This window comes from Coregonus lavaretus, assembly GCF_964263955.1.
Source record: "Coregonus lavaretus genome assembly, chromosome: 15".
In the NCBI taxonomy this organism is placed as follows: Eukaryota; Metazoa; Chordata; class Actinopteri; order Salmoniformes; family Salmonidae; genus Coregonus; species Coregonus lavaretus.
The window spans coordinates 20,624,963-20,697,051 of record NC_140002.1 but is presented as its reverse complement, the minus strand read 5'-3'; the positions used below and the strand labels follow the sequence as shown (position 1 = coordinate 20,697,051).

Below are 72,089 nucleotides of genomic sequence, written 5' to 3'. Positions count from 1 at the left end.
TCATTTCAACGTCTCGTTTTGATTTACATTTGGTTGAGTTGTCAACTAATGTGAATTCAATGTGAAATCCCCCCAAAAATTAACGTAATTGGATTTAGGTTAAAAGACGAAATTCCCTTACGTTGATGACTTCTTTCAAATCCAATCAGTTTCCCACTTTGATTCAACATCATCACATTGACATTTTTTATTGATACAACATTGATTCAACCAGTTCTTGCACAGTGGGTTACCTTTAGGCAACAGTGATTCATAGGGTTTAGTTGAAAAGTTTCAACGTCATACTAGCCAAACAATCGGAGGCCCTTTGAATTACAGACCTGAATCTTTGAGTTTATGATCTAAGTTTTAAGGAATTTTATGATTGTTTTGTTTTGAGGATGTGAGGCAGTTTCAGCAGGCCTACGACCTACTGGTGAACTTCATTAATGAGCCAGCAAACAGGGAGCGACTAGAGCAGGAGATGGCTCTCGTAGGAGTAGGTCTACATGCAAGCTTGAGCGTTAGCTGCAGGCACCGTCTTCTCATCTAACATCTACTCAATGAGACTTTCTAAAGTGCTTGTCAATGAAGATTATGTAATTATCCTATTTGTTTGACTTCAGATCGACCGCATCAACTTCGCAGATGTTTTTTATGAATTCGTTCTACTAAGCCTTCTAGAAGGAAAGACATCTCTTCCTATATCTGTAAGTGGCCCTAAGAATGGAACATCCTGTTGTTTATCTATGCTATACACACTGTTGTCATATCAGATCTGTAGACACTCACTCATGTCCCCTGTTCCTTCTCCAGAAGCCTGGTAGCTTCCTTTATCTGCTCCTGGAAGTCATAATGAGGATTCACCCTCCTGGAGGAGCCTGGACAGAGGCTGCTGGGAACTTCTACCTCCTTGTTAAGGTACATTTGTCTCTCTCTCTCTCTCTCTCTCTCTCTCTCTCTCTCTCTCTCTCTCTCTCTCTCTCTCTCTCTCTCTCTCTCTCTCTCTCTCTCTCTCTCTCTCTCTCTCTCTCTCTCTCTCTCTCTCTCTCTCTCTCTCTCTCTCTCTCTCTCTCTCTCTCTCTCTCTCTCTCTCTCTCTCTCTCTCAATAATAGTTGATGATGTGTCTGTTGTCAACAGGGCCAGATGAAGGCATGGCTAGAATCCATCTTCAACCTCAATGAGTCAATCTATGAAAGCCCAGAGAGGCTCTCGGGGGAGGTGATGGGGAATCTAGAAATACAGGTTGAGTTCCTGCTGTCCAGCCTGGATTAAGGTTCCCAAACTGAGCTGAGGGCCCCATCACAAAATAAAGTGTTTTGCATTTAAACATTATCTGTCAATCGTAAACAAATGTTACATCATGTGTAGGGGAGAGTGGGGTAAGTTGAGCCATTTTTTACATTCAGCATTACTCTGTCAAGGGAAATATAGTATTCTTTCAAAAATATACAGTATCTGTCACGACTTCCTCCGAGGCTGCCCCTCTCCTTGTTCGGGCAGGCTTCGGCGTTTGTCGTCACCGGCCTTCTAGCCACTGCCGCTCCTCATCTCATCATTCCATTTGTTTTGTCTTGTTTATTACACACACCTGGTTCATATCCCCTCATTAGTATCTGTATAAGTGTTCCCTCTGCCCCCTTGTCTTTGTGTGTGATTGTTTATTGTGGAGGAGAGAGAAGCTCGGTGGAGCTCCATGTATTTTGTATCGCCGGGAATATTCCCTGTGTGCCTTGTATTTTCCAGTGCCCCTGTTTTGCGCACTGGAGTGTTTTTACTAGGGGTGTAACGATCCATCTACTACATCGATGTATCGATTTATATTCCTATGATCCAACTACATCGATTTGTGCTCGGCGAGTTGGCCTTTTGGACAACATATATCGATCTAACATCGTTTTAAAATGTAATAAATCGATTGTATCGATACTAGGAAATAACCCATTGGATTTAAGCACGTCAGACTTTATATGGATGTTTTTTCTTAGCACTTTTAATGATAAAGGCTTTGAACATTACTCGATTCAGTCTGCCTATCCGTGACGTCATCGCGCCAGCAGCAGCGCAAAGGCGACAAGACAACAAAGCATAGCATGGCGGATGACAGAGGAGAAGCCGACGAGCGAGAAATTATCAAGGCACCATTGCGGTCCTTACAAGAAACAGGAATCTAGGAAACTTCACCTGCACTGTCCAGTATCCAGGTATTTATTTCAGTCACACTGGTTGAATTTTTGGCTAAAAGGTTACTGAATCGATTTCAAGTCACTGAATCGTTTCGGATCGTATCGTTCTAAATGAACCAATATCGTCCTTGAATCGTATCGACAACCACGAATCGTGATACAAATCGAATCGTTGTTAAAACGAATCGTTACACCCCTAGTGGATACCTAAGCCGATAGGCCTATGTATGCAATGCCCTGATGCATTTAGTGCTCAAATCTCCTACAGCTGAAACCGTGAGGTGGACACATTGTTTTAGGAAAGTAGCATAAAAAAACAATACAAAATTGGCTATAAAGTTTTGCATATGCTACACATCAAAACACAAGGAATAGTGTTTTTGTAACGTGTTATAGGCTGTTTTTAAGGACGTGTAAATGTGGCTCATTTGGCCAATATCGGTCATTTATTGATGGCGCTGTCTGCGGCAAGTTGGCTCTGAATGCATATGGATGTCCAGTATATTTCTCAAATGTCCTGTAATTTAAAATCTTCCCGGTCACGTTGTCTGGCACCAAATTTTCATAAAGGTAACCGTGAAATGTGCATATTGTTTTTATGTAGATCTTAGAATATTCGCATGGAAATCTATCGCCAATTGGATGGAAACCTAGACACCCTAAAGACTTTGGCAAGTGCACTAGTCCAGTGTCACTTTGATTATGCCTGCACATCATGCTTCACCAGCAGCCCCAAACATCTAATGAATAAGCTACAGACTAGGGTTGAATATTCTCCAGCTATTTTACAAATGTTCCATCCCAAGAAGAATCACTTTTCTCTCAGGTAACCGGTATTTCCTGCCCAAAACCGGAAGTGTCATTCTAAAGCATACGAAGCATATTAATAGCCTTTGTCTGGATTTGATTAGAGCTTTGATTGGCATGAAAATTCAAGGCTGATGCTATCTGAGCCTGATGAGCCATACAGTACATTAAATATATTTAATGAGCCCTACATTAAAGACATTTTATGAGCCCAAGCCCAAAAATGCCCAAATGATTGAGACCTTTTCCAATACATAGCCTACGATATAGGCTACCACACATTACGCATGACAGAAAAACATAAAAGCCCATAGATGTAGCTATGTAAAAAAAATTAGGTGACCCTGAAAGCCAGATGGAGAAGTGAAAATTAGACACGCATTTAATCCTTATATTACTGTACCATATGCTGCAACAAATGTAGGGACCACAATGGAAATAAATCCATGACTTTATTGTGCAATCCCGGTCACTTTTAAAATTATTTGTGTGTATATACAGTGAGGGAAAAAAGTATTTGATCCCCTGCTGATTTTGTACGTTTGCCCACTGACAAAGACATGATCAGTCTATAATTTTAATGGTAGGTTAATTTGAACAGTGAGAGACAGAATAACAACAAAAAAATCCAGAAAAATGCATGTCAAAAATGTTATAAATTGATTTGCATTTTAATGAGGGAAATAAGTATTTGACCCCTCTGCAAAACATGACTTAGTACTTGGTGGCAAAACCCTTGTTGGCAATCACAGAGGTCAGACGTTTCTTGTAGTTGGCCACCAGGTTTGCACACATCTCAGGAGGGATTTTGTCCCACTCCTCTTTGCAGATCTTCTCCAAGTCATTAAGGTTTCGAGGCTGACGTTTGGCAACTCGAACCTTCAGCTCCCTCCACAGATTTTCTATGGGATTAAGGTCTGGAGACTGGCTAGGCCACTCCAGGACCTTAATGTGCTTCTTCTTGAGCCACTCCTTTGTTGCCTTGGCCGTGTGTTTTCGGTCATTGTCATGCTGGAATACCCATCCACAACTAATTTTCAATGCCCTGGCTAAGGGAAGGAGGTTCTCACCCAAGATTTGGCGGTACATGGCCCCGTCCATCGTCCCTTTGATGCGGTGAAGTTGTCCTGTCCCCTTAGCAGAAAAACACCCCTAAAGCATAATGTTTCCACCTCCATGTTTGACGGTGGGGATGGTGTTCTTGGGGTCATAGGCAGCATTCCTCCTCCTCCAAACACGGCGAGTTGAGTTGATGCCAAAGAGCTCCATTTTGGTCTCATCTGACCACAACACTTTCACCCAGTTCTCCTCTGAATCATTCAGATGTTCATTGGCAAACTTCAGACGGGTATATGTGCTTTCTTGAGCAGGGGGACCTTGCGGGCGCTGCAGGATTTCAGTCCTTCACGGCGTAGTGAGTTACCAATTGTTTTCTTGGTGACTATGGTCCCAGCTGCCTTGAGATCATTGACAAGATCCTCCCGTGTAGTTCTGGGCTGATTCCTCATCGTTCTCATGATCATTGTAACTCCACGAGGTGAGATCTTGCATGGAGCCCCAGGCCGAGGGAGATTGACAGTTATTTTGTGTTTCTTTCATTTGCGAATAATCGCACCAACTGTTGTCACCTTCTCACCAAGCTGCTTGGCGATGGTCTTGTAGCCCATTCCAGCCTTGTGTAGGTCTACAGTCTTGTCCCTGACATCCTTGGAGAGCTCTTTGGTCTTGGCCATGGTGGAGAGTTTGGAATCTGATTGATTGATTGCTTCTGGCTCCCAGGTGTCTTTTATACAGGTAACAAACTGAGATTAGGAGCACTCCCTTTAAGAGTGTGCTCCTAATCTCAGCTCGTTACCTGTATAAAAGACACCTGGGAGCCAGAAATCTTTCTGATTGAGAGGGGGTCAAATACTTATTTCCTTCATTAAAATGCAAATCAATTGATAACATTTTTGACATGCTTTTTTCTGGATTTTTTTGTTGTTATTCTGTCTCTCACTGTTCAAATAAACCTACCATTAAAATTATAGACTGATCATTTCTTTGTCAGTGGGCAAACGTACAAAATCAGCAGGGGATCAAATACTTTTTTCCCTCACTGTATGTATTTTTTTTCTTCTTACAAATAAAATCAATAAATCCAAATTGTGCAATTTGACGAATGTTACAAAACACCAAAAAGTTGAATGACATTCAGAGATTGTCAAGTCAAGCCTTTGATACTGGGCAAGCCTACAATGTAGGGAGGGATTTGTTTTCGGTTTGTCAGGATTGACATAGTCTTTTTATTGTGGTGTTGAAAACGCAAACCATGATATTGAACGTCGGTATGTTTTGTTTATTGGTTGTGTGGTGCATTTGCACAGAAATCTGTTGGTGGATAATTCGTTGCACATATGAGAAACAATGAAGCCTATGATGAGAGCTACTGACTTCAACCTACATCATTATGGTGGAGGACAATGACATAGACATACACAATTTGCTCAAATATCTCTCATCAGGTCTAACCTATTTCTTGCAACGTTCACATATGTATTTAGCCAGTGTAACAGTACACCTCAGTTTAGCCAAGCAATCACTAACCTCAGCAGCATATCTAACTTGTGCCTGAGTACAGGGATCTAACTAGAGCTGACCCCAGTTCTGAGAGAAGAGAAATATGGCCATGATAATTTATGAAACCCCAAAAATATAGTTTACTTATAGGCCCAGCTAGTGGGTAATAGAGGCTGGATTTTTACAAGAGATTGTTTTGGAGGTCACATAACAATTCAAAAGTCTTTACAATGCAAAGAAGTTTGGAAAGTGCTGAGTTTTGCCAACCAGACAAAGCCAATTAACCCTGTTATGGTGTTTCTCTTTCTGCCAGGCAGATTGGGGAATGTCTGCAGAGGAAACGGTGATGCCAGCCAGGAAAGGCCTCAGAGCTGCACAGGAATTTTTTTCACGTCTTCGCCAAAGGCTATTATTTCAGTGATTCAGCTTTATTTGGCCATATTTTAACTAAGGCTACAGCCCAAGCCTGATGACACAATCCTTCTGGAATTCAACATTTTGTACAGATTTCGGTACTGCAATTAAGCTTATCCTGATCTCAAGGTTGACACAGCTTATATTATGTCTCCCAAAGCTATAAACAGAGCATGTTTGGCCTTCGACAATTTGACAGACACTGCATTTCTCACAATAAGCCAGTCAGTCAATGACAGAGTCGCCAGGCATTCCGCAAGCATTCCGCAAGGAAAGGAATTTCCTACCATTCCTAGTCAGGGTGAATCAACTGTTTATAGTCTTCCATTCAACCCTAGAAACATGTCAAAACTATTTGTTCCATGTATGGTTGCCTTTAGTGCATGTGTCATTCAGACCAACTTTCATGCATACTGGGAGCTTTGTTCTTAAAGCTGCACTTCCACATATGTCCAGCAGATGTCAGTCTCAACCCTTTTATTTTAATATTATCTGAAAAACCCATCTTTGTGTAAAATGAACTTTTTCCCTTTGGGAATGAAACCCCCTCTCTTTCCCATTCCCAATGTTGTTAATCTAAAAATACCACCGGTAGAATTGGTTGAAAATATGGAGAGTTTGATGAATTTCAACAAGCTCTCTGTATGCAGTGTTCATGTGATGCCTATTATTTTCAAAGGAGTAAACGTTTTAATCTTTCTCTCTCTCTATTCATTGTAGTGTACACGGTGTGTGTGTCTATGTGGAAGAGGGTTTGTTTCTGGGTTAATGGAGTACCAGCTGTCCTATTACAGGTTTTTAGGGGCAGGTGTGTAACACGCCCCCCACCTCCCATCCCTTTCCTCTCCCCAGTCAGTAGGCCCATGCCACTTGGGGAATAAGACAACATGATGGGGGTAATGATGCATCTGAGCGAGACTCTGTTGTCCTATAACCCCCCTCGCCCACCCAACCACCCACTCACAAAGACATCCCCCCCCTATCCTCTCCCCCCAGTCTGGTACTTTCGGAGAACAAAGCCACCCTAATTGGCCAGGCTCTCACTCATTAGCCATAATCAGCTCTGTGCAGATGGCGCTGGGCTAACCGCTAGGCTAATGGCCTTAACCTGGCACTGCTTGGATTAACATTCTGCTGCCAGACCCCCAGCCAGCTCCCACAGGAGGGGCCGGCCAGGCCAATTACCAACCCTAATCTTGATGGAGGGGCCTGGTGTGGTGGGGTGAGGGAAACACCTCTTTCACTGATTTACTACCTGTTTTTGTCTCACTCCTCTCTCTGTCTGATTTACCAATTACCATTGTGTCAACACGTGGTCTTCAAATAGTATTTTGTATGGTGTATCGGATGGTGCTGGTGTTTTGGGTCTGAATGTTGAACAGTCTTTGTGTCTGTTTCTTTTTATGTTGGAAGGTACAGTGAGGGAAAAAAGTATTTGATCCCCTGCTGATTTTCTATGTTTGCCCACTGACAAAGAAATGATCAGTCTATAATTTTAATGGTAGGTTTATTTGAACAGTGAGAGACAGAATAACAACAAAAACATCCAATTTGCATTTTAATGAGGGAAATAAGTATTTGACCCCCTCTCAATCAGAAAGATTTCTGGCTCCCAGGTGTCTTTTATACAGGTAACGAGCTGAGATTAGGAGCACACTCTTAAAGGGAGTGCTCCTAATCTCAGCGTGTTACCTGAATAAAAGACACCTGTCCACAGAAGCAATCAATCAATCAAATTCCAAACTCCACTATGGCCAAGACCAAAGAGCTCTCCAAGGATGTCAGGGACAAGATTGTAGACCTACACAAGGCTGGAATGGGCTACAAGACCATCGCCAAGCAGCTTGGTGAGAAGGTGACAACAGTTGGTGCGATTATTCGCAAATGGAAGGAACACAAAAAGAACTGTCAATCTCCCTCGGCCTGAGGCTCCATGCAAGATCTCACCTCGTGGAGTTGCAATGATCATGAGAACGGTGAGGAATCAGCACAGAACTACACGGGAGGATCTTGTCAATGATCTCAAGGCAGCTGGGACCATAGTCACCAAGAAAACAATTGGTAACACACTACGCCGTGAAGGACTGAAATCCTGCAGCGCCCGCAAGGTCCCCCTGCTCAAGAAAGCACATATACAGGGCCGTCTGAAGTTTGCCAATGAACATCTGAATGATTCAGAGGTGAACTGGGTGAAAGTGTTGTGGTCAGATGAGACCAAAATCGAGCTCTTTGGCATCAACTCAACTCGCCGTGTTTGGAGGAGGAGGAATGATGCCTATGACCCCAAGAACACCATCCCCACTGTCAAACATGGAGGTGGAAACATTATGCTTTAGGGGTGTTTTTCTGCTAAGGGGACAGGACAACTTCACCGCATCAAAGAGACGATGGATGGGGCCATGTACCGTCAAATCTTGGGTGAGAACATCCTTCCTTCAGCCAGGGCATTGAAAATGGGTCGTGGATGGGTACTCCAGCTTGACAATAACCCAAAACACACGGCTAAGGCAACAAAGGAGTGGCTCAAGAAGAATCACATTAAGGTCCTGGAGTGGCCTAGCCAGTCTCCAGATCTCAATCCCATAGAAAATCTGTGGAGGGAGCTGAAGGTTTGAGTTGCCAAACGTCAGCCTCGAAACCTTAATGACTTGGAGAAGATCTGCAAAGAGGAGTGGAACAAAATCCCTCCTGAGATGTGTGAAAACTTGGTGGCCAACTACAAGAAACGTCTGACCTCTGTGATTGCCAACAAGGGTTTTGCCTCCAAGTACTAAGTCATGTTTTGCAGAGGGGTCAAATACTTATTTCCCTCATTAAAATGCAAATCAATTTATAACATTTTTGACATTTGTTTTTCTGGATTTTGTTGTTGTTATTCTGTCTCTCACTGTTCAAATAAACCTACCATTAAAATTATAGACTGATCATGTCTTTGTCAGTGGGCAAACGTACAAAATCAGCAGGGGATCAAATACTTTTTTCCCTCACTGTATATGTAGATGTGAGGATGTGCGAATTGTAGGCAACATGGAAGGTATATGTAGATGTGAGGATGTATGAATTGTAGGCAACATGGAAGGTATATGTAGATGTGAGGATGTGCGAATTGTAGGCAACATGGAAGGTATATGTAGATGTGAGGATGTGCGAATTGTAGGCAACATGGAATGTAGATGTGAGGATGTGCGAATTGTAGGCAACATGGAAGGTCTATGTAGATGTGAGGATGTGCGAATTGTAGGCAACATTCTCTGTTGTTTCTCTCTTTTTATTTCTCTCTCAACATTGTCTGTTCTGTCTTGCTGTTGAAAATTCTTAGTCTCACTGTGTGTGCTAAGTGTCTCTCATACATAAGTTTCATATTCAAGAGGGTCGTACACTAAAAGCAGGGTTGCCCTGCCCTCCTCTACCAGCTGTGGCTCTGGTACTTACATTAACCCCCCCCCCCCCATCTGCTACAGAGTGCATGGTAATTACAAAACACGGACCACCCAGCCCCCAGCCCAAGCAGCTACCCCTTTCTTGCCTTTGATGGGTCCTCATTCTAGCCCTCCAGACCTCACTGCCCCCTCTATTTTGTCTGATTCTACCCTGTTCTGTACTGGCCTTGGTAACTTGCAGGTAAATATAACGGCCATGTCTCCTTCCCCCCTTCCCTGCCCCGGCATCAATTCCATTGAAATGGGACAGGCCACTCTTTACAGTGACATACTTGTCATCTGCCAGCTGGACATCTCAAATCACCCTGTGTGTGTGCACTGTATGTGTTTTTCTCTTTCTCACTGTATGTGTGTGTGCTGTAGGTATTTCTCTGTGTATGTGTGTACTTACACACAGCAGATGGCCTGAGCGCCTCCTGAGCACACTGATCAGCTTAGTGTAGGCCAGGGCCAGTGCCTGTGGACAGAGTCAACTGTGTCAATCGTAATTAGACTTGTTTATGTCCTGTGGATCCATTCTCCTAAAGTTGGCCAGCGCAGTTGGAGCCATTATGGGAACAAGCAATGATAATTGTAGAAGACCTTGAGCCACTGTGGTGACAGTTTCACAGTGCATTAAATCTTTGAATAAATAGACATTCACTTGCTTTGGTCCAGTGATGAGTCAGGTTTAGTCACCATGTGTTTGTATTCACAGACTTACAGTATGTCCTTGGTACTTGTTACAGTAAAGCAGGATGTTCTTTGTCATACTTTGACAGCCTCAACCAGGACAATCATCTACACTATAGGCTATGATGAAACATATTGTTAGTCAGGCTTTATGGATTGTTCAACATTCAACAACCCCATTTGTTCAGTGTGTTACCAGAAGCAAAGCATTAGATGTAAGTCAGTATGAACAAAGAGAGTATTCTCTAAAATATCAGCAGCTCGATCACTTATAATAACACATATACAGTACCAAAGATATTTATAACTAACCCAAGAGTTCATCTGTGTCGTTTTCAATGGGAGCAAATTAAGCATAGTGGGCAGAACACGCATGGAGGTGGGCAGAGCCAAGCATGAGCTAGCGAGATCCTATTGGCGCGTTCTAGCGTGTATTTGCATATTTCCATTAGGGAACGCCTTCTCTGTGAAGTGCGTGTGCGCAATAACTAAATTTGGCCTCGCACTCCTTGTAAACAACGACATTTGTTCAAACATTGGCTTTGGGTCACGTCTACAAAACTTTGTGCACTCTGTTCATAACATATTCTAGTTTTGGGAACACACAACTGTATTGAGATCGGGATTTTTTCCAATGAGAAAAAACCTTTTAACCGGGTCTTTGTATGGTGTTTATGTGCTTTGTGTGCTCATGTTTAAACACACAAGCAATACAAAAGTGTGGCTGGGAGGGAAAGCTGTATGGGGCTCTGTTATTTTTAGCAACGTCATAACTCTGAGTCTTCCAGCACTAACCACTCTCTCTTCCAGCGGCAACCACTATGGGCTTCCCACACTAACCCACCACCCAACCCCAGCCTCAACCAGTATCCTGCCTCACACGAGTCTAATTACAGCTTTACAAACACACACAATGTCAAAACCACTCACCACTGCTAATGAAAGATCACACACAGACACCTCTAAGGCTCTACTGGGCTGTACTGAATTAAAAGTATACCCCCCCTAACCCCCCTCCCCCAAACAGATCCCTTTCATACATATGTTCACTCTTTCCAAAAAGCCCACTCCACACCCATTGGCCTAGCAGACTAAATAGAGCATGTGGTTTCTGAGGCCAGGACCAAAGAAAATGGAGCAGCAGCTGCAGGAGAGGAAACTCTGCTCTCACTGTTCATGAAGGACTCTCATAGAGGAGTATGTGACAAGGCCAGCACTGTGCATTCAGAGTCATGTACAATGGACCTATCTATAGCAAATCATGTTATGTCTTTGGGACTAAGAGACTGAAACTGGATCTCCAACTATACTGAACAAAAATATAAACGCAACAATTTCAAAGATTTTACTGAGTTACAGTTCACATAAGGAAATCAGTCAATTGAAATAAATTCATTAGGCACCAATCTATGGATTTCACATGACTGGGCAGGGGTGCAGCCGTGGGTGAGCCTTGGAGGGCATAAGCCCACCCACTGGGGAGCCAGGCCCAGCCAATCAGAATGAGTTTTTCCCCACAAAAGGGCATTTTTACAGACCCCCCCTCCCCCTCAGACGATCCCGCAGGTGAAGAAGCCGGATGTGGAGATCCTGGGCTGATGTGGTCTGCGGTTGTGAGTCTGGTTGGACATACTGCCAAATTCTCTAAAACGACATTGGAGGCAGCTTATGGTAGATAAATGAACATTCAATTCTCTGGCAACAGCTCTGGTGGACATTCCTGCAGGTAGCATGCCAATTGCACGCTCCCTCAAAACTTGAGACATCTGTGGCATTGTGTTGTGTGACAAAACTGCACATTTTAAAGTGCCCTTTTATTGTCGCCAGCACAAGGTGCACCTGTGTAATGATCATGCTGTTGAATCAGCTTCTTGATATACCATACCTGTCAGGTGGATGGATTAACTTGGCAGTGGAGAAATGCTCACTAACAGGGATATAAAGAAATGAGTGCAACATTTTTTAGAGAAATAAGCTTTTTGTGCATATGGAAAATGTCTGTGATCTTTTTTATTTCAGCTCATGAAACATGGGACCAACACTTTACATGTTGCCTTTATCTTTTTGTTCAGTGTAGATGAAATGTTTGTTGATGTAGTGGTTAGCTAGTGGGGTCGGGCGTTTTAGTAACCCTGTTCCACTGCTACATAGCTGAACGTTGAATATTGTATCAAATAAGTTCTATTTGAATTTGTTCAAGTGATTGTGTGATGCTAACATTACAGCAACTGCCCTGTAATTGAATATTCACATACAACTCAAACTTTAATGCTTATCTTCCATTGCTTTCAATGCTCTTATCTTGGCTCAAGAACAAGTCATGCACACATATCCCAACTAAGCATTTCTGTCCCTAATAAAACCATGCAAATGAATATATTAAGGAGGGATGGCAACCCACAATTTTACTGTGGCATTGTACCATGATGCTGAGTACCAGTCAGGGAAGCCAGGGAACACTAATGCCAACCATTCAACCATTCACACTGTTGCCCCTGAAACCCAGTTGCTAGGAGACCCTGTCCTACCATCTGCTGCTATTGAAAAAGAGCAGGAGGCCCGGGCACAACCGAGAGCCCGGTGATGATAACCAGCTGAGGCTTATACCCTCTTCAGACATCCAATGTACAATTACACATTATGTACCAGCATTAGAGAGTCAGGCAGATGTTGGGACAAATTATTTTGTCTCATGGGATAATAAATGCATGCATGAACAGGTGTCAGTTATGCAAGTATCTCTGAAATCGATGATCTTAATAGTGCTATCCTAGCAGCCGGAAAGTCAAAGCATACAGAGCCTTCAGAAAGTATTCACACCCCTTTTCCAAATGTTGTTGTGTTACAACCTGAATTTAAAATGGATTAAATTGAGATTTTATGTTACTTGCCTACACACAATACCCCATAATGTCAAAGTCGAATTATGTTTTTAGATTTTTATAAACAAATTAATTAAAAATGAACAGCTGAAATGTTTTCAGTCAATAGGTATTCAACCCCTTTGTTATGGCAAGCCTACATACGTTCAGGGGTAGAAATGTGCTTAACAAGTCACATTATAAGTTGCATGGACTCACTCTGTGTGCAATAATAGTATTTAACATGATTTTTGAATGACTACCTAATCTCTGTAAGGTCCCTCAGTTGAGCAGTGAAAGGTTTTACAATGTCTTGCAAAGAAGGGCACCTATTGGTCGATTTTTTTTAACCTTCATTTAACTAGGCAAGTCAGTTAAGAACAAATTCTTATTTACAATGACGGCCTACACCGGCCAACGCTGGGCCAATTGTGCGCCGCCCTATGGGACTCCCAATCACGGCCGGTTGTGATACAGCCTGGAATCGAACCAGGGGGTCTGTAGTGACGCCTCAAGCACTGAGATGCAGTGCCTTAGACCGCTGCGCCACTCGCCACATTGAATATCCATTTGAGCTAATACAGATACCGGCGTCCTTCCTAACTCAGTTGCTGGAGAGGAAGGATCCGCTCTGGGATTTCACCATGAGGCAAATGGAGACTTTAAAACAGTTACAAAGTTTAATGGCTGTGATAGGAGAAAACTTTGGATGGATCAACAACATTTTAGTTACTCCACAATACTAACCTAAATGACAGAATGAAAAGAAGGAAGCGTGTACAGAAATATTCCAAAACATGCAGTGTTTGCAATAAGGCACTAAAGTAAAACTGCAAAAAATGTGGCAAAGGAACTTTATGTCCCGAATACAAAGCGTAATGTTTGGGGCAAATCTAACAACATATCACAGAGTACCACTCTTCATATTTTCAAGCATGGTGGTGGCTGCATCATGTTATAGTTATGCTTGTCATCAGCAAGGACAAAGATGTTTTTTTGGATAAAAAGAAACAGAATATAGCTAATCCCAGGCAAAATCCTAGAGGAAAACCTACTTCAGTCTGCTTTCCAACAGACACCTTTCAGCAGGACAATAACGTAAAACACAAGGCCAAATCTACACTGGAGTTGCTTACCAAGACGACACTGAATGTACCAGAGTGGCCTAGTTACAGTATTGACTTAAATCGGCTTGGAAATCTATGGCAAGACCTGAAAATGGCTGTCTAGCAACGATCAACAACCAACCTGACAGAGCTTGAAGAATTTAAAAAAGAATAATGTGCAAAGATTGTACAATCCAGGTGTGCAAAGCTCTTAGACTTACCCAGAAAGACTCACAGCTGTAATCGCTACCAAAGGTGATTCTAATATGTATTGACTCAGCGGTGTGAATACGGGGCGGCAGGTAGCTTAGTGGTTAAGAGCGTTGTGCCAGTAACCGAAAGGTCGCTGGTTCTAATCCCCGAGCCAACTAGGTGAAAAATCTGTCGATGTGCCCTTGAGCAAGGCACTTAACCCTAATTGCTCCTGTAAGTCGCTCTGGATAAGAGCGTCTGCTAAATGACGTAAATGTAAATGAGATATTTCTGTATCGCATTTTCAATAAATTTGCAAACATTGTTAAAAATATGTTTTCACTTTGTCATTTTGAGGTATTGTGTGTGTATATGGGTGAGAATATTTTTTTTAAAATCCATTTTGAATTCAGGCTGTAACACAACAAAATGTGGAATAAGTCAAGGGGTATGAATACTTTCTGAAGACACTGTATGTACAATACAATGAGCCTGGTTGCCAGATCTGTTTCAGCCAGCTTTTTTGTGGTTGTTGTCATCTCAAAAGCCAAAAGGAGTTGGCTAAAGTACAAAACAAGAATAGCAACCTGGCGAGTATAAAACATACTTTGGCCAGATCGATCAAATGAGAATCTTTATTGAGTCTCCATATATTGCCATCAATTTTCCTTCCTTTACAAAATACATGTTGTTTTTTTTAATAGTAAAAAAGTAGGAAATCTAACAGACAGCAGAGCATAGACTAAAATAATCATCAATTGAATAAATGAATAAATAAAACATTGAATATGGCTATTTACATGGTGTAATACTGTTTATCGTTATATAATAATGCATATGTTCATAGTGAATATACAGGTATTAACTTGTAATTGTCTCAACCAAACAATGCATTATCTCACAGAGAAAGGCCAAGGTTCGACAGTGGCTCTCGGCCAATCACATTCTTTCATTCGACAACTTGCTGATACAAGCAATCAAGGGCAAGGTCCATTGTTTGGTCAACTTTTAGTTGATGGGAGTCTTTGGTTGTTGTGCTGGGACGTGTGACACCCTCTGATTGGGTATTCTGTGGCTTTCGATTGGTTCTCCTGTTCCAGACTGTAGAAAGTCAATTTTAACTGTCGTAATACTCAAATCTTGTAAAGTCAAAACCAACAACAAAACAAATAAGCGAGGAGGCAGACCCAGGTAAACAGAGAACCACCAGTTTACAAGCATCAGTCTGTGTGAGGCGCCAGTTAGAAGTTGCCCTTAGAACCAGTCAATTTGAACTGTCATCACCTTTATAATGTCAGCATTGCTTTGAGACTGAAAAGAGCTACGGGTGCTAACTTCTTCCCCCCGGTCTCTTTACCCAGTTGACATGTAAACCTCTTGCACTCTGCCACTGTTCCTCGCACACACCACCATTACTAAAACATTCACAGAGGGTGGTAATAGCACATTCAGAAAGGCAAAAGGAAGACACAACTTGAGTGACACCTCATTTTTAAGATTGCTACCATTGGAAGTGAGGGTGGAACCAATAAAGCTACTATCTTTTAACAAAGGGGGAGAAGGGGATTGTCCCCAAACAATACCAAATAAATTAATAAATACATCAATAACTTAAACACATGCTCGAATAAAAAAACTAAGAACAGCAAAGATTTTTTTCAGATGAACAGTCAAGCAGTTTTAGATTAATGACAATCTGTTTCAATCTCAATTCCGAACGATAAGGTGCTGATTTGGTTGAAAGGAGTTTTGGACGATTTCTGGCTTCAAGAAGTCTGGTGATTCTGGTTGGTGTCTTCCATGAGTCTGCCCATCATAGAGATCCTATAAAATTATCTGGAGTCCATTGAAACATAGTAACCAACAAATTCATTCATGTGGAATGATCCACGTAGGGTAGTGAGGGTGATTGCAGGTTAAAAAAACGGAATGTTGAATAGAATTTCACCTCATTGTAGGGTTGGTGGGCCTTGGGGTTGGGGTTGGGGGGGGGGGGGGGGGGGGGGGGGGGTCCATTCTTGTCTGTCCAGTACCATGGTCATTGTCCATCTCATTCATCCCCCAGAGAGACCATAACCTATGACCTATAACCCTTAACCTGTGGGATCCTGTCCACCCTGAGGCCTGAGACAAGCTTCAGTATGCAGAGTGAATACAAACATCTCTGTGCGTGTGTGTTTGTGCATATCTGTATATGCTTCAGACTGGAGATTATCATTCTGGTAAACACACATGCACAGACACTCGCACACCCTTACACCTGTGTATTGTGGGGGTACATGAGCTGTGTGTCAGGTGGATAGGGTCATGTCGATGAGCTAGCGGTAAACCTTATTGGTGAGGTCAGCCCCCTCAGTCCCATCCATTGTCCTTGATCATGTGGGCCAGCTCGATAATGAACTTCCCCTCCTTGTACTTCTGACTGCTCTCAAAGGCATGCTCCTGAGAGAGAGAGAGAGAGAGAGAGAGAGAGAGAGAGAGAGAGAGAGAGAGAGAGAGAGACAAAAATAAACAGTGAACAGGTTTAAAACTGGAGCATTTTCAAGAATGTAAAAAACAGTGTGCTTTGATGTTTTCTATCTGGGATAATCTCCCTCTCTTGTTGTTTATATACATAATCCTAATAAAACACTCAGGGTCCTACACTTAGTGTGTGTGTTTGTGAGTGTGAGGTAGAGTGACTGTGCATGGGAGAGAGTGATCATGTGTGTTTATGTGCATGTGCATGGGAGAGAGTGATCATGTGTGTTTATGTGCATGTGCATGGGAGAGAGTGATCATGTGTGTTTATGTGCATGTGCATGGGAGAGAGTGATCATGTGTGTTTATGTGCATGTGCATGGGAGAGAGTGATCATGTGTGTTTATGTGCATGTGCATGGGAGAGAGTGATCATGTGTGTTTATGTGCATGTGCATGGGAGAGAGTGATCATGTGTGTTTATGTGCATGTGCATGGGAGAGAGTTAGAGTGTGTTTTTGTGTGCTTATCATCCCCCTTTGATAAGTGTACTAGGTCAGCAGCAGCACTTTTGGCCCTTTGACAGTGCTGGAGCATTAGGCCTCGTGGAGGATATTAATAACATCACACAGATGGCAACGCCATAAAACACTACAAGGCCACGTACTGCCCGGGTCTCTCTCACTGACCCCACCCACACACACAGCCTAACCCACATAGTTAGCCCACAAAGCGAAGTCAGGGACACCAGCAATGTGGAGCATTTGTTTATCATGTCTATAGATGTGTTATACACCTGCATGTCTAGAGATGTTTGTGGGGGATTCCTATGTAATTAGCTACTTACGTATTTCCAGCCCAGCGTGGTTTTACAGTTTTCACAGTAGATATCAGCCACCGCGTGAAGCCCTGTCAACAACACCCTCTCTTCTGCTGGTCCACACCCCACGTTCACCCTGAGAGGGAGAGCGAGAGGAATAATGTGATAAACGGAGTGAAATGTGAAGAAAATAAAATGTGAGAAATAGAGAGGGGTGGCAGAGGAGAGAGGGATGAAAAAGTGACATTATAGGGGTTTGATTTGGAGAATAATAAAAATAGGCTCAGGTACTTACACTGAGTTGAAGAGGTACGCTCGGCCTTGACTTCCTTGGAAGGACTGGATGAGAGACAAAGAGAGAGGGAGAACAGGGTGAGAAAAGTCATACATTCCTATCACGGGAGTAGGCATTAAGAATGGTCTGTTGTTATTTTCACCTGTTTTACACAGTGATGCTAGCTTCAGGGCAGACACATGGCATCGCTCACGTTCCTAAAACGAAGGTATCCCATTCTCTATCCCATTAAAAACATTTCAATTATATGCTAATATGGTATTGTTTTTCCACTTCTATGGTACATACCTTTAACCTATATCAATTCAAGCTTTTAAGAACAATGTATTTTCAACAACGACAAGGGGCCCCGTGTAGCTCAGTTGGTAGAGCATGGCGCTTGCAACGCCAGGGTTGTGGGTTCGATTCCCACGGGGGGCCAGTATGAAAAAATGTATGCACTCACTAACTGTAAGTCACTCTGGATAAGAGCGTCTGCTAAATGACTAAAATGTAAATGTAAAAATTCCCAGGAGACACATAATACAAGCCTCCTTTTGATTGGCCGAGTCAGAGTTCTGCCCTACCATATGGCCATAGAAAAAACAGCCCTGAGGGAGGAGGCTTTATGATTGGCTGCTTTTCCCGAGCTGGTAGTGTGTGTCGCATCGTGACATGTGGGTAGCTCCGTAGCCACCAGTAGCCTGGGTGGATCTGTATGGTGTGTGTATGGTGGGGGGATGGATCTCTGTGGTGTAGCGTGGGGGGTGGAGCTGGGTGGTGTAAGGGTGGTGTGGAGCTATATGGTATGGGGTGGTTCTCTGTAGCTCAGTTGCTAGAGCATGGCGCTTGCAACGGCAGGATAGTGGGTTCGATTCCCAGGACCACCCATAAAATGTACGTACACATGACTGTAAGTCGCTTTGGATATGACAGAGGTGATGTGGTAGTGTGGTACTGTGGTGTAGTGTCATGTATGGGGGTGGTGTGGAGCTGTATGGGGTGTTGTGTTTGGGGGGTTGTGTCGAGCTGTGTGGTGTTTGGGGATGTGGTGTGGAGCTGTGTTTGGGGGGGGTGGTGTGGAGCTTTTTTGGGGTATGTGTGGTGTAGTGTGGGGGTGTGGAGCTGTATGGTAGTGTTGTATATGGGTAGGTGTGGAGCTGTATGGTAGTGTTGTATATGGGTAGGTGTGGAGCTGTATGGGGTGGTGTGGAAGTGTGGTGTGGTGTGGTATGCCCTGACTGGCTCCACAGACGGAGCAGGAAGTAGCAGATGGCTGTGACCTTGGAATTGGGGTGGGAATGGCTGCACTCCACACCAGAAACTGAACACTAGCCAATCAGGACAGGGCCAGAGCCCCGACAAAGGATTGACCTATGAATGAGACCCAGTGGTGCCTGCTGGGATAGCGGTTAGGATGAGAGAGTGGAGCTGTGAAGTGGCTATGTTCCATGCTATCTAATATACTGTAGATAAGCATGAAGCCTCTATGGTTTAACACACACACACATTCTTTCTTAATTTTTCTCACTCTCTGGCTTTCTCACACACAGACACACATTACATACAAAATCAACCACCCACAAACGCACTATCATTGCCCTTTTTATTTTAGTCAGACATAAAAACTTGCTGCTTCCATGGAAACTGTGTGTTTGCAGAGTGAAGACAGTCAATCTGCTTTGATGTGCTGCTGGCTTACACTAAAAGCCCACTAGTGTCTATGAAAAGCTGTGAGAGGCCATGTGTACATGTGCGTGCGTGTTTATTAGAGAGCTTTGTGGCCTGGCCTCTCCATCCAGCCGGGGATATTACCCATGATGCTCTAGTCTAGAGAGTTCCAGGAGGGGACAGTAATATGATGACCTCTCTCGCCCCTCTCTTTCATGGTTTGATCTCGCTCTCATTTCCCTTCATTTCTCTCTTGCAGTTGCACACAAAGCTAAATGGATTAAGGGCTTTTCCTTGATCCTAACATGTGTTAAGTAAGTCAGGGCCGTTACTGTGTTAATGACCACAACAACTGGTGGAATAAAGTGAACCCGGGTCAACCTGGTGCAACATGATGAACGTCTGATGTTAGCGTAAGCAAATGAGCAAAGGAAGCAATCACGGTGAGACAGAATCTACTCTCGGTCAAACGCACACGCACACACACACACTGAGGCCCTGCAGTAGATGCTAGGAAGTGTGCCAGCAGTAGGATTTACAGCTGTGAAAATATGAGGCTTAACTACAACTGGCCTGCAGCTCCTCTGCTATGCAGCTTCATTAACAAGACATAAAGCTTCCTACACATGACGTATCTGCCCTATTCACAATTGTATTTCAACTTTTTTGTCCTTGCCGAAAAAGCCTACCTTGGAGATGAGCTCGTCATGGTTGGCCAGGTGTGCTCGACAGTGGATGCAGCTGTAGGTACGGTGGCAGTTGGGCAGGTAGGCCTGGAAGGTCTTGGAGCGCGTCATGACGACAGTTGCCTGGGAGACAGTGGCGGTTGCAGGGGCGACGGCGTTGCTGGGCGAAGTATGGGGGCGGTGCAGGAAGGGGCTGCCGGCCCAGGACGGCTCGCAGGGGAAGCACCGCAACACACAGGTGAGGGCCGTGGTGGTGCGCAGGGTGGGAGGCACACACCTGGGACACACACACATGCACACTTTAATGTGGATCCACAATGACAGATCGTGTTTATCATGAAGGCACAGAAATAGTTTGTGTCGAGAATGCCAAATATGAATATTACACACATGCATAAACGTGCGCGCACACAGACACAATGACCCGGACATACACACACACAGGAAAATCATTTTTGAAAAACACTGGTTCATTAACTCAATCTTTCCAACAAGTCTTACTTAAGGCTCTCTCTCGTGCTCTCTCACATCAAAGCTTGGTACGACTTAATGACTATGATATTTCTGTATGGAAGTGTCCAGGAGTGTGTAGCTAAATGTATGCGTGTGGTCTATAGACTACGGCAACCACACACACACACACACACACACACACACACACACACACACACACACACACACACACACAAAGAGTAACTGAGGGAAGGAAAGGTGTGTAGGACAGCATGTGTATGCAGTAGAGGCGGAGCTAGTAAAATGCTATTGCTACTGGCCTCAGTGGCATGCTACTGAGCCAGCACCAAAATGGTAAAAATTGATGTACATTATCGTGGTTTTTATGAACTCACATCTCACAACATAGCTTTTCTTAGAGTTGCACTGTTTAATAGCTCTGGAATGATATCCACCTGTACAATGTTGGCAGTGGCTTTGAATTCTAAAACAGGCTTAAATACATTTACATTTTAGTCATTTAGCAGATGCTCTTATCCAGAGCGACTTACAGTTAATTAAAACAACCTGCTGTACACGCATCATACTGTGACACTTTCTGTATTTTGAATGTTCTATATCTTGAAAACTTAACAGTGGACAAATGAAACAAATACCAAAATATAGTTTGAGTGGTATTTTCCTTACATGTCAATATACCAAGCACTTTGAGAAAAGGATCCCAAAACTGTCCGTGAAGCAAAAATAACATGATAAGATGAGATCTTTTAACCTTGCTAATTGAATGAAAGTAAAGATTTGCTGAGCTAATCAAACGCATGGCAGAGAGGTTAGGCGCACACACAGGCGATTGATTAGACGCTGTGATCTGAGAGGGTTGTGACATCAGTACCACAAAGCCAGTTCTGAAGAGATAACAGACTAGCAGAAAGGGAGGAATGGTACACTACTGCTGTACTGTACTGCACCCACTTATCACACAGTTTGTCACAACCACTGATCGCGTGCTTTGACGTGCAACGCGATAAAAAGGTAGTCTGCTTCATAGCAAAATAGCATTCCAACTACCCTTGACAAATAAAAACACGCCATGCTTTTTGATAGGTCTACATTTCACCTGTCCTGACTGCAAGACAACAGCAAGGAAGCAGCCACAACCTCGTAATTCAGACTCATGTAAGGTTTCCAATTTGTAACATTTTTGGGATGACTCTTTGGATGATTCCATCCTGTGAAGAAGGGCTACCTCATTTGCCCCTCTGGCCACATAACCAATGGCCATTCACCTATTTTGCCCTTTGTGGTCCCTTTACAGGAGCCCTATACTGTTAGTTCACACTAGCCATACAGAGGGGTTCCAGAATGCTCACTCCTGTATCCCCACTCAGCAGTTCCCGCTAGGTAAGCGGCTCATGCCATGTAAGCCTGCTGTAAAGCCTGCTGACTAAGGACCTAGGGCCTGGCACAATATGGAGGGGGCACCCACCACCCTCTGAGAGAAGAATGGAAGTGCTGAGCTATCTCTCTCTCTCTCTGGGCAAGGGTCACCGCCATGGTGGCCAGTCAAAGTGACAACAGCCATGACACTAAGGCTCACTGTTACCTATGAGCTGACACTGTGTGTGTGTGTCTTTGTTTGTGTGTGTGTGTACCATTCAAATGGCCTATCAAACAGTCAAGCGCAATCTAAAATTATTAAAGGCACTTGCTGGATCAGTTGAGCCTGTTCAAATAAACACACATCCCCTCTTGACCGAATCAAGCTTGGGATGACAAACGTTCATTTACTGTGACCACCATTGATATGAAAAAGGAAGCGTGCCCATAGCTACCTCCTGTCTAATCATTGCCATCCTGGCCATTCAGAAGCCCCAATCAATAACTTACAGATTAGCCTAACCATGTCAGCCCGGGAAGAGAAAATGACACCCCTCTCCAAACAAAAAGAGGTTGGCTGGGCTATAGAAGCCATACATTGTCCGCTTTGTCTATGGGCAACAGCTGCAGCACCTCACACAGACTGCACGTGTTTGTTTGTGAGTGTGTGTGTATGCGTGCGTGTGTATGCGGTGTGTGCCCACCAATGACACCAATCGGCAGGCATCACCAGCTATTCTCTACCCTAACAAGCACAAATGACAGACTCCATCCTTAATGTCTTCCCACTGGGCAGAATCAATTAAAACAAAAGCAAGCCTCTACACGGTTCATTAACAGAGCCTTGATAACAGCTCTACCTTCACCCCAGCAATGCGGTTAAAAAGAAACGCAAATATCAAAATACTAAATATGAAACACTGAAACAACAGCCAACCCGCAAAGTTAAGAGATGACAAGCTATCATAGTGGGGTCGTTTCAAATAGGCCTAAAATCCAACCCAGCAACTATTTAAATAGATCTAAAAGCCTGGAAATGACTGCCTGGCTACCAATGAGCCCCAGTCTTCCAACCGTCCCATGTAGAGATAGAGTGAACTTCATGTGCCTCAGCCCATCAAAGGAACTTGGAGAATTTTAATAGAAGGATCTGAATTAATCTACTATAGGCCTATGTAGCGACACCACGCCACGACACTGATCTCAAGAGCGGAGTCGCCCCCACCACTCTCGTCCACACCGTCTGGCCAGGAAGGACACCTCCTTCTCCAAATCCACATCTCCAACCTACATTCAACACAGGACGGAGACGCCAACCAATATTCATAAGTCACCGAAGGAGACCCCTCTCAATGGGGAAGGAAGATCTCCATTCTCCTTCATGGTTTCAGATCACCAAGGAACACCCCCAGCGGAGAACAGCCCCTCTACCTCTTCTTCCCCCCCTTTTCAAATTGAGATTAGTCTGCCACCAAATCGCCGCCATTGAATAACAAAGGAACTAGCCTTGGTGGAGGCTGAAACAAATGGTCCTCTGTCAATGGAAGGGCCCTTGACGTTTGCACTACAAAAGAGATGTTGCAGACTGTAGGACACCAAGGAACCAGAATGCTGGGGGGGGGGGGGGGGGGGGGGGTAGAAGGATTACTGTTATACTATTCCAGGTATTCCTGAAAGAGGTAGGGTTTCAAGTGTCTCCGGAAGGTGATCAGTGCCTCCGCTGTCCTGGCGTCGTGGGGGAGCTTGTTCCACCATTGGGGTGCCAGAGCAGCGAATAGCTTTGACTGGGCTGAGCAGGAACTGTGCTTCCGTAGTGGTAGGGGGGCTAGCAGGCCAGAGGTGGATGAACGTAGTGCCCTCATTTTGGGTGTAGGGTCTGATCAGAGCCTGAAGGTAAGGAGGTGCCGTTCCCCTCACAGCTCCGTAGGCAAGCACCATGGTTTTGTAGTAGATGCAAGCTTCAACTGGAAGCCAGTGGAGTGTGCGGAGGAGCGGGGTGACATGAGAGAACTTGGGAAGGTTGAACACCAGACGGGCTGCAGCGTTCTGGATAAGTTGTAGCTTAGCTAACTGACGAAGAGTTTTCAGTTAAGATTACATCTGTTAGTGTTTGTGAGGTTTTGCTCAGCCAACTAGCTAGAACAACAAAGGCATCTGTGCCCTTGGAATGGAGATGAGGCTGGCATGGCATGAGTGACGGTCATGAGAAAACACAGGGGTGTGAGAGGGAGAGAGAGAACGAGATGATCATCTAAAAGAGGGCAGGCAGAACGAGGACAGAGATGGAGAGAGAAATAAGAGAATAAGGAAAACCAGAAAGAGATAAATAAATAAAAGAGAATGAAAGACAACAGTAGGTTGAGAGAGAGCTAGAGACATGATAAAATATAATAAATAAATAAAGGAGAGAGAGTGGGAGAACCAGGTCAGTGGCAGCAGTAGTACTGGTGTCAGGGACATTATGCTCCGATTTTTCCAGCCTCTGTGATTGGCGATTGAATGGCAAAGTGAGCTACCGTACTAACCTCAGTCTAGCCATACACAGCCATTTGTATGCAGACTGACTGAGAAAAAGCCTCCTACTCAGAAGGCCCTGGGGCTAGCAACAACACTCCCACACAGCTATATCGCTGTTGCACTGCTCGACGTATTGGCACTGACTTCATGCCAAATGCTAGGATTTTGTGCTTATGCTTACAATTATTTAAAAGGCTGTTTTTTTGTCATGGTACTGAGTGGCTAAGGAAGAGGTGACAAACATTGAGCTCTTGACCATATCAAGTGATGCATCTACTATGATGTGTTCCATAGGTAGCTTCATTTGGGTGGTTTTAAAACTATCTGTTAAGTGGTTGATTGATTTGCCAGTTAGGTTGCTATTTCGTCATAATGACCTTAAGTCAGATGACAATGAAATGTCCAAAGGAACAGAGATGTTACTGTGGGTAAAAATAACTACCCTTTCCCCCTCTGCCAACTTGGTCGAGTTGATTTAAAGTAGAGTAGGGAGAGAAATAAAGAGAATGAAAGACTGCAGTAGGATGAGGGACAGATAGACATGATAAAATGATAAATAAATCAAGGAGAGAGTGGGAGAACCAGGTCAGTGGCAGCAGTAGTGCTGGTGTCAGGTGTGTGTGAGTGTGACCAGCCTAGGCTGCTGCTGTGTCTAGGCCAGGGACTCCATCACCAGACTGCACATATGGCTCCCAGTAACTCAGCACCGCTAGGCTACCTAGCGCTCATCATCCAGTAGCAGAGCAGCAGACCCACAGGGGGCAGACAGACAGTCTGGCCAGACAGACAGTCAGGGGGCTGGGCCACTGAGGGCTGGCTGGATGGCTGGCCGATGATGTTGGCAGAGGATGGATACACACACACACACACACACACTGACATGCATGTAGGCCTACATTGACCTACACACATTTTGACAAACACAACATACACATGGAAACACTCACATGCAATCACGCACGAGCACACACTCATCACATACGCTGCAGCTACTGTTTATTATCTATCCTAGGGGTAGGCAACCCTGGTCCTGGAGTGCCACAGGCACTTCCTGTTTTTAATTTAATCGACCTGAAAGACCAGGTGTGTTGAATTTAGGCAATCACTGAACTGATCAATTAGCTCAGTTGGTCAGGTGTGGTGCCTAGTTGGAACAAAATCCTGCACTACCTGGGGCTCTCCAGGAACAGGATTCCTACCCCTGATCTATCCTGTTACCTATTCACTTTACCCCTACCTACACTACATAGCCAAAAGTATGTGGACACCTGCTCGTCAAACTACTCATTCCAAAATCATGGGCATTAATATGGAGTTGGTCCTCTCTTTGCTGCTATAACAGCCTCCACTCTTCTGGGAAGGCTTTCCACTAGATGTTGGAACATTGCTGCGGGGACTTGCTTACATTCAGCCACAAGAGCATTAGTGAGGTCGGGCACTGATGTTGGGCGATTAGGCCTGGCTCGCAGTCGGCGTTCCAATTCATCCCAAAGGTGTTTGATGAGGTTGAAGTCAGGGCAACGTGCAGGCCAGTCAAGTTCTTCCACACAGATCTCGACAAACCATTTCTGTATGGACCTCGCTTTGTGCACAGGGGCATTGTCATGCTGAAACAGGAAAGGGCCTTCGCCAAACTGTTGCCACAAAGTTGGAAGCAAAGAATCATCTAGAATGTAATTGTATGCTGTAGTCTTAAGATTTCCCTTCACTAGAACTAAGGGGCCTAGCCTGAACCATGAAAAACAGCCCCAGACCATTATTCCTCCCCCACCAAACTTTACAGTTGGCACTATGCATTGGAGCAGGCAGCATTCTCCTGGCATCTGCCAAAACCAGATTTGTCCGTCGGACTGCCAGATGGTGAAGCCTGATTCATCACTCCAGAGAACGCGTTTCCACTGCTCCAGAGTCCAATGGCGGCGAGCTTTACACCACTCCAGCCGACGCTTGGCATTGCGCATGGAGATATTAGGCTTGTGTGCAGCTGCTCGGCCACGGAAACCCATTTCATGAAGCTCTCGACGAACAGTTCTTGTGCTGACGTTGCTTCCAGAGGCAGTTTGGAACTCAGTAGTGAGTGTTGTAACCGAGGACAGATTATTTTTACGCGCTACGCACTTCAGCAGTCCCGTTCTGTGAGCTTGTGTGGCCTACCATTTTGCGGCTGAGCCATTGTTGCTCCTAGACGTTTCCACTTCACAATAACAGGACTTACAGTTGACTGGGGCAGCTTAAGCGGGGCAGAAATTTGACAAACTGACTTGTTGTAAAGGTGGCATCCTATGACGGTGCCACGTTGAAAGTAACTGAGCTCTTCAGTACAGGCCCTTCTACTGCCAATGTTTGTCTATGTAGATTGCATGGCGGTGTCCTCGATTTTATACAGTACCTACCTCAATTACCTTGTAACCTCAATTACCTTGTAGCCCTGCACATTGACTCAGTAATGGTACACCGTGTATATAGCCAAGTTATCGTTACCCATTGTGTATTTATTACTTTTCTCTCTGCATTGTTGGGAAGGGCCCGTAATTAAGCATTTCACTTTTAGTCTACACCTGTTGTTTACGGAGCATGTGACAAATAACATTTGATATGACTCCCAGTGGATATGTGGTGGTAGTCTATTATTGCCATGGATTTTCATGTCAATCAGATCCGGTCAAAACGTATACATGGAATGTACCACATCCTTCACAACACAGGACAAACTCCTGAATGTGTGGAGGGGGTGTAGAACTTTCTGCTAATGTCCCAGCTGGTGTGAATGACTGGCAGGAAATAGGTGTGACCAGTTGGATAGAATGTGTAAACATCCCTGCCATGCTCTCTCCCTCCATTTACTAGCATTGGATGAATGAAAGGGCCAATGCAGACAGCTGGTCTCTGAATTGATTCACAGCCATATGAGGACCCAGCAGTGTCCTTTGAATAGCACTCTTTTTACACACACGAGATGCTATGAAGCAGTGAAGAAGATACACACTAATATCTCTATCCATTTGAGGTCTAATGACTTGTACAGTGTTCTGTTGCATATGTGATGTGCATTAGGGAATGTATACCATACCGTCGTTACCTCACACAACCCTACCAAGGTGCAAAGGATGGAGTAAACACTGACTGAATATACAACAGGGGAAATGGAAGTTGAATTGTAAGATTCTTGACTATGAGTATGATATGATATGCCATTTAGCAGACGCTTTTATCCAAAGTGACTTACAGTCATGTGTGCATACATTTTTGTGTATGGGTGGTCCCGGGGATCGAACCCACTGGCGTTACAAGCGCCGTGCTCTACCAGCTGAGCTACAGAGGATCACCAGGTTTACTGTATTATACCTGTCCTGGCTATACCTATAGGGACATTATGCTCCGATTTTTCCAGCCTCTGTGATTGGCGATTGAATGGCAAAGTGAGCTACCGTACTAACCTCAGTCTAGCCATACACAGCCATTTGTATGCAGACTGACTGAGAAAAAGCCTCCTACTCAGAAGGCCCTGGGGCTAGCAACAACACTCCCACACAGCTATATCGCTGTTGCACTGCTCGACATATTGACACTGACTACATGCCAAATGCTAGGATTTTGTGCTTATGCTTACAATTATTTAAAACGCTGTTTTTTTGTCATGGTACTGAGTGGCTAAGGAAGAGGTGACAAACATTGAGCGCTTGACAATATCAAGTGATGCATCTGCTATGATGTATTCCATAGGTAGCTTCATTTGGGTGGTTTTAAAACGACCTGTTAAGTGGTTGATTTATTTATTTGCCAGTTAAGGTGGTGACTAAATAGGAACCTAAGCATTAGGGGTGCGTGGGTAAAATCACTGGGGAAGCCAAGCTCCCCCCCCCTCCCCCCCAAAAAAACATATTACAACCTATGTGTTGTGATAATTGCGTTGTTTGCTGTTAATTAATATGCCTTGTGACCGTGATATATAAGCCTAAAGGCAGAGACAATAAGAAGTCAGTGGCAGAATAAATTCAACCAAACCTTTGTTTAATCACAAAACCGGATAGCAACCTTTGTCTGGTGAAGTCCACGACGCATATTGCATGTAACAGACAGTTACATTACCTACAGAATGGTCAAGCAAGTTAATGTTTCCAACATTTTCGGACCACTAAAATATCGATTTAGAACCACAGAGAGTTACCGCAACTCGCAAAGAAAATAGAAGCTCCCTCCACTATTCCGTCACCATTTCAACATCATCAAATCACCTCTGCGTAGTCTAATACAGTGACAACTAAAAGATACCAAAAACTATTTAGTCCAATCAACATAAGCTAATATGATGTGGCTGTCCATGGTTCTGATTTCCGTTTGTGTGTGTTGTTGCATGCGTTCGTGCACGTAGAAAAACATGTTGACTCACCCTACTTGTAGAGAAACGGCAATGCCATCCTCCTCTCTTTCATGTTGACGAAATGGTATATCACTCTGTCATACAGTACACGCTTTTATTTTTTGTTGTCCTAGGCTACCTGGTTAAAATGCTTGCTCGCTAGCCTAACTTCAATTCATGGGCAACGTTAGCTAGTTAACACTAGCCTTCTACATCTAGCTACATATTGAACTTCCATCCTCTCAGGCCAGGGGCACAACAATGTATGAATTAATGGATCAGAATCGCCGTTATAATCATTGGCCAGTATGGAGAATTAAGTAAAACCACAAGTCCAAATCCCTATTTCCATCAATCGCTAATTTAGGAATGGGCCAATTTTAGCTAGCTAGCCACCGGAGGCCAACAACACAATGAGATGCAACAATTCAAGTTGTTTCTGTTAATGACATGCTCTCAAAGCGATTTGATAGGAGCGACGCCAAATCCAAGCTGGCTTCCCTTGACACTTTTTTCTGCCAGGACCCATTCACAGTTGAGTTCGCTCAGTTTAGCTCAACGACGCTGATTGGATACATTTTAAATACTTTTGTCAAGGGAGGCCAAATGTTCGCTGGCTTCCCTTACATTCAATGCTACAGGCGGCAACAATGTCCTACTCTTTTGGACCAGACAGTATCAGATAGATGGCCTACACGTAGAGCGACAGAGGGGCTCTGTTTTGCTCGCTCGAATGCCTTCTCCTGTGAGATCCATCCAGCCTCTTGCGAATTGAAGGACAATTATGAAACACATAAAGAGACATTATTATTTATTTCTTTTTTGATAAAAAAAATGTTTGGAAGCCTGGCTTCCCTTGGCATCCATTAGTACACGTCACTGAACCTAAGTCAGAAGACAATGACATGTCCAAGTGAAAATAGCTACCCTTTCCCCCTCTGCCAACTTGGTCAAGCTGATTTAGAGTAAACTAGATCTATGAGACTAATCAAGGGGAACCAGCTGTCATCTGTTTATGTGGCCCACCATAAAACTGGATTCACTATTTTGGTATGGCGTTGTAGGAACTCAACAATGGACAAGAGAAAAACGATAGCCAACATATCAGGTCATCAGTATTGTCGAACCTTTGACAATGACATCGATGTTACATTTTTACAACCATAGAATTAGGAATTATAATACAACCACTAGGAATTATAATACAACCACTAAACGATGGTAACATTTTGAATAGCTGTTAAAACAACCAATTTAAGCCTGTCAATTATATTAATATGGCAGAAGTAATGAAAACTTATTGTCAACATTGGACAAAACTGTCAACAAAAACAAGTCAGAACCAATTGAATTTCATAACGCATTCCTCTTTGCAATTTCCACTTCCATCGCGCGCATGCACAGTCGTAGGGTAGACTATAGTGCAGCCGTGGTGCAGAATACGCCACTGCCAGTTTTGTGTAATCGGAACCAGCGCATCCAGTGCCACTGCGGACATTCGACATCAATTCTACTCGCGTCATACACTATACCCGCAGGTTATACACCAAGCATATTCGGTCAGAAATGTTATTGTGTAATTGTTGTCAATTAGTTATAATCTTGTCTCAGGCACCGTTATGAACTTTCGGACAAGATGCAGTCCGTTTTAAACCTACCTGTACAGTTGTGCAATAACAATAAGCATTGACTTTACCTTTGGATAGAGAAAATTCAATCGTCGCCTCTAATACTTTCCAAATCACAACTTTGTGTTGCAAATCCTGCTCATTCCATTTAGAGAGTTTTCTTCTATGCGTTGACTTCAACGCTCGAGAAGTAGCGGAGGATGTTCATCGGATACTGACTGTAGAGCGCACCGTTTAAATTGCCCAAAGACAGTACCCCGTCTGGGGTAGACTGACAGTCAAGGGAACCAATCAATGTAACATTACAGCATAGCAACATTGTGCCCATTGGCTACAGATGGTAATGTGGCTGACCAATCGTTGCGGGGAGAGCATCAAGTGCCTACTTTTTTTTACGCCGGCTACGTTAGGTGCTTACTGTACGTTACGCAGAAGTGAACCACATTAGCCGCGGTCATGAACAGACTCTTTGCAGACTTTGCGCCTCAGTAAGTAGCATACCAACTTACCAGACAACATGGACAAATGTCCATATTGTCCATAATTACAGTCATGGTAGGAAAGCAAATAGGCCTACATACATTAAGCATATACAGTTCAGCAGCAAAAAAATAATAATGTTTACACTGCTGCTACTCGCTGTTTATTATCTATGCATATAGTCACTTTACCCCTACCTACATGTACAAATTACATCGACTAAGCTGTACCCCCGCACATTGACTCGGTACCGGTACCCCCTGTAAACAGCCTCGTTATTGTTATTTTATTGTGTTACTTTTTATTTTTTACTTTAGTTTATTTAGTTAATATTTCTTGAACTGCATTGTTGGTTAAGGGCTTGTAAGTAAGCATTTCACGGTAAGGTCTACGCCTGTTGTATTCGGCGCATGTGACAAATACAATTTGATTTGAGCAAACCATGTACCTGCAGAACAATATATTTATTTTAAGCATTGAAATAAAAGCTGGAGACATGCATGACCATGCCATACATACAGAACTGAATGACAAAATAAAGGAAATACAAAATATACATTCGAAGCATTGGAAATGACAGCGTTATTTATCCTTTTGCAAGGAAAATAATTACTTTTTGTTAGGGGCGCATGTAGAGAATTCTCACACCACACTCGAGAACTTGGTTAACAGCGACATCTAGTGGGTAATGCTGTGCCTTATCTGATAATTCAGTGGCTAGGGTTCACATGGGCAAAAATAAGACTCGTCATGGCTAGAAGGGTTCCAGCATTTGTCCAATTTTGTGCGTTTTAGCTAAACCTAACCCTTTTCATAATTCTCCTAACCTGATGCGTAAATTCTACTAACCTGCTATGAAACGTCAAATCAGACGTTAATTCGACAAAAGCTGCATCCCTTCTAGCCGTGACCAAGTTCCATGGCAGAAATCAGCTAGAGGGGTCGGTATCAGTGACCACTTCACATGCACACAAATGTCCAGTTATTATTAGGGATACTGAATTATTGTGTTTTTGAGTTGACACAAACATATTCCGTTTACAACAACCTAAAAAAAAGCTTATATTCCCGATTATGAGAAACCCCGATAAAATGCCTGGGATATGCTGATCAAAGACGGGATACTGGGGCATGTAAACATCTTATCCTGTTTACTGTTGTTTTTGCGGTCAGCGCAGGCTCAGTTTCGCATATCATGGGTGTTGTGTGATGTTTTCATCTGATTGTCAAACAAATCATTTAAAAAAAAGTAGGCTACCTGCGCAGTTCAATCCACAACAATAATAATTACATTTACTACTGGCTACGTTCACCCCTAATTTAGACACGTTTCTGCTTATAATTTCCGACATTTGGTAGGCCATTTGTTTGTCAACTATAGTTTGATACATGCAGCTTCTCTTCTGTCATAACTTGTTGCCCCAGAATACTGTCTTACATCGATAGAAGGAATGCATTAGTAATCTAGTTAACACCGGTAAAGTTGTCTGTTTGGTTTAGGGACTTGGTAGAAAACGCAATACCTCCAAAACAGTGGAAAGATTGGTTTTAAGGAAATAAAAAACTGAGAAAACGACGAAACACGTTTCTGATAAGACTTCACAGTGGGTCTTGGGTGCATATTTTATGTGGTTGAAATACTGTCTGCTTGCATAAGTGTCAAAGATAACACATTACATGTATATTCGCATTTTCTCAAGAGGAGATGCTGAAAGAAAGAAATCATATTTCTCCATTCCTGTCCCAAATTAACATTTGTTGTATAATTTCACTGCAAGAACTGCATAATTCTGCAGGAGTTAATATTACGCAACATGTGAGAGGTTATAGGCCTACATACAGTCAGTTTCCATATTTCAGTTACTATTCCATTTAACCCATATACTTAAATTAGTTATGTTTATTCACGGATACAGGGATAATCATGAGCGGGATATCAAAGGTGCATGTAAACAGCTTATCCCGAATAAGACCTTAAGCGGTATATGAGCTACTATCTGGAATACTGTGCACATGTAAATGTATGTATATAAACAAATCATTGGTCGGAACCCGTTGTAAAGCATTGACACCTTGCAACACGTCAAACCAATCAAATGCCTTACTTGGGCGGAGTTCCAAAGGTGCTCACCAGATTAGTGCGGTAGGAGCAACAGTGCATGAGGACTAAATGTCAACAAAGCAAGCACGGGTGACAAAACATTTTAGAACGTTTGAAGCACGCTGGGTTTCTCAGCATTTTTCTGTGATTTCGAGATGAGCTAAAGCTGCAGCAAGCGGGGAGAAATGGTCTACAATCAATATTTATAAAAAAAAAAAAAAATGTGAAGGCTGTAAAAGCTAGCATGAGGGACAAGTATCTGATGCATTTAGTGCTCAAATAACCGACAGCTGAACGGTGAGGTGGGCAATTATTGTTTGAGGACAGTAAAAACAATAAAAAAGGCTATAAAGTTTTGAATATGCTACACATCGAAGTCTTTGTTATAGGCAGGTAAGGACACGTACGACCCAACTGTGGATCATTTGGCCAACATCGCTCATTTATTGATGGCGCTGGCAGCGCCCAGTTGGAGGTTTCTTTCTCTCACTCTTTCTACTCTCGGATCTGAACCATCACGGGTCTGTTTATCCACGCGTCTTTTTGGAACTGATCTGACTGTCCCCGTGTCCACTCGGAACGGGTCTCCGTTTAAAAAATAAATAATGTATGCATATTTGGTCAGGTTGGAAAGCCACGGATCCATTTCGGAACAGGTCGAAGACCTCTAACATAGATCAACCATGTACTGTTAATCTATGGGCACAACTACAATCATTTTGCTTGCAACATTGCTAAAATGAATTAAATAAAATGAATCTCATGAAATGTTACCTGAAATGCTCATCTCCTGTAGCCTAATTGTCATCTCCTTATTTTCATCCTGTACCTAAATTACAAGGGTTGGATATGCACTAAACAATTGAATGTCAGCACTTAAAACGCATGTAAAAAAAATAATTTAAAAAAATCAGGTATATGGTTTGCCTCATATAATTTACATTATCTACTGGTATCATTTTTAAATTGAGAACATATGCAACATGTAAACAAGGTGTGACTTTAGCTATTCTCTGCTTCAGATGACATATGCCCATAAGGCCAGTAATGCCATCATGCTGTAGGCCTATGGCTGCAAAATGAATTAACATAGCTGTTATACTGAGAGTGACAATCAAATAAAACAGATTGGAGAGTTTACAACTAGAAAGGAAATGTTAATTTGAGAATACAACACAGAAACTGACATTACAGACAGAACCCCTTCCCTTCTTTATTGCAGTATTGTGATGTGATTAATCAACATTGACAGTAGTTCATCAACAATTTAAAAAGTTTCAACACTTCACTTCAAAATAATCAACACTTAAATGTACAATTAAGCTAACTCGTATGTAAAGATTAAACATCTTGGTCTAAACAACAATAGATAATTCAGTAGTATAAAGTAGGCTATTATTACTAAAGCTCCACTGATCCCTGATCTACTGGGTGAGCAAACTTCTATTCCAGCCCAGCAAAAGCACACTTGATTATCAACTCATTAGATTTGATGAGTTGAATCATGTGTGTTATTGCTGGGCTGAAACAGAACCCAGCAGACCTCCAGCAGGGTTGGCCTGCTCCAATTGTAATAGGTTTATACATTGTGTGTGATGTTTAACTGTATGCAATATTTTTGTATGCAACATTTGCTAGCATAGGTAGTCCTACACATATGATATACCCTTAGTCTCTTGGGACAGTCATTGGGACCTTTCTCTTCATCTGCAAACAGGCTTTCACAGCTTTCCATATCTGAGGACTGAAAACAACAAAGAAACAGGCTTCATCATACTCATTAGATGGCACTGAATATTTTGTTGCTATTATCTCTCTGTCCTCAGTTTTCCCCTCTATGGACTGGAACTGGATAATATTTTCATAATGTCCTCCCACAAAATTACATGCCCTATCCAGTAGCCTACACTCTCCCTTTACTGACAGCTGGAGCTGCAATTTCACCCTTTTTCATAGCTGTTATCTACAAATGCATTTGGAGACTGTTTTTAATTTACAATGATTCCATCAAGATAGCTAGATAATAGGAAGTTAGCTAGCTGCTCAGTTGAGTTAGCCTACAAAGTGGCCCACTGTAGCTAGCTAACTAGCTAATAATACATCGTTTTTTACACAAATGTATTTACTTACTTGAATAGGTTCTTCCACTGCCTCAGTTTTTTTGGTCCTTACAAAAACAAAATAATGGGCAATCTTGACGGTATTTTCGGTGGTAACGTTAGGAAAGCACAGCCAGAGCGGTTTAGAACGTGTTGTGTCGTTTGATTTGATTTTACCAGCGTAATCCACTTTCAATTTCAATAAATATAACGCTACAACTACGCGGACGGAAAACAGTCACGCACATAACACACAGCACCCCTTCTACCGGTGTGTGGGGTGAGGGTTCTTAAAATGTAACATCCAATCAGCGGACCATTCAAACCATTTTTGCAATACAAAATTCTCCAGACCTCCAAGGGAGGCATGACAACGACGTGATATTCGAGGTATGGCAACGCGAGACCAGGCTTCACATAATAAACGTTACATGCCATTTTATTTATTGAGGACAAACTAATGATGTGTGATCTCACCATTATATGGTTGTCTGAATAATGATCATCCTAGAGTCAAGCTCAAAATAAGCCTCTATACAGGCTGGATTGAGTATGCACAATAACAGTGAATAAAGCCAACAGACAAGGTTTATCCATAAGATGCCATTTATTCTCTCCTTAATAGACATTGTTTACATGAACAACAGAGCTGAGAGAACAATATCTTCAATTTGAATATATCCAAGTGGAGACAGTTAGTGCAGACCAACACCTTTTTCTTTTAAGAGATTGCCATTCATAATAAACTAATCCAGTCCAATTCCATTTAACTCAGTTTGTTAGGGGATAAAACAACACCAGTCAAGAGGTCACGGTCCAACCAACTCAGTAATTTTTACACTAACCTTGCAAAAAAGTGAGAGCCACATTGCGGTGCAATGTTATGAGTGGGGGTTACTGTGGTGGAAGGGGGCTGGTAGTGTTGGCACGCAGGATGCCTCTGAGGACCTTGTAGTTGGCCAGGGGCTGGTTGTCTTTAGGTGGGTAACATGGGCCACGGTCTGTGACGTAGGAGTAGGGGAAACGTAGGACCCACAGGCCATCAGGGGGCAGCACCAGCTCCGTCTGCTCCGGATGGAACACTGAACAGGGAGGAGGGCCCGGTTGGACCTAAGAAGAAAAAGAAAGGGGCAGTGTTTCACAGTCAACATTAATCAAGCATTACATCTTTCTCATTAATCAACAAAGGGACTATTTGCCAACAAAAATTAATCTCCAGTCCACACAGCATATTGCTACACTAAGAACTCAAAATGAGTTCAGTTCTAATTGCATTGAGAGTTTAGCATAACTAGTGTTTGTCACCAGGAAAACATGAGAAGTGAGGAATTTACTTATAGATAAGTTAATTATTCTCATGTTTTCCTGGTGACTAACACCAGTTGATAGGTAAATGTAGGCCAGGCAAGTGTACCTGTGGGTTTAGTGTTATCTCCAGGTTGGCGTCAGGGACCACAATGTAGAGACGCGCCAGCTGGGCGTAGTGGGGCTTCAGGCCGCGCCCCTGGGCTGGAGAAGGGATGTACAGGGGCATGTCTGTGTTCAGGGCCCTGGTGGCCGGCTCTTTGGCCCCTCCAGGCCCCAGCACCTTCACCACTTTATCAGGCCCTGAGCTAAGGAAACGCCGGCCCCTACTGTCCTCGTACTCAAAGCCCACGAAGGCCCGGGCCACGTCATCCCGCCTGCGTCCCCTACCAAGGCCCCCTGCGCTCCCCCTCTTTCCCACCAGGGCTTTGTTGGGGGCCGGCCAGGAAGAGGGTCCCCCATCCAGGGGCTCAATTAAGCCCACTTCCTCTTCGGAGCGGGAGCGAATCACCACGTCCCAGGGCAGGAGGAAGGAGGAGCCAGGTAGGAAGCCCAGCTGCTCCAGGCCAGTGTGGGGGTTGTAGGCCTTGGCAGGGCCCAGCTTGACCAGCGACCAGCTAGAGAACTTGGGCAGCAGGCCTTTGGGGCAGCCTGAGTGGAGCATGCCTGGGAGGTACTCCACGGTGGAGGCCTGGCGGTCCACCAGGCTGGGCCTCTTCTCGTGGCCCTCGCCTCCCCCTCCATCTCCATAGGGCCCCAGGCTGTCAGTGGACTGACCCAGGCTGAGGGCCAGGCTGAGGCTGGTGCTCTCCCCAGGGGTGTGGGACACTGGGTGGGACGCTGGTATGCTCTCCTTCAGCTTCTCCCCCTCGGATGGCCCTGACCCAGGCTCTGACCCTGACGAAGGGACTGGGGCTGCCACCTCAGGGGACCTGGGTGCTTCTTCGCAGGCAGGGGCTGGTTCTGGGGTGCTCGGCTGGAAAACAGGAAAGTCGATCCTCTCCAGCTTCCCGCAGCATTTCTCTTCAAGCATCTATAGGGCAACAGGGAGAGACAAAGTGAAAACAAGACTGCGGTACAGTTGGGGGTTACTGAGGGTTATGCTGGTGTCCTCTGCAGCAACCTGGTCTCAGAGCATTTCGTATTAGTCTGTACGTAAATCGGAGACACTCCATTTAGTATGAATTGATTCGTATGGTATGTACTAATTTGTGGATGTCCATTGCTCATTTCATTTGACATGTTACAAATAACAATGAATGTATGTTAAAAATGTGCGAAATGTACAATATGTTACGAATTTGCAAAACGTATGATATGTTAGGAATTCTAGCTAGGTTGCTAAGTGGCTAATGTTAGCTAGTCTTGGGATAGCTAACACTAAGTACATGCAAAGTAGTTGAAAAGTTGGTAATTAGCTAAAACGCTAACGTGTCTGATGAGATTCGAACTCACAACCTTTAGGTTGCTAGACATTTGCATTATACATTCACCCATGAACAACCACCTTACTATCGTTTTTGCCTTAAATAACCATCTGGCTCATGTAACCATACCAAACGTAACATATCATACTAATTTGAGTGTCCCGGTCTTATATTTACTATGTTACGTCTAGTCTATGAGACCAGGCTGTCTGCAGAGATCTGTTGAAGTGGATAGTATTTTAATATCTTATGCTGATCCCCATTACCTGTTGCTGAAGCAGCAGCTACTCTTCCTGGGGTCCACACAAAACATGACATACAGTGAGAGAAAAAAGTATTTGATCCCCTGCTGATTTTGTATGTTTGCCCACTGACAATCACATGATCAGTCTATAATTTTAATGGTAGGTTTATTTGAACAGTGAGAGACAGAATAACAACAACAAACAACAATCCAGAAAAACGCATGTCAAAAATGTTATAAATTGATTTGCATTTTAATTAGGGAAATAAGTATTTGACCCCTCTGCAAAACTTGATTTAGTACTTGGTGGCAAAACCCTTGTTGGCAATCAGAGGTCAGACGTTTCTTGTAGTTGGCCACCAGGTTTGCTCACATCTCAGGAGGGATTTTGTCCCACTCCTCTTTGCAGATCTTCTCCAAGTCATTAAGGTTTCGAGGCTGACGTTTGGCAACTCGAATCTTTAGCTCCCTCCACAGATTTTCTATGGGATTAAGGTCTGGAGACTGGCTAGGCCACTCCAGGACCTTAATGTGCTTCTTCTTGAGCCACTCCTTTGTTGCCTTGGCCGTGTGTTTTGGGTCATTGTCATGCTGGAATACCCATCCACGACCCATTTTCAATGCCCTGGCTGAGGGAAGGAGGTTCTCACCCAAGATTTGACGGTAAATTGCCCCGTCCATCGTCCCATTGATGCGGTGAAGTTGTCCTGTCCCCTTAGCAGAAAAACACCCCCAAAGCATAATGTTTCCACCTACATGTTTGACGGTGGGGATGGTGTTCTTGGGGTCATAGGCAGCATTCCTCCTCCTCCAAACATGGCGAGTTGAGTTGATGCCAAAGAGCTTGATTTTGGTCTCATCTGACCACAACACTTTCACCCAGTTCTCCTCTGAATCATTCAGATGTTCATTGGCAAACTTCAGACGACCCTGTATATGTGCTTTCTTGAGCAGGGGGACCTTGCGGGCGCTGCAGGATTTCAGTCCTTCACGGCGTAGTGTGTTACCAATTGTTTTCTTGGTTACTATGGTCCCAGCTGCCTTGAGATCATTGACAAGATCCTCCTGTGTAGTTCTGGGCTGGTTCCTCACCGTTCTCATGATCATTGCCACTCCACGAGGTGAGATCTTGCATGGAGCCCGAGGCCGAGGGAGTTTGACAGTTATTTTGTGTTTCTTCCATTTGCGAATAATCGCACCAACTGTTGTCACCTTCTCACCAAGCTGCTTGGCGATGGTCATGTAGCCCATTCCAGCCTTGTGTAGGTCTACAATCTTGTCCCTGACATCCTTGGAGAGCTCTTTGGTCTTGGCCATGGTGGAGAGTTTGGAATCGATTGATTGCTTCTGTGGACAGGTGTCTTTAATACAGGTAACAAGCTGAGATTAGGAGCACTCCCTTTAAGAGTGTGCTCCTAATCTCAGCTCGTTACCTGTATAAAAGACACCTGGGAGCCAGAAATCTTTCTGATTGAGAGGGGGTCAAATACTTATTTCCCTCATTAAAATGCAAATCAATTTATAACATTTTTGACATGCGTTTTTCTGGATTATTTTGTTGTTATTCTGTCTCTCACTGTTCAAATAAACCTACCATTAAAATTATAGACTGATCATTTCTTTGTCAGTGGGCAAACGTACAAAATCAGCAGGGGATCAAATACTTTTTTCCCTCACTGTAATACAGAACAGCAATAGACAAGAATATCTCAAGGACTGAACTACACACATTTAAAATAATATAACAAAATAAAAGGTCCTAATGACAGTTACACACATTGCTGACACACATGTACACAACAGTACATACACACAGTCCATTCGGAAAATATACACACAGTCCATTCGGAAAGTATTCAGACCCCTTGACTTTTTCCACATTTTGTTACGTTACAGCCTCCCCCTATACATTCCAGGAACGCGCTTGGTTTCCAACCACCTATCACTACCCTTCATCCCCATCCATTTTAGCAAACGGTTCAGGAAGATTTTCTGGATTGTCAGGCGACCATTCAAACCAATCAAGGACTTGACAGAATGTAAAGACGTGTGATATCCCTCAGTTTCCTCAGTTTGGTAACTGACTGATGTATTGAAGGCTGCTGGGTGAAGTTTTTCTCTCGCCAAATGGACACATACAAGGACACATCCCCCAACCTGTATCTCTTTAGCTAACGAACGCTGATATTAAATTACTGACCCTATATTTATTTTTGTAAATAGACTAATTATTTTGTAGGCAACTTGGCACAAGTTTTACGCCTCATCAGGAACATTTTATTTCTTTTTTTTGCGAACCCTAGGTTATTTTCAAAAGGGTGCTTTCTCATGTTAAAAAGAGAGGAAAGACAAATCAAGTGTGAAGAAGCAACAGATATGTACGATTAAAGGATCTCACCCATGGAATCAGGATATTTATAGGCTACTGTACTGTATTTGAGAGGAAAGCTAAATTGTTGTCATAGTCCCGTGTAGCTCAGTTAGTGGAGCATGGCGTTTGCAACGCCAGGGTTGTGGGTTTGATTCCCACGGGGGGCCAGTATGAAAAAAAATGTATGCACTCACTAACTGTAAGTCGCTCTGGATAAGAGCGTCTGCAAACTGACTAAAATGTAAATGTAAAATTGAACAGGTTTAAAAACAGAAATACCTTATTTACATAAGTATTCAGACCCTTTGCTATGAGACTCGATAATTGAGCTCAGGTGCATCCTGTTTCCATTGATCATCCTTGAGATGTTTCGACAACTTGATTGGAGTCCACCTGTGGTAATTTCAATTGATTGGACATGATGAACAGAGCAAAGTTCAGAGAGATCCTTGATGAAAACCTGCTCCAGAGCGCTCAGGACCTCAGACTAGGGCAAAGGTTCACCTTCCAACATGACAATGACCCTAAGCACACAGCCAAGACAACGCAGTAGTGGCTTCGGGACAAGTCTCTGAACATCCTTGAGTGGCCCAGCCAGAGCCCGGACTTGAACCCGATCGAACATCTCTGGAGAGACCTGAAAATAGCTGTGCAGCGACGCTCCCCATCCAATCTGACAGAGCTTGAGAGGATATGCAAATAAGAATGGGAGAAACCCCAATACAGGTGTGCAAAGCTTTTGCGTCATACCCAAAAAGACTAGAGGCTGTAATCGCTGCCAAAGATGCTTCAATAAAGTACTGAATAAAGGGTCTGAATACTTATGTAAATGTGATTTCAGTTTTTCTATAAAAAAAAATAAAGTACACAAAAAAAGTATGGGGTATTGGTGGGTACTGGAACACGCTGTTGTACACGTCGATCAAGAGCATCCCAAACATGCTCAATGGGTGACATGTCTGGTGAGTATGCAAGCCATGGAAGAACTGGGACATTTTCAGTTTCCAGGAACTGTGTACAGATCTTTGTGACAGGGAGCCATGCATTTTAATGCTGAAAGATGTGATGAAGGCAGATGAATGGCACGACAATGGGCTTCAGGATCTCGTTACGGTATCTGTTCACTCAAATTGCCATCGATAAAATGCAATTGTGTTCGTTGTCCGTAGCTTGTGCCTGCCCATACCATAACCCCACCACCACGGGGCACTCTGTTCACAACGCTGACATCAGCAAACCGCTTGCCCACACGACGCCATACACGCTGTCTGCCATCTGCCCGGTACAGTTGAAACCGGGATTCATCCGTGAAGAGCACACTTCTCCAGCGTGCCAGTAGCCATCGAATGTGAGCATTTGCCCACGGAAGTTGGTTACGACGCCAAACTGCAGTTTATGTAGAAATTATTCGGTTGTGCAAACCCACAGTTTCATCAGCTGTCCGGGTGGCTGGTCTCAGACGTCCCCGCAGGTGAAGAAGCCGGATGTGGAGGTCCTGGGCTGGCGTGGTTACACGTGGTCTGCGGTTGTGAGGATGGTTGGACGTACTGCCAAATTCTCTAACAACATTGGAGGCGGCTAATGGTAGAGAAATTAACATTACATTCTCTGGCAACAGCTCTGGTGGACATTCCTGCAGTCAGCATGCCAATTGCACGCTTCTTCAAAACTTGAGACATCTGTGGCATTGTGCACATTTTAGAGTGGCCTTTTATTGTCCCCAGCACAAGTTGCACCTGCGTTATGATCATGCCATTTAATCAGCTTCTTGCTATGCCACACCTGTCAGGTGGATGGATTATCTTGGCAAACGAGAAATGCTCACTAACAGGGATGTAAAGAAATGTGTGCACAACATTGGAGAGAAATACGCTTTTTGTGCATATGGAATCTTATTTTAGCTCCTGAAACATGGGACCAACACGTTACATGTTGCGTTTATATTTTTGTTCAGTGTAAGTTGATTATACAGAACATTTGGAATTGAACACAATATTTCTCACAAAAACAAGAATTTATGCAGTTAATCTCTCCTCTACTTTGAGCCAAGAGAGACTGATGCATACTGTTGACATTAGCCCTCTGTGTACATTGAAGGTCAAGATGTGCTGCTCTGTTCTGGGCTAGCTGTAGCTTTTCTAGCACTTGACCATATCACTGGGCAATAGTCAATATTAGATAAAACCAGAGCCTGCAGGACTTGACCATATCACTGGGCAATAGTCAATATTAGATAAAACCAGAGCCTGCAGGACTTGACCATATCACTGGGCAATAGTCAATATTAGATAAAACCAGAGCCTGCAGGACTTGACCATATCACTGGGCAATAGTCAATATTAGATAAAACCAGAGCCTGCAGGACTTGACCATATCACTGGGCAATAGTCAATATTAGATAAAACCAGAGCCTGCAGGACTTGACCATATCACTGGGCAATAGTCAATATTAGATAAAACCAGAGCCTGCAGGACTTGACCATATCACTGGGCAATAGTCAATATTAGATAAAACCAGAGCCTGCAGGACTTGACCATATCACTGGGCAATAGTCAATATTAGATAAAACCAGAGCCTGCAGGACTTGACCATATCACTGGGCAATAGTCAATATTAGATAAAACCAGAGCCTGCAGGACTTGACCATATCACTGGGCAATAGTCAATATTAGATAAAACCAGAGCCTGCAGGACTTGACCATATCACTGGGCAATAGTCAATATTAGATAAAACCAGAGCCTGCAGGACTTGACCATATCACTGGGCAATAGTCAATATTAGATAAAACCAGAGCCTGCAGGACTTGACCATATCACTGGGCAATAGTCAATATTAGATAAAACCAGAGCCTGCAGGACTTGACCATATCACTGGGCAATAGTCAATATTAGATAAAACCAGAGCCTGCAGGACTTGACCATATCACTGGGCAATAGTCAATATTAGATAAAACCAGAGCCTGCAGGACTTGACCATATCACTGGGCAATAGTCAATATTAGATAAAACCAGAGCCTGCAGGACTTGACCATATCACTGGGCAATAGTCAATATTAGATAAAACCAGAGCCTGCAGGACTTGACCATATCACTGGGCAATAGTCAATATTAGATAAAACCAGAGCCTGCAGGACTTGACCATATCACTGGGCAATAGTCAATATTAGATAAAACCAGAGCCTGCAGGACTTGACCATATCACTGGGCAATAGTCAATATTAGATAAAACCAGAGCCTGCAGGACTTGACCATATCACTGGGCAATAGTCAATATTAGATAAAACCAGAGCCTGCAGGACTTGACCATATCACTGGGCAATAGTCAATATTAGATAAAACCAGAGCCTGCAGGACTTGACCATATCACTGGGCAATAGTCAATATTAGATAAAACCAGAGCCTGCAGGACTTGACCATATCACTGGGCAATAGTCAATATTAGATAAAACCAGAGCCTGCAGGACTTGACCATATCACTGGGCAATAGTCAATATTAGATAAAACCAGAGCCTGCAGGACTTGACCATATCACTGGGCAATAGTCAATATTAGATAAAACCAGAGCCTGCAGGACTTGACCATATCACTGGGCAATAGTCAATATTAGATAAAACCAGAGCCTGCAGGACTTGACCATATCACTGGGCAATAGTCAATATTAGATAAAACCAGAGCCTGCAGGACTTGACCATATCACTGGGCAATAGTCAATATTAGATAAAACCAGAGCCTGCAGGACTTGACCATATCACTGGGCAATAGTCAATATTAGATAAAACCAGAGCCTGCAGGACTTGACCATATCACTGGGCAATAGTCAATATTAGATAAAACCAGAGCCTGCAGGACTTGACCATATCACTGGGCAATAGTCAATATTAGATAAAACCAGAGCCTGCAGGACTTGACCATATCACTGGGCAATAGTCAATATTAGATAAAACCAGAGCCTGCAGGACTTGACCATATCACTGGGCAATAGTCAATATTAGATAAAACCAGAGCCTGCAGGACTTGACCATATCACTGGGCAATAGTCAATATTAGATAAAACCAGAGCCTGCAGGACTTGACCATATCACTGGGCAATAGTCAATATTAGATAAAACCAGAGCCTGCAGCACTTGACCATATCACTGGGCAATAGTCAATATTAGATAAAACCAGAGCCTGCAGGACTTGACCATATCACTGGGCAATAGTCAATATTAGATAAAACCAGAGCCTGCAGGACTTGACCATATCACTGGGCAATAGTCAATATTAGATAAAACCAGAGCCTGCAGGACTTGACCATATCACTGGGCAATAGTCAATATTAGATAAAACCAGAGCCTGCAGCACTTGACCATATCACTGGGCAATAGTCAATATTAGATAAAACCAGAGCCTGCAGGACTTGACCATATCACTGGGCAATAGTCAATATTAGATAAAACCAGAGCCTGCAGGACTTGACCATATCACTGGGCAATAGTCAATATTAGATAAAACCAGAGCCTGCAGGACTTGACCATATCACTGGGCAATAGTCAATATTAGATAAAACCAGAGCCTGCAGGACTTGTTTGGTCGACTGTGGTGTTAAATGCTGAGCATCTCTTTCTCACAGATAGACCTCTCCCCATCTTTACAACAAGAATCAATATGCCTTGACCATGCCAATTTACAGTCTAAGGTGACACCAAGAAGTATATTCTCCTCAACTTGCTCAACAACCACATTCATTACCAGATTCAGCTGTTCAAGACTAGTTTATTACTAGCCACCCATTCCAAAACTGACTGCAACTCTTTGTTTCACTAGCTGTGGTTGCTGACGTGTATAATGTTGAATCATCAGCGTACAGACACACAAGCTTTGTGTAGCCCTTTCCACTCTCAGCCAGTCATCCCGTATATGGGTTGAAAATGGCAGATTTTGTCATTGAAAAGCGGCTAAATTGGAACGCAGTGGCTGTACAGTAACATGCTATACATGTCAGAGCTCAGTTTCACACCATTTGCACAGTGTGGGTTTTGACTGACAGACGTTATAAACTTGAGCACCGCGTGCGACAAGATACCCACATCCATCCCGCTACTTTAGTCAGAGTGAGGGAAATGCTGTTAAGGGAGAGGAGTCGATGTGTTCTGAAAGATGAGACGTTGAGGATCATAATAAATACTGCTTTGATGTCACACAAGCAAACCAGACACCCGTGAGTCTAAATATGCACTTCACATTTCCATATTTGAAAACGTCATTTACAGTATCAACGTTAATGATCGCTATGTTTGATCTACAGTTACAATGACGTGTTATACCCTGGTTTGTCCTGAACAGAATGAGCCTGCATTCAAGTGCAGAACATGAATGCACTCATGACTCCATTCTACGCGCACCAAAATTACAATCTGTATGCCTTTTGAAAGCCTAACAGTGTAAAATCGTATTTTTATAACTTACTTAGCCATGTTGGCAATAGAATAAGCTGTCAAATGATGCCCACCTGACTCAGATTGTGATTAATAATGGAACGTTTTTGGATTGTATAAACAGTAATTGTTTGATGGCGGGGACGCAGGGCTATGTTCCAAACCAAAAACTACAAGTGTCCTTGCTTCAGTTCCTCAATGGCAAAACAAGGAGAAAAACAAAAAACAAAAAGCAGCTTCAAGTTGAAGGCTCTTTCCTTGAGTCAAAAAAGTGCATTGAAATTACTTAGGAACTGTGCACAGTTTGGAGAGGTCTGTGGCCACTTGTAGATACCAGTTGGACCCCTCACTCAAAAACTTGTAATCTTTTTTCTATCTTGCACCTACTCCAACATTTCAATGAATTTCCTTATGTTACTGAATGTATCGAGAGTATTTTCAGTTTTTGTTATTGACAAATGCTGTGAAAAGTGCAGCAAATGTAATATGCACATAAAATCAGTGTAATGTTTGGATTCAGTCTTTTGTCAGGTGAACTGTTGTGTCCAAACCTTTCATCTGATCATTTCTCTATAATCTCCAAAGTGTTCCCTTTCAATTGCTACCATGGTCATGCGTATGCTTTTTTTTAGTATACATGGTTATAGCATATACAGAAAAGATAGGAATGCAAATGGAGGTGGTGTTGATATATACAGTGCATTCGGAAAGTATTCAGACCCCTTCCCTGTTTACACATTTTGTTACGTTACAGCCTTATTCTAACATTGATTAAATAGTATATTGTCCTCAATCTACACACAATACCCCATAATGACAAAGCAAAAACAGGTTTTTAGACATTTTTGCAAATGTAATAAAAATAAAAAACGGAAATATCACATTTACGTAAGTACTCAGTACTTTGTTGAAGCACCTTTGGCAGCAATTACAGCCTTCAGCCTTCTTGGGTATGACGCTACAAGCTTGGCGCACCTGTATTTGCGGAGTTTCTCCCATTCTTCTCTGCAGATCCTCTCAAGCTCTGTCAGGTTGGATGGGGAGTGTTGCTGCACAGCTATTTTCAGGTCTCTCCAGAGATGTTCGATCGGGTTCAAGTCCGGGCTCTGGCTGGGCCACTCAAGGACATTCGGAGACTTGTCCCGAAGCCACTCCTGCATTGTCTTGGCTGTGTGCTTAGGGTCGATCACCTGTTGGAAGGTGAACATTCACCCCAGTCAGGTCCTGGAGCAGATTTCCATCAAGGATCTCTCTGTACTTTGCTTCGTTCATCTTTTCATCGATCCTGACTAGTCTCTCAGTCCCTGCCGATGAAAAACATCCCACTGCATGATGTTGCCACCACCATGCTTCGCCGTAGGGATGGTGACAGGTTTCCTCCAGAATCCTGTCTCGGAGCTCTACGGACAATTCCTTCGACCTCATGGCTTGGTTTTTGCTCTGATATGCACTGTCAACTGTGGGACCTTATATAGACAGGTGTGTGCCTTTCCAAATCATGTCCAATCAATTGAATTTACCACGGGTGGAATCCAATCAAGTTGTAGAAACATCTCAATGATGATCAATGGAAACAGGATGCACCTGAGCTCAATCTCGAGTCTCATTGCAAAGGGTCTGAATACTTATGTAAATAAGGTATTATTATTTTTTTATATATAAATGTGCAAAAATGTCTAAAAAGCTGTTTTCACTTTGTCATTATGGGGTATTGTGTGTAGATTGTTGAGGATTTTTTTTATTTAATCCATTTTAGAATAAGGCTGTAACGTAACACAATGTGGAAAAAGGGAAGGGGTCTGAATACTTTCCAAATGCCCTGTATGTCCAAAGTCATATGTCCAGACTTTTGCTTCCCTCCAGGTCTGAGGAAAAACACTTTTCTCCAGGCTCAGATTAAAGTTACAACAAACAGGAGTGGCAATATAGTCCGCTAACATTGTCAGTAGCTTTCCATCTAAGATGTCAGTACCAGGTGGTTTCTCATTATTGATGGACAACAATACCTTTCCTACCTCTCCCACACTAACTTCACAGAATTCAAAATTACAATGCTTTTCTTTAATTATTAGGTATTTTATGCATGAATATATGAATAATTGGCAATATCAAAATGTTTTGTGATGACTGAGCCTTCTGTTTCAATAAAATATGGAGTTGAATTTGTCTTTCTGCCCATAATTTCATTTAATGTACTCCAAAGCTTTTTTCCATCATACTTTATACAGTTGAAGTCGGAAGTTAACATTCACTTAGGTTGGAGTCATTAAAACTTGTTTTTCAACCACTCCACAAATGTCTTGTTAACAAACTATAGTTTTGGCAAGTCGGTTAGGACATCTTCTTTGTGCATGACACAAGTAATTTTTCCAACAATTGTTTACAGACTTTTTCACTTATAATTTACTGTATCACAATTCCAGTGGGTCAGAAGTTTACATACACTAAGTTGACTGTGCCTTTAAACAGCTTGGAAAATTCCAGATCATGGCTTTAGAAGCTTCTGATAGGCTATTTGAGTCAATTGGAGGTGTACCTGTGGATGTATTTCAAGGCCTACAGTGGGGAAAAAAAGTATTTAGTCAGCCACCAATTGTGCAAGTTCTCCCACTTAAAAGATGAGAGTGGCCTGTAATTTTCATCATAGGTACACGTCAACTATGACAGACAAATTGAGAAGAAAAAAAATCCAGAAAATCACATTGTACGATTTTTAATGAATTTATTTGCAAATTATGGTGGAAAATAAGTATTTGGTCAATAACAAAAGTTTCTCAATACTTTGTTATATACCCTTTGTTGGCAATGACACAGGTCAAACGTTTTCTGTAAGTCTTCAAGGTTTTCACACACTGTTGCTGGTATTTTGGCCCATTCCTCCATGCAGATCTCCTCTAGAGCAGTGATGTTTTGGGGCTGTCGCTGGGCAACACGGACTTTCAACTCCCTCCAAAGATTTTCTATGGGGTTGAGATCTGGAGACTGGCTAGGCCACTCCAGGACCTTGAAATGCTTCTTACGAAGCCACTCCTTCGTTGCCCGGGCGGTGTGTTTGGGATCATTGTCATGCTGAAAGACCCAGCCACGTTTCATCTTCAATAGCCTTGCTGATGGAAGGAGGTTTTCACTCAAAATCTCACGATACATGGCCCCATTCATTCTTTCCTTTACACGGATCAGTCGTCCTGGTCCCTTTGCAGAAAAACAGCCCCAAAGCATGATGTTTCCACCCCCATGCTTCACAGTAGGTATGGTGTTCTTTGGATGCAACTCAGCATTCTTTGTCCTCCAAACACGATGAGTTGAGTTTTTACCAAAAAGTTATATTTTGGTTTCATCTGACCATATGACATTCTCCCAATCCTCTTCTGGATCACCCAAATGCACTCTAGCAAACTTCAGACGGGCCTGGACATGTACTGGCTTAAGCAGGGGGACACGTCTGGCACTGCAGGATTTGAGTCCCTGGCAGCGTAGTGTGTTACTGATGGTAGGCTTTGTTACTTTGGTCCCAGCTCTCTGCAGGTCATTCACTAGGTCCCCCCGTGTGGTTCTGGGATTTTTGCTCACCGTTCTTGTGATCATTTTGACCCCACGGGGTGAGATCTTGCGTGGAGCCCCAGATCGAGGGAGATTATCAGTGGTGTTGTATGTCTTCCATTTCCTAATAATTGCTCCCACAGTTGATTTCTTCAAACCAAGCTGCTTACCTATTGCAGATTCAGTCTTCCCAGCCTGGTGCAGGTCTACAATTTTGTTTCTGGTGTCCTTTGACAGCTCTTTGGTCTTGGCCATAGTGGAGTTTGGAGTGTGACTGTTTGAGGTTGTGGACAGGTGTCTTTTATACTGATAACAAGTTCAAACAGGTGCCATTAATACAGGTAACGAGTGGAGGACAGAGGAGCCTCTTAAAGAAGAAGTTACAGGTCTGTGAGAGCCAAAAATCTTGCTTGTTTGTAGGTGACCAAATACTTATTTTCCACCATAATTTGAAAATAAATTCATCAAAAATCCTACAATGTGATTTTCTTTCCTCAATTTGTCTGTCATAGTTGACGTGTACCTATGATGAAAATGACAGGCCTCTCATCTTTTTAAGTGGGAGAACTTGCACAATTGGTGGCTGACTAAATACTTTTTTTCCCCACTGTACCTTCAAACTCAGTGCCTCTGCTTGACATCATGGTAAAATCAATAAAAATCAGCAAAAAAATTGTAGACCTCCACAAGTCTGGTTCATCCTTGGGAGTAATTTCCAAATGCCTGAAGGTACCACGTTCATCTGTACAAACAATAGTACGCAAGTATAAACACCATGGGACCACGCAGCCGTCATACCGCTCTGGAAGGAGACGCGTTCTGTCTCCTAGAGATGAACGTACTTTGGTGCGAAAAGTGCAAATCAATCCCAGAACAGCAAAGGACCTTGTGAAGATGCTGGAGGAAACAGGTACAAAAGTATCTACAGTGGTGTGAAAAAGTGTTTGCCCCCTTCGTGATTTGTTATTTGTTTGCCACACTTAAATATTTCAGATCATCAAACAAATGTAAATACTAGTCAAAGATAACACAAGTAAACACAGAATGCAGTTTTGAAATAAAGGTTGTTATTATTAAGGGAAAACAAAATCCAAACCTACATGGCCCTGTGTGAAAAAGTGTTTGCCCCCCCCGTTATAACACAACTCAACTGTGGTTTATCACACCTGAGTTCAATTCCTCTAGCCACACCCAGGCCTGATTACTGCCACACCTGTTCTCAATCAAGGAATCACTTATAATAATAATAATAATAATAATGCCATTTAGCAGACGCTTTTATCCAAAGCGACTTACAGTCATGTGCGCATACATTTTTACATATGGGTGGTCCCGGGGATCGAACCCACTACCCTGGCATTACAAGCGCCATGCTCTACCAATTGAGCTACAGAGGACCTGCCTGACAAAGTGAAGTAGACCAAAAGATCCTCAAAAGCTAGACATCATGCCGAGATCCAAAGAAATTCAGGAACAAATGAGAAAGAAAGTAATTGAGATCCATCAGTCTGGAAAAGGTTATAAAGCCATTTCTAAAGCTTTGGGACTCCTGTGAACCACAGTGAGAGCCATTATCCACAAATGGCGAAAACATGGAAAACTGGTGAACCTTCCCAGGAGTGGCCGGCCGACCAAAATTACCCCAAGAGCGCAGCGACGACTCATCCAAGAGGTCACAAAAGACCCCACAACAACATCCAAAGAGCTGCAGGCCTCACTTGCCTCAGTTAAGGTCAGTGTTCATGACTCCACCATAAGAAAGAGACTGGGCAAAAATGGCCTGCATGGCAGAGTTCCAAGATGAAAACCACTGCTGAGCAAAAATAACATTAAGGCTCGTCTCATTTTTGCCAGAAAACATCTTGATGATCCCCAAGACCTTTGGGAAAATACTCTGTGGACTGACGAGACAAAAGTTGAACTTTTTGGAAGGTGTGTATCCCATTACATCTGGCGTAAAAGTAACACCGCATTTCAGAAAAAGAACATCATACCAACAGTAAAATATGGTGGTGGTAGTGTAATGGTTAGGGCCTGTTTTGCTGCTTCAGGACCTGGAAGACTTGCTGTGATAAATGGAACCATGAATTCGGCTGTCTACCAAAAAATCCTGAAGGAAAATGTCCGGCCATCACTTCGTGACCTCAAGCTGAAGCGAACTTGGGTTCTGTAGCAGGACAATGATCCAAAACACACCAGCAAGTCCACCTCTGAATGGCTGAAGAAAAACAAAATGAAGACTTTGGAGTGGCCTAGTCAAAGTCCTTACCTGAATCCTATTGAGATGCTGTGGCATGACCTTAAAAAGGCAGTTCATGCTCGAAAACCCTCCAATGTGGCTGAATTACAACAATTCTGCAAAGTGAGTGGGCCAAAATTCCTCCACAGCGCTGTAAAAGACTCATTGCAAGTTATTGCAAACGCTTGATTGCAGTTGTTGCTGCTAAGGGTGGCCCAACCAGTTATTAGGTTGTAGGGGGCAATCACTTTTTCACACAGGGCCATGTGGGTTTGGATTTTGTTTTCCCTTAATAATAACAACCTTCATTTCAAAACTGCATTTTGTGTTTACTTGTCATCTTTGACTAATATTTAAATGTGTTTGATGATCTGAAACATTTAAGTGTGACAAACATGCAAACAAATAAGAAATCAGGAAGGGGGCAAACACTTTTTCACACCACTGTATATCCACAGTAAAACGAGTCCTATATCGACATAACATGAAAGGCCGCTCAGCAAGGAAGAAGCCACTGCTCCAAAACCGCCATAAAAAAGCCAGACTACGGTTTGCAACTGCACATGGGGACAAAGATTGTACTTTTTGGAGAAATTTCCTCTGGTCTGATTAAACAAAAATAGAACTGTTTGGCCATAATGACCATCGTTATGTTTGGAGGAAAAAGGGGGATGCTTGCAAACCGTGAAGCACGGGGGTGGCAGCATCATGCTGTGGGGGTGCTTTGCTGCAGGAGGGACTGGTGCACTTCACAAAATAGATGGCATCATGAGGAAGGAAAATTATGTGGATATATTGAAGCAACATCTCAAGACATCAGTCAGGAAGTTAAAGCTTGGTCGCAAATGGTCTTCCAAATGGACAATGGTCAGTTACACCAGCTCTGTCAGGAGGAATGGGCCAAAATTCACCCAACTTATTGTGGGAAGCTTGTGGAAGGCTACCCAAAACGTTTGACCCAAGTTAAACAATTTAAAGGCAATGCTACCAAATACTAATTGAGTGTATGTAAACTTCTGACCCACTGGGAATGTGATAAAAGCTGAAATAAATCATTCTATCTACTATTATTCTGACATTTCACATTCTTAAAATAAAGTGGTGATCCTAACTGACCTAAGACAGGGAATTTTTACTAGGATTAAATATCAGGAATTGTGAAAAACTGAGTTTAAATGTATTTGGCTAAGGTGTATGTAAACTTCCGACTTCAACTGTATTCTTTTTCTTAGTTTAATAGTTTATTTTGTTCAGTCACATAATTTCTCAATTTACAGTAAGTTTGCCAATCAGATGTGCAGCTAGACTTATTAGCCACTCCTTGTGCTTCATCTCTCTCAACCATACAGTTTTTCAATTCCTCATCAGTTCTAACAGTTAGTTTCTTAATAGGCGCATGCTTATCAATAACTGGAAGAAACAATGTCATAAATGCATCAAGTGCAGTGTCTGGATGCTCCTCATTACACACTTCAGACCAACAAATGTGTTAACTTTTTTTTTTTTTTTTTTAAACATAGGAATCACTACAAAATGTTTTATATGATCTCATACACTATTTTAAGCCCAGCCTTTGGCTTTTCTGGATATAGACACTTGATTATGTTCACTACATCCAATGGGTGTGGATACAGCTTTAGAACAAAGTTCTGCATAAAAAGTGATAGATACTAACTTGGTAGAAGTCGTAGTTGGCAGCTTGGATGACGAAGGGGTCCTCACGAGGGGCTTGCTTCCGGCCACAGTTACACGAGCTAGTGGAACGCCCCCTGCTGTTGTGGTTAAGGATGGGCGGGTTGCGGTCCATCTCTGGCTTCTCACCTGCAGATGGCATAGAAGACAGCAGGAAGCACCAGTGACTCTGTCAATTAAAAAGTGGTCAGATGAAGCAGATGCTAAGCTACAGGACTGTTTTGCTAGCACACACTGGAATATGTTCCGGGATTCTTCCGATGGCATTGAGGAGTACACCATATCAGTCACTGGCTTCATCAATGGGCGGCAGGTAGCTTAGTGGTTAAGAGCGTTGTGCCAGTAACCGAAAGGTTGCTGGTTCTAATCCCCGAGCCGACTAGGTGAAAAACCTGTCGATGTGCCCTTGAGCAAGGCACTTAACCCTAATTGCTCCTGTAAGTCGCTCTGGATAAGAGCGTCTGCTAAATTACCAATTTATTTATTTATTTATTATCAATAAGTGCATCGATGACGTCGTTCCAACAGTGACTGTATGTACATACCCCAACCAGAAGCCATGGATTACAGGCAACATCCGCACTGAGCTAAAGGGTAGAGCTGCCGCTTTCAAGGAGCGGGACTAACCCGGAAGCTTGTAAGAAATCCCACTATGCCCTCCGACGAACCATCAAACAGGCAAAGCGTCAATACAGGACTAAAATCTAATCGTACTACACCGGCTCCGACGCTCGTCGGATGTGGCAGGGCTTGCAAACTATTACAGACTACAAAGGGAAGCACAGCAAGTGAGCTGCCCAGTGACACGAGCCTACCAGACGAGCTAAATTACTTCTATGCCCGCTTCAAGGCAAGTAACACTGAAACATGCATGAGAGCATCAGCTGTTCTGGACAGCAACACCATCATCCCAGAAACCCTAAACCCACTCCAATTTGCATACCACCCCAACAGATCCACAGATGATGCAATCTCTATTGCGCTCCACACACTGCATTTTCACACCTGGACAAAAGGAACACCTATGTGAGAATACTATTCATTGAGTACAGCTCAGCGTTCAACACCATAGTGCCCTCAAAGCTCATCACTAAGCTAAGGACCCTGGGACTAAACACCTCCCTCTGCAACTAGATCCTCGATTTCCTGACGGGCCGCCCCCAGGTGGTAAGGGTAGGTAACAACACATCCACCACGCTGATCCTCAACACGGGGCCCCTCAGAGGTGCGTGCTCAGTCCCCTCCTGTACTCCCTGTTCTCTCATGACTGCATGGCCAGGCACGACTCCAACACCATCATTACGTTTGCCGATGACACAACAGTGGTAGGCCTGATCACCGACAATGACGAGACAGCCTATAGGGAGGAGGTCAGAGGCCTGGCCGTGTGGTGCCAGGTCAACAACCTCTCCCTCAACGTGATCAAGACAAAGGAGATGATTGTGGACAACAGGAAAAAGAAGAGGACCGAGCACACCCCCATTCTCATCGACGGGGCTGTAGTGGAGCAGGTTGAGAGCTTCAAGTTCCTTGGTGTCCACATCACCAACAAACTAACATGGTCCAAGCACACCAAGACAGTCGTGAAGAAGGCACGACAAAACCTATTACCCCTAAGGAGACTGAAAAGATTTGGCATGGGTCCTCAGATCCTCAAAAGGTTCTACAGCTGCACCATCGAGAGCATCCTGACTGGTTGCGTCACTTCCTGGTATGGCAACTGCTCGGCCTCCGACCGCAAGGGCCAAGCTTCCTGCCATCCAGGACCTCTATACCAGGCGGTGTCAGAGGAAGGCCCTAAAAATTGTCTAAGACTCCAGCCACCCTAGTCATAGACTGTTCTCTCTGCTACCGCACGGCAAGCGGTACCGGGGCGCCAAGCCTAGGTTCAAGAGGCTTCTAAACAGCTTCTACCCCGAAGCCATAAGCCTCATGAACATCTAATCAAATGGCTACCCAGACTATTTGCATTGCCCCCCCTCTTTTACGCTGCTGCTACTCTCGGTTTATTATCTATGCATAGTCACTTTAATAACTCTACCTACATGTAAATATTACCTCAATTACCTCGACTAACCGGTGCCCCCGCACATTGACTCGGTACCGGTACCCCCTGTCTATTGTTATTTTTACTGCTGCTCTTTAATTATGTTACTTTTATTTCGTATTATTTTATATTGTCTTTTTTTGTGCTTTTTTGGGGTATTCTTTCTTAAAACTGCATTGTTGGTTAAGGGCTTGTAAGTAAGCATTTCACTGTAAGATCTACACCTGTTCCGGCACATGTGACAAATAACATTTGATTTTAGCCATAATAACAATACAATTCTAAATTAATACTCTGAGGTACACTGATTACCAACAATGTTGATACCTGTTATGATACCTATAATTTGTGTTTTAAATATGGAAATTATTTGAGAAATTATAGTAACAGTTTGTTCTGTATGGTACTGTACTCTTTATTTTCATAATTTGTTTTTAACAAATCTGTGTTTCTTTTCACTCTCAAACCCACATCCTTCCATGCATTCACTGTAACAGTTTAAGTTCCAATTGCTTTGGTCTGGGGCGGCAGGTAGCTTAGTGGGTAAGAGCGTTGTGCCAGTAACCGAAAGGTCGCTGGTTCTAATCCCCGAGCCGACTAGGTGAAAAATCTGTCGATGTGCCCTTAAGGCACTTAACCCTAATTGCTCCTGTAAATCGCTCTGGATAAGAGCGTCTGCTAAATGACTAAAATGTAAATGTAGTGATTGAGGCTTTACCTGGCTGAGGCAGCAGGTGAAACTTGTGCACACAGTGTTGGTCCGTCAGACTGCGCTCTTCACATAACTGATGCCCATTACTCCAGAACTTGTAGCAGTCCTCATGCAACTGCAAGGCGTAGCGCTGAAAAGCTACGCCACGTGCATGCTGACTATAGACCCGAAGTGCTTGTGTCAGTTGGTTTTTGTGCACCGTGGTGGTATAGTTATGAGGAAGGTTGGACTGGTAGGTGCTATGTGCCAGCGGCAGGGCTTTCTGGCAGCGGTTCTCAGAGAACTTGGCGTCTGCATCCAGGAAACCCTCCAACACTTTAAGCTGACTTTGTACTTTGACGGACAGCTCGGCACTTTCCTCATCTGTGTTGGCTATCATGACCTGATGCAGCCTGTAGGCCACTTGGGCCCACTTGGAGTACGTTGGAAGCTCAAAATGGGAAGGCTGCGGATTGCGACCGACGCTGTCGTCAAAGCCTTTCTTGGTCAACACCAGGTCGACATGCTGCCAAAGGAACTCCTTCAGACTACAGTCCACTAGTTGCCCCCCTGAGAGGCTGCTGCTTTCTACATTGAAGGATGGATGTCTAGCGGAGTGACGCATTTGTTGATAGCGCCTGGGTCCAGATACTGAGGTGTTGGTGTCATTTTCCCGCAGGGCACAGTTGGAGCGCAGCTGCCCCAGGACGGCTGCCACTGGGTCCTCCTCTGGCCCTGGCACCACATACACAAACGCCTGGTTAGCAGGAACAGTGAACAAGCAATTACTGCTCTGGTTGGTGAGGACCCGACTTTTCCGGAAAATGCGATATATCTGGTCCTCCAATGCATGCTGTAGGCGTCTTCGTGGTGAGTGTTTCTTGGGCTTGTCAGCATTTCCCCCAGAAGGATCTGAACCATTTCCACCACAGCTTCTCAGGGTTCCATTCATCTGGAATACAAATAGCAGGCGCGGGGGACAGGGGCGGCAGTTCACCTTCCATTCTTTGGATATGTTGGAATCCTTAATGGCAGCACGTAGTAGTGGCAGAGCTTTCTGGCGAAGTGCATCCACAGCACGGAACAATCTGTCATAGGTGACATCAAAACAGCATGTAGGATGGACCAATAGCAGGACATGGCACAAGGAGAAGAGATAGAGCAATGCTAAACAATGCTGTTTATCCGCCCCTTTCCAGAATTCGTGCGCCTCCGAGTGTCCGATGCTCGTACTCAAAGACTCACACGCCCGCAAAAGCTGTCGGTTGTCACAAACTGAAGTAAGCACCAGATACAATACGCGGTTTTCTTGGCTGTAGTACGCCTGAATCAAGCTTCCACTGTTCTGATTGTCGGTCTCATCCAGTCCGAAGAGATGATAGATGTGCTTGTCCGCGAGCGTGTTGATTAGAAACTCTTTCGGTGATCCGGGTTGCATCGCAGTCTTACCGAATATACCAAGTACACAGAGACCTTCATCTTTGTACAATGGATCCTCTATTACTTCTGATTCTAGGAGCCCTCCAACACTCATGGGCAACGCCATTTTTTCCGCCCAAATCGATGTGAGGACGATAAATAGCTGCGCACAAGGCCACTTTCCGTGAACACAAGTAAAATGTTCCGTGTAGAAACAAGGGACATTTCTGTGTCCCTTTTTACAATTCCCGCAACCAAAACAGTTAAATGTATCGTCTTTTATGGATACCGAAATTGTCCCAATAAACGAATAATATATATACTTAAAACATGTCTAGGAATTCACAAATGTAATTGTATTCTTATAAGCACAATAGTGGTAAAAATAAGTTCTTAAACAAATTAAAAATGTAAACATTTTTATTTGGTTACAGTAGCAAATTAAAAGATCATGCAATATAAGCTTTTAGAAAAAAGTTACATAAACAAAGATCAAAACACAATAGCTCACAAACATTTTGGGTCCCCAGTCAATGCGCAATTTCCAAATATAGTCCGTCAGATACATTTACTTCCTCATAAAATGACGACTAACTGAACCCACATTAAAAACGTGATGCGTCTGACTCAGTTCAAGTAACTCGTCATAGATTGTGTTTCCTCAACATGTACAGAGTATCTCAACTACTGCTTTTTAAATATCAGTATTGCTCACTTAACATCCTCCTTGGAGTCACTGTTCCAAAAACCTTTAAGGCAGTGTCGGGATTGACCAATCCAATGTCTGATACAGAGGGGCAGTCAAGGCAAGTCCTCATCTGTCATTCAATGAATTAACAGGACTGTTCTGAAAAAGCAGCATTCACAGAAACTGCTTGCTTTCAGAACTTTTATGTCCGTTTTAAAATAGTGGTTCAAGACACAAGTGTTTCCTCTTTTCATCTTCAATCTCCCTAGCACTTAGTAACCCATTAAGCAGTGGAAAGCAGAAAGCGCTAGAAAATGTGCATTGCGCCAATAGTTACATCCATAGCTTGCATACCATCCTCATACAACACTGGAACTTTTTTTTTATCAGAACAGCCGCCTTTCACCGTTACATTTCAACTCGTCTTGATCGACATCCGTGTATTTATCAACAAATGTCTCAGTTTTGATAATAAAAGGTTCCATTGCAATTCTTTGCCTTTGGAGATGGTCCTCGTGGTAAGGCACTCTGAGGGAATAAATAACAACGTAAGTAGTGAAAAAGGTGACACACCTTTATAACCATACATACAGTACCAGTCAAAAGTTTGGACACACCTACTCATTCCAGGGTTTATTTACTATTTTTTACATTGTAGAATGGTAGTGAAGACATCAAAACAATTAAATAACACATATGGAATCATTTAGTAACCAAAAAAGTGTTAAACAAATCAAAATATTGAAATTCGTCAAATAGCCACCCTTTGCCTTGATGACGGCTTTGCACACTCTTGGCATTCTCTCAACCAGCTTCATGAGGTAGTCACCTGGAATGCATTTCAATTAACAGGTGTGCCTTCTTAAAAGTTCATTTGTGGAATTTCTTTCCTTCTTAATGCGTTTGAGCCAATCAGTTGTGTTGTGACAAGGTAGGGGTGGTATACAGAAGATAGCCCTATTTGGTAAAATATAAAGTCCATATTATGGCAAGAACAGCTCAAATAAGCAAAGAGAAACGACAGTTCATCATTACTTTAAGACATGAAGGTCAGTCAATACGGAACATTTCAAGAACTTTGAAAGTTTCTTCAAGTGCAGTCGCAAAACCATCAAGCGCTATGATGAAACTGGCTCTCATGAGGACCGCGACACGAATGGAAGACCCAGAATTAACTCTGCTGCAGAGGATAAATTCATTAGAGTTACCAGCCTCAGAAATTGCAGCCCAAATAAATGCTTCACAGAGTTACAGTGAGGGAAAAAAAGTATTTGATCCCCTGCTGATTTTGTACGTTTGCCCACTGACAAAGACATGATCAGTCTATAATTTTAATGGTAGGTTTATTTGAACAGTGAGAGACAGAATCACCAAAAAAAAAATCCAGAAAAACGCATGTCAAAAATGTTATAAATTGATTTGCATTTTAATGAGGGAAATAAGTATTTGACCCCTCTGCAAAACATGACTTAGTACTTGGTGGCAAAACCCTTGTTGGCAATCACAGAGGTCAGACATTTCTTGTAGTTGGTCACCAGGTTTGCACACATCTCAGGAGGGATTTTGTCCCACTCCTCTTTGCAGATCTTCTCCAAGTCATTAAGGTTTCGAGGCTGACGTTTGGCAACTCGAACCTTTAGCTCCCTCCACATATTTTCTATGGGATTAAGGTCTGGAGACTGGCTAGGCCACTCCAGGACCTTAATGTGCTTCTTCTTGAGCCACTCCTTTGTTGCCTTGGCCGTGTGTTTTGGGTCATTGTTATGCTGGAATACCCATCCACGACCCATTTTCAATGCCCTGGCTGAGGGAAGGAGGTTCTCACCCAAGATTTGACGGTACATGGCCTGTCCATCGTCCCTTTGATGCGGTGAAGTTGTCCTGTCCCCTTAGCAGAAAAACACCCCCAAAGCATAATGTTTCCACCTCCATGTTTGACGATGGGGATGGTGTTCTTGGGGTCATAAGCTGCATTCCTCCTCCTCCAAACGCGGCGAGTTGAGTTGATGCCAAAGAGCTCCATTTTGGTCTCATCTGACCACAACACTTTCACCCAGTTGTCCTCTGAATCATTCAGATGTTAATTGGCAAACTTCAGACGGGCCTGTATATGTGCTTTCTTGAGCAGGGGGACCTTGCGGGCGCTGCAGGATTTCAGTCCTTCACGGCGTAGTGTGTTACCAATTGTTTTCTTGGTGACTATGGTCCCAGCTGCCTTGAGATCATTGACAAGATCCTCCTGTGTAGTTCTGGGCTGATTCCTCACCGTTCTCATGATCATTGCAACTCCACGAGATCTCAACCCCATAGAAAATCTTTGGAGGGAGTTGAAAGTCCGTGTTGCCCAGCGAGAGCCCCAAAACATCACTGCTCTAGAGGAGTGAAATACCAGCAACAGTGTGTGAAAACCTTGTGAAGACTTACAGAAAACGTTTGACCTGTGTCATTGCCAACAAAGGGTATATAACAAAGTATTGAGAAACTTGTTATTGGCCAAATACTTATTTTCCACCATAATTTGCAAATAAATTCATTAAAAATCCTACAATGTGATTTTCTGGATTTCTTTTCTCATTTTGTCTGTCATAGTTGACGTGTACCTATGATGAAAATTACAGGCCTCTCTCATCTTTTTAAGTGGGAGAACTTGCACAATTGGTGGCTGACTAAATACTTTTTTCCCCCACTGTATGTTGGAACTCCTTCAGCATTCCAGGTGAAGCTGGTTGAAAGAATGCTGAGTGTGCAAAGCTGTCATCAAGGCAAAGGGTGGCTATTTGAAGATTCTCAAATATAAAATATACTTTGATTTGTTTAACACTTTTTTGTTTACTACATGATTCCATATGTGTTATTTCATAGTTTTGATGTCTTCACTATTATTCTACAATGTAGAAAATAGTAAAAATAAAGAAAAACTCTTGAATGAGTAGGTGTGTCCAAACTTTTGACTGGTAGTGTACATACATACATACATACACACACGGGCTCTGTAAAGCTGTGGTGCCCCAAATTGAGTGAGTGACCTACCTGGAACCTGCGTCGCAGGGCCTGAGTCATGATGGGGGTGAGGCCAGTGCCTGTCTCCATATTCTCCTTGTCAAACAGAGGAGTACCACCAGGACTCCTAAAGAGTGAAGAGAAACAGTCAGACTGAGCATTCACTTGATTATAGTCCTTCGAATTCCTGTTTTGAGGTAACACAAGAACCCCAGAATAAAGCCAACACAAGAATAAAGCACTTGAGTGTTCAAATGCATTACCTATTGATTTGAACCCTCTTCAGCTGTGTACGCAGATTCATGGGGCTTTTGGTAGGTGTTCTAGGGTGGGAAATAACATTTGATCATCTCTACAATAAGACAACATAAATCCAATAAAGAAAACAAAATGTTTCAAAAGCTGTTCTTCAATTCTCGTCCAGGTGTGCAGGCTTTTGTCCAGGCCTGATAATCATGATAAACACTGATAAACATGATAAACACTGATAAACATGATTCAAATGATTATCAGTATTGGCCTGGAGCAAAAGCCTGCACAACATGTGGTGGATCCCCGGGACCATGATGGAGAACACTGTGATAATCTCCTGGTCACAAAACAATGGCAGCAGATGAAGGTTTACCTTCCAGCGTTAAGGTGTTTGGGGAGCTTAGGGGGCAGTTGGCAGTGGGATCGTTTCAGACGGACATTCTGCAGGTCTGCCGCAGTGACCAGAGGGGCACGTATCTTCTCTGGAGTCCTCTGAAATAGAGACAGACCCATTGTCAGACAATGGCCTTGTTGCACACGTTTATGCTGGAAATGCAAGAGAGAATCAGGCACATTACTGCATGCTATGTGGGAGTGTCCTATGGATCTTACATTTTGGACAGGTGGAAGCACACATTACTTTGAGTAGGCTAAGGATATGCCTTGCTTACCTTCGATTTCACTCTGCTGGCAATGACCTTTCTCAGTTTAACAGCCTGTAAATCCCTGAGGGTCACAGCCACCAGTATGTCCTGCTTCTCCTTGGAGCTCTAAGTGACAGACAGAGGTCAGATCATAGGAGAGATGAGACTGAAATCGATCTATGACCACCAAAAAAGAAAGAAAGAAAGGTGAGTTAAGTTCTTACCTGTTGAGTATTGGAGGCCACTCTTTTTTTAGGGACGTAGGGTTGCAGAACAGTGGTAGACGGGGGAGGAGGAGGTGGTGGTGGTGGTGGAGGAGGAGGTGGGGCTGGGACTGGTGGTGTGAGAGCAGGGAGAGGGTCCACACTTGACCCACAGCCCAACGGAAGAGGGGGAGGAGTAGGGAACATTGGACGGACTAAACCACCAGCCACAGTCCCATGGCAATGGCATGCAGTGTTACCACCCTGCTGAAACAAGACAGGCTTTAGTGACGTAGTACTGCATGTGGCTGTTTGTCACATCATGATCACACCCTAAGGTATATTCAGTTGAGTGTAATTGTTGGTGTCTCACCTGAAGAGCAGAATGCAAGGCACCCATCTCCCTCTGCAGCTCAGCCATTTGATTCTGGAGGGTCTCTAATTGTTTGGCATACTCCCGCCAGAAGAAAAATGTTTTCAAGAATCCAGCAAATGACTGCAATAGATAGATGGAAGTAGAAATTGGGTCAGTAGCTAGGCTTCCATCCAATGGCAAAGGTGCATAAAGATGGCAGTGCGGGTAGGCTAGTCTATAGTGCCCTCCACTAATATTGGCACCCTTGGTAAATATGAGAAAGACAGGCTGTGAAAAAAATGGCTTTGCTGTTTAAATATTTACAAAAATCAAACCTTTAATTGAAAAAATGAATGTGAAATAAATTAAATAAATATTTTTCTCCAAAACATGTGACACAATTATTGTCACCCCTACAAATTCTTATGAGTAAAATCTAACTGAAGTATATTCCCATTAATATTTTACATTTTTAAGTTCACCTGAGTGATTAGGAACACTTAAGTGGTAAGCCATGACTTCCTGTTTCACTGGGGTGACACACAAGCCAAGTTCCCATTGTCATCCATCACTATGGGAAAGACCTGAGAATACAGTAATGATGTGCGACAAAAGGTTGTGGAGCTGCACAAATCAGGAAATGGCTATAAGAAAATAGCTCAACGGTTGAAAATGCCAATTTCCACAATCAGGGCAATAATTAAGAAGTTTAAAGCAATTGGAGATGTTAACAATCGGCCTGGAAGAGGACGTGTGTCTATATTGACCCCACGCACAGTGAGGAGGATGGTACGCGTGGCGAAAAAAATCTCCAAGGATCACAGCTGGAGAATTGCAGACGTTAGCTGGGTCTTGGGGTCAGAAAGTCTCCAAAACTACGATCAGACGCCACCTACATAACCACAAGTGGTTTGGGAGGGTTGCCATAAAAAAAGCCTTTGCTGTCATCAAACAACAAACTCAAGCGCCTACAGGTTGCCAAACGTTACTGGACTTTTCAATGGGATTGGGTTCTATGGTCAGATGAGACCAAAATATAGCTTTTTGGAAACAAACACCAGAGGTGGGTTTGGCGTAGAGAACGATAGCCATGCAGAAAAGTACCTCATCCCCACTGTGAAGTATGGTGGTGGATCTTTGATGTTGTGGGGCTTTTTTTCTTCCAAAGGCCCTGGACAACTTGTTAGGATACATGGTATCATGGAATCCATCAAATACCAGCAGATAATAAATCAAAACCTGACTGCCTCTGCTAGGAAACTTAAACTGGGCCGTGGTTGGATCTTCCAGCAGGACAATGATCCAAAGCACACCTCAAAATCAACACAAAAATGGTTCACTGACCACAGAATCAAGGTTTTGCCATGGCCATCCAAGTCCCCTGACCTAAACCCAATAGAAAACCTGTGGGATGAGCTGAAGAGGAGAGTCCACAAGCGTGGACCTCGGAATCTGAAGGATCTGGAGAGATTCTGTATGGAAGAATGGTCTCAGATCCCTTACCATGTGTTCTCCAACCTCATTACGCATTATAGGAGAAGGCTCAGAGCTGTTATCTTGGCAAAGGGAGGTTGCACAAAGTATTGAATGAAGGGGTGCCAATAATTGTGGCACACATACAGTCCCAGTCAAAAGTTTAGACACACCTACTCATTATAGGGTTTTTCTTTATTTTTTACTATTTTCTACATTGTAGAATAATCGTGAAGACATCAAAACTATGAAATAACACATATGGAATCATGTAGTAACCAAAAAAGTTTAAACAAATAAATATATATTTTATATTTGAGATTCATCAAATAGCCACCCTTTGCCTTGATGACAGCTTTGCACATTCTTGGCATTCTCTCAACCAGCTTCACCTGGAATGCTTTTCCAACAGTCTTGAAGGAGTTCCCATATATGCTGAGCACTCGTTGGCTGCTTTTCCTTCACTCTGCGGTCCGACTCATCCCAAACCATCTCAATTTGGTTGAGGTCGGGGGATTGTGGAGGCCAGGTCATCTGATGCAACACTCCATCACTCTCCTTCTTGGTAAAATAGCCCTTACGCAGCCTGGAGGTGTGTTGGGTCATTGTCCTGTTGAAAAACAAATGATAGTCCCACTAAGCCCAAACCAGATGGGACGGCGTATCGCTGTAGAATGCTGTTGTAGCCATGCTGGTTAAGTGTGCCTTGAATTCTAAATAAATCACAGACAGTGTCACCAGCAAAGCACCCCCACACCATAACACTTCCTCCTCCATGCTTTACGGTGGGAAATACACATGCGGAGATCATCCGTACACCCACATCGCGTCTCACTAAGACACGGCGGTTGGAACCAAAAATCTCAAATTTGGACTATTTTCTACCGGTCTAATGTCCATTGCTCGTGTTTCTTGGCCCAAGCAAGTATCTTCTTCTTGTTGGTGTCCTTTAGTAATGGTTTATTTGCAGCAATTCGACCATGAAGGCCTGATTCACACAGTCTCCTCTGAACAGTTGATGTTGAGATGTGTCTGTTACTTGAACTCTGTGAAGCATTTATTTGGGCTGCAATTTCTGAGGCTAGTAACTCCATTCCTGTGGTGGTCCTCATGAGAGCCCGTTTCATCATAGCGCTTGATGGTTTTTGCGAGTGCACTTGAAGAAACTTTCAAAGTTCTTGAAATGTTCCATATTGACTGACCTTCATGTCTTAAAGTAATGATGGACTGTCGTTTCTCTTTGCTTATTTGAGCTGTTCTTGCCATAATATGGACTTGGTGTTTTACCAAATAGGGCTATCTTCTGTATACCCCCCTACCTTGTCACAACACAATTGATTGGCTCAAACGCATTAAGAAGGAAATAAATTCCATAAATTAACTTTTAAGAAGGCACACCTGTTAATTGAAATGAATTCCAGGTGACTACCTCATGAAGCTGGTTGAGAGAATGCCAAGAGTGTGCAAAGCTGTCATTAAGGCAAAGGGTGGCTACTTTGAAGAATCTAAAATATAACATATATTTTGATTTGTTTAACACTTTTTTGGTTACTACATGATTCCATGTGTTATTTCATAGTTTTGATGTCTTCACTATTATTCTACAATGTAGAAAATAGTAAAAAAGAAAGAAAAATCCCGGAATGAGTAGGTATGTCCAAATGTTTCACTGGTACTGTATATTTGAGAAAAATATTTGTTTTATGATAATTATTTATTTTTTCTTTCAATTATTTTACTTGAATTAAAGGGTAGATTTTTGTGAATATTTGGAATGAAAGACCAAGAGGATAAACAATAAAGACATTTTTTTCACAGCCTGTTTTGCTCATATTTACCAAGGGTGCCAATATTAGTGGAGGGCACTGTCCATGATGAGATTATTATGGATAAGAGCAAGAATATATTTTTATTTGTCAAATGGCAGTTAAGCATCGATCATCATGTCACCAGAATAGGATCCTCGATATTTATTGGAAAGGATCATCAAGATCACTGTGCACTTTCACCACCCTGTGAAGTTCATCATAAGTTATTTCATCTGTAGCCTAATACACTGCATGGTTTCCCCGAGTCATAGTGGGAGGATCACACACCATATCAAGTTTACTAACTTGGAGTCACGTGATATGATGCGCATAAAAACGCTTCCACCACCATTTCTCGCATAATTAATTTTACAAACACAAAAAGATCCCACCAAGTCGAACGAACAAATGATCTGTCAGCGTATATACAATTTTAACGAAACTTCCTGTTTCCGTCACAGCTGTTGTGATTTTTTTTTATACAGTATGACTTTACTCGCATAAAAACTGTGGATGGAAACGTGGTTAGTGTCACTGACATATAGAGTGAATCATGTAGGTAAGTGTTTGGGAATTAAATCTAACATAACATTTCCCTCAACCAAAACAGCCCTGTTACAAACATAGCCATGCTGTATAAACCTACCTGGCTCAGGCAGTTCCTCCAGATTTGGCATATCCTGCCAAATTCCAGCAGCAACACTCTGACACCCAGTAAAGGAACCGGACTGGTTTGGGTGATTGGGTCACAATTTCCAAGTCTAAAGAAAATACACACATAATGATAAGTGCTAAGAGAGTTGAGGAAAGGGTTGTCCTCCCTCTTGTGCATGATCATTCAGCCATCCATAGATTCATGTTGACATTGTAGGCAACAATAGAAGGACAACTGTTAGTAGGCTAGACTAATAAGGGTTAGTCAACAACAACCCTACTGTATGAGTGGCGCAGTGGTCTAAGGCACTGCATCGCAGTGCCAATAGAGATCCTGGTTCGAATCTAGGCTCTGTCGCAGCCGGCCGCGACCGGGAGACTCATGGGCGGCGCACAATTGGCCCAGGGTAGTGGAGGGAATGGCCGGCAGGGATGTAGCTCAGTTGATAGAGCATGGCGTTTGCAACGCCAGGGTTGTGGGTTCGATTCCCACGGGGGGCCAGTATAAAAAATGTATTCACTAACTGTAAGTCGCTCTGGATAAGAGTGTCTGCTAAATGACTAAAATGTTGCAGTGATGACTGCCATAGATTGACTCACTGTGTGGTTACAGGTGTGATGATGGGCTCAGGTGTTTCTTGAAGCCTTTTACTCATAACAGCCCAGCGTCTGCTGCTGGCCCTCTTCTTCCTGCGTTGCAGGAAGGCTTTGCTTGGTCCCTAAAGGCACAGTGAAGAAAGTCGGATTCAGTTACATTTCAAAATATGTATGGGTTAATGCACAAGTTAGTTATTTACACACCAGACTTACATTCAAACTCACTAGCTCTCTCACACACACCTTTTAATGTTTTGGCTGCAATGGTAAATGGGCAATATCCAATTGTACAAGTTAGCCAGCCATGTTTTCTATTGGCAGCCCATAGCCTAGGTCAGGGGTGTCAAACATATGGCCCGCGGTTGGGTAATTTTTTTTATATATAATAATAATAATAATAATAATACTTTGAGAGAGAGAAGGGGGGGGGGGGGGGGGTAAATATACGGGGGGGGGTAAATATACTGTAAAATGACTCAAACCAAATCTAAACTGTGTAGACTACAAATGATAAAAATCACCAAAATGAAAGCTAGAAAGTCAGGGAGCATAGAACACAAAAACGATGTTTAGATGACTATTTTATCTTAATTACCATAATTGTAGCTAGCTAAATAACAATTAACGTTACAACAAACAGGCTGGACTTCCTGCTTTTTCATACGTAGCTAACGCATACTGCTTCAACAGCCAAGCGAATGCATGAACAAGTTAGGTTTTGCCTGCCAGCAACGCTTTTGCACCAGCTAGCTAGCTAACATTAGCTAACACCGTCAGACCATATAGACGTTAACACACATCTGTATTCGTGGCGCTAGTTTAGTCCGCAAGTTAGTGAAACTTATAACTAACGTTACATACCCACGATCCAGCCATAAAAACGTATTCAAACTAGCTAGAGGATAAAAACAAATATTTGTACAATCTTTGCTTCGTTCAACAAGCAGGGATTTTCAAAATTCACTACTAAAGTCGCTTCAACAAATCAGGAAACGTATTACACACAGCTGGATGAATACGTACGTGGATAGGCTACTGAATACGGAAGTAGATAGAATGACCAATCACAGATGACTACTGTCCAGCCAAATGCAATGCCGGTTATTTTGTTAGCTAGCAACAAAACCTAAACAAACATGTGTAATTTCCTCAATATTAGGGTGCATTCGTAAATTCACTCTGGCTATCTACTCCGATTTCAGAGCACTCTCGTATGAGTGTGCCAGAGCGCAGAATAACAGACGAATTTACAAACGCTCAACACCCGTTGAATATGGCCGGTGTCAGTAAACATCGGCAACGCTCTGGATAACATACAAACAGGTTAACCAGCTCTACTACGGCGAGTAAAATGGTCAGAGTGAGGTGTTTTCTCATTTGTGTCTGGAAGTAGCTAGCCAACGGTAGCCAGTTAGCTTGGGTGCTTGACTGCCGTTGAGGCCAGAACGCTCGGATCAACCCTACTCCTCGGCCAGAGCGTCCTGCAGTGTGCGCTCTGAACGCTCCGAGAGCGAAACGTTCTGAATTTACGAACGCCCTGAGGGCACTCTGAGCGCACTCTGGAACTCCAGATTAAATTTACAAACACACCCTTAATGTGTGGTTAGTTCAGATATGTTTTAGAAATGTTGTAGCTAGAAAGCTAAGTGCCTTTGGTTAGTTAACTTGAGTGGAAAAAGTCATTTTGTCATTTTCATCTTAACCAGGTAAGTTTCTGCCCTAACCTGTAACTGCCTGCAGATTTTTACTAGCATCATCAGTGAATGAGTTAGCCAAGTATGTGTGTTTTAAAAAAAAATGTTTTTTTTAGGGGGTAGATCAGCTTTAATATTGCAGATAGATTGTAACTTCCATCAATGTAATTGTCTGCATCATTTCCAATCCCCCATGTTTTTTTTCTTCTCGCAAATATATATATATATACACATACATACATACAAACATATATACACATACAGTGGGGAGAACAAGTATTTGATACACTGCCGATTTTGCAGGTTTTCCTACTTACAAAGCATGTAGAGGTCTGTAATTTTTTATCATACGTACACTTCAACTGTGAGAGACGGAATCTAAAACAAAAATCCAGAAAATCACATTGTATGATTTTTAAGTAATTAATTTGCATTTTGTTGCATGACATAAGTATTTGATACATCAGAAAAGCAGAACTTAATATTTGGTAGAGAAACCTTTGTTTGCAATTACAGAGATCATACGTTTCCTGTAGGTCTTGACCAGGTTTGCACACACTGCAGCAGGGATTTTGGCCCACTCCTCCATACAGACCTTCTCCTTCAGGTTTCGGGGCTGTCGCTGGGCAATACGGACTTTCAGCTCCCTCCAAAGATTTTCTATTGGGTTCAGGTCTGGAGACTGGCTAGGCCACTCCAGGACCTTGAGATGCTTCTTACGGAGCCACTCCTTAGTTACATTTACATTTAAATTTACGTCATTTAGCAGACGCTCTTATCCAGAGCGACTTACAAATAGGTGCATTCACCTTATAACCACTTTACAATGTTTTTTTTTATTATATATATTTATTTATTTATTTTTTTTTTTTGGGGGGGGGAGGGTGGGTTGGGGTAAGGGGGGGTAGAAGGATTACTTTATCCTATCCCAGGTATTCCTTAAAGAGGTGGGGTTTCAAATGTCTCCGGAAGGTGGTGAGTGACTCCGCTGTCCTGGCGTCGTGAGGGAGCTTGTTCCACCATTGGGGTGCCAGAGCAGCGAACAGTTTTGACTGGGCTGAGCGGGAACTATGCTTCCGCAGAGGTAGGGGAGCCAGCAGGCCAGAGGTGGATGAATGCAATGCCCTCGTTTGGGTGTAGGGACTGATCAGAGCCTGAAGGTACGGAGGTGCCGTTCCCCTCACAGCTCCGTAGGCAAGCACCATGGTCTTGTAGCAGATGCGAGCTTCAACTGGAAGCCAGTGGAGTTTGCGGAGGAGCGGGGTGACGTGAGAGAACTTGGGAAGGTTGAACACCAGACGGGCTGCGGCATTCTGGATGAGTTGTAGGGGTTTAATGGCACAGGCAGGGAGCCCAGCCAACAGCGAGTTGCAGTAATCCAGACGGGAGATGACAAGTGCCTGGATTAGGACCTGTGCCGCTTCCTGTGTAAGGCAGGGTCGTACTCTCCGAATGTTGTAGAGCATGAACCTACAGGATCGGGTCACCGCCTTGATGTTAGCGGAGAACGACAGGGTGTTGTCCAGGGTCACGCCAAGGCTCTTCGCACTCTGGGAGGAGGACACAACGGAGTTGTCAACCGTGATGGCGAGATCATGGAACAGGCAGTCCTTCCCCGGGAGGAAGAGCAGCTCCGTCTTGCCAAGGCTGTGTGTTTCGGGTCGTTGTCATGCTGGAAGACCCAGCCACGACCCATCTTCAATGCTCTTACTGAGGGAAGGAGGTTGTTGGCCAATATCTTGCGATACATGGTCCCATCCATCCTCCCCTCAATACGGTGCAGTCGTCCTGTCCCCTCTGCAGAAAAGCATCCCCAAATAATGATGTTTCCACCTCCATGCTTCACGGTTGGGATGGTGTTCTTGGGTTTGTACTCATCCTTCTTCTTCCTCCAAACACGGCGAGTGGAGTTTAGACCAAAAAGCTCTATTTTTGTCTCATCAGACCACATGACCTTCTCCCATTCCTCCTCTGGATCATCCAGATGGTCATTGGCAAACTTCAGACGGGCCTGGACATACGCTGGCTTGAGCAGGGGGACCTTGCGTGCGCTGCAGGATTTTAATCCATGACGGCGTAGTGTGTTACTAATGGTTTTCTTTGAGACTGTGGTCCCAGCTCTCTTCAGGTCATTGACCAGGTCCTGCCGTGTAGTTCTGGGCTGATCCCTCACCTTCCTCATGATCATTGATGCCCCACGAGGTGAGATCTTGCATGGAGCCCCAGACCGAGGGTGATTGACCGTCATCTTGAACTTCTTCCATTTTCTAATAATTGCATCAACAGTTGTTGCCTTCTCATCAAGCTGCTTGCCTATTGTCCTGTAGCCCATCCCAGCCTTGTGCAGGTCTACAATTTTATCCCTGATGTCCTTACACAGCTCTCTGGTCTTGGCCATTGTGGAGAGGTTGGAGTCTGTTTGATTGAGTGTGTGGACAGGTGTGTTTTATACAGGTAACGAGTTCAAACAGGTGCAGTTAATACAGGTAATGAGTGGAGAACAGGAGGGCTTCTTAAAGAAAAACTAACAGGTCTGTGAGAGCCGGAATTCTTACTGGTTGGTAGGTGATCAAATACTTATGTCATGCAATAAAATGCAAATTAATTACTAAAAAATCATACAATGTGATTTTCTGGATTTTTGTGTACCTATGATAAATATTACAGACCTCTACATGCTTTGTAAGTAGGAAAACCTGCAAAATCGGCAGTGTATCAAATACTTGTTCTCCCCACTGTAATAATTTAAATTGAACAATTCTAAGTTTTGAATCTGGCATCATTTTGCGCGCATCAGTTCATAAACACTATGCCATTGGATCAGTACGTCAAAAATCTCTTCCCAACTATTTTTCAATCTACAGTGGGGGAAAAAAGTATTTAGTCAGCCACCAATTGTGCAAGTTCTCCCACTTCAAAAGATGAGAGAGGCCTGTAATTTTCATCATAGGTACACGTCAACTATGACAGACAAAATGAGATTATTTTTCTCCAGAAAATCACATTGTAGGATTTTTAATGAATTTATTTGCAAATTATGGTGGAAAATAAGTATTTGGTCAATAACAAAAGTTTCTCAATACTTTGTTATATACCCTTTGTTGGCAATGACACAGGTCAAACGTTTTCTGTATGTCTTCACAAGGTTTTCACACACTGTTGCTGGTATTTTGGCCCATTCCTCCA

At 43.3% G+C, this 72,089-nt stretch overlaps 3 protein-coding genes across 4 annotated transcripts; all 3 read right to left on the bottom strand.

Moving 5' to 3' along the window:
• Positions 1-16,569: 16,569 nt before the first annotated feature.
• Positions 16,570-20,238, bottom strand: LOC311142986 (protein yippee-like 1; the record flags this gene model as incomplete). Its single annotated transcript, XM_084178771.1, has 4 exons — positions 16,570-16,659; positions 17,524-17,632; positions 17,792-17,835; positions 20,131-20,238. 4 exons carry the CDS (start codon positions 20,236-20,238, stop codon positions 16,570-16,572), a joined length of 351 nt encoding a protein of 116 aa, XP_084034897.1.
• A 13,996-nt stretch (positions 20,239-34,234) lies between these two features.
• Positions 34,235-57,680, bottom strand: LOC311142983 (nonsense-mediated mRNA decay factor SMG8-like). 2 transcript variants are annotated; one of them, XM_084178768.1, is made up of 5 exons: positions 56,144-57,680; positions 53,362-53,507; positions 36,557-37,480; positions 35,988-36,252; positions 34,235-34,787 (listed from the first exon to the last, which is right to left on the bottom strand). In XM_084178768.1, exons 1-4 carry the CDS (start codon positions 57,660-57,662, stop codon positions 36,037-36,039), a joined length of 2,805 nt encoding a protein of 934 aa, XP_084034894.1. In that variant the 5' UTR covers positions 57,663-57,680; the 3' UTR covers positions 34,235-34,787; positions 35,988-36,036. The 2 variants fall into 2 exon arrangements, with proteins under 2 accessions (XP_084034894.1, XP_084034893.1); XM_084178767.1 differs by lacking the exon at positions 34,235-34,787 and having other exon boundaries at positions 35,734-36,252.
• Positions 57,681-57,939: 259 nt separating this feature from the next.
• LOC311142984 (proline-rich protein 11-like) lies at positions 57,940-68,177 on the bottom strand. The gene is made up of 10 exons (XM_084178769.1): positions 68,071-68,177; positions 67,213-67,331; positions 66,605-66,719; positions 62,696-62,818; positions 62,344-62,586; positions 62,147-62,245; positions 61,849-61,967; positions 61,487-61,546; positions 61,254-61,350; positions 57,940-58,751 (listed from the first exon to the last, which is right to left on the bottom strand). Exons 1-10 carry the CDS (start codon positions 68,083-68,085, stop codon positions 58,683-58,685), a joined length of 1,059 nt encoding a protein of 352 aa, XP_084034895.1. The 5' UTR covers positions 68,086-68,177; the 3' UTR covers positions 57,940-58,682.
• Positions 68,178-72,089: the final 3,912 nt, after the last annotated feature.

Excerpts from the sequence above, each read along its gene's own strand:
- LOC311142983 (XM_084178768.1), bottom strand. The coding sequence starts at position 57,662 with ATGGCGTTGCCCATGAGTGTTGGAGGGCTCCTAGAATCAGAAGTAATA. Across the intron at positions 53,508-56,143 it reads TCACCTGCTGCCTCAGCCAG|GTGAGAAGCCAGAGATGGAC; the intron begins GTAAAGCCTCAA and ends TGCCATCTGCAG. Across the intron at positions 36,253-36,556 it reads AGATAACACTAAACCCACAG|GTCCAACCGGGCCCTCCTCC; the intron begins GTACACTTGCCT and ends TTTTCTTCTTAG.
- LOC311142984 (XM_084178769.1), bottom strand. Across the intron at positions 62,819-66,604 it reads GGAGGAACTGCCTGAGCCAG|TCATTTGCTGGATTCTTGAA; the intron begins GTAGGTTTATAC and ends TATCTATTGCAG. Across the intron at positions 62,246-62,343 it reads TGGCCTCCAATACTCAACAG|AGCTCCAAGGAGAAGCAGGA; the intron begins GTAAGAACTTAA and ends TCTGTCACTTAG.